At 38.8% G+C, this 72,089-nt stretch overlaps 2 protein-coding genes across 3 annotated transcripts; one reads left to right on the forward strand and one right to left on the reverse strand.

Annotated features, from left to right (window-relative positions):
* Nucleotides 1–9,367: 9,367 nt before the first annotated feature.
* On the reverse strand, nucleotides 9,368–38,022 carry LOC128702280 (uncharacterized). Of its 2 annotated transcripts, XM_053796461.2 has the most exons (5): nucleotides 37,766–38,022; nucleotides 26,003–28,655; nucleotides 22,054–22,188; nucleotides 20,688–20,903; nucleotides 9,368–13,855 (listed from the first exon to the last, which is right to left on the reverse strand). In XM_053796461.2, exons 1-4 carry the CDS (start codon nucleotides 37,990–37,992, stop codon nucleotides 20,700–20,702), a joined length of 3,219 nt encoding a protein of 1,072 aa, XP_053652436.2. In that variant the 5' UTR covers nucleotides 37,993–38,022; the 3' UTR covers nucleotides 9,368–13,855; nucleotides 20,688–20,699. The 2 variants fall into 2 exon arrangements, with proteins under 2 accessions (XP_053652436.2, XP_053652427.2); XM_053796452.2 differs by lacking the exon at nucleotides 9,368–13,855 and having other exon boundaries at nucleotides 20,259–20,903; nucleotides 37,766–38,021.
* A 5,222-nt stretch (nucleotides 38,023–43,244) lies between these two features.
* Nucleotides 43,245–50,068, forward strand: LOC138853664 (uncharacterized). The gene is made up of 4 exons (XM_070091713.1): nucleotides 43,245–43,378; nucleotides 48,293–48,539; nucleotides 49,335–49,947; nucleotides 50,064–50,068. Exons 1-4 carry the CDS (start codon nucleotides 43,245–43,247, stop codon nucleotides 50,066–50,068), a joined length of 999 nt encoding a protein of 332 aa, XP_069947814.1.
* The last annotated feature ends 22,021 nt before the right edge of the window (nucleotides 50,069–72,089 follow it).

Here is a 72,089-nt window from a genome sequence, read left to right on the forward strand (position 1 = left end):
CTGAAATGTGATGCAGTCAGCTGAATGGCTTACAATGAATAAATCATATTTTTAACATGGTCAAAGGGGACAATTAGTCTGCAAGATACATTTTAGTTTTTCCACTTCTTACAATATGTGCCCACTACACAATATCTGTAGTTTCTCACAGTTTTATTAAAAGACTAACTCAACCGAAGCTTGTCTTTCTTAATCTTACCTTCAATGTAATACAAACCTCTGATTACATAATTATCTATACATAGCAGCTTCATGATTCAAACTGTACAAGAGTGAACAACTCATGCAACACATTAACTGGTACTACTGAACCTCTCAATCATCATCCATAATGACAAACTTGCACCAAAGTATAAAAACATATACTTGATACAAGCTGTGTACACCTCTTCTCATTTTTTTTTTTTTTTTTTTTTTTCAACAAGTCGGCCGTCTCCCACCGAGGCAGGGTGACCCAAAAAAGAAAGAAAATCCCCAAAAAGAAAATACTTTCATCATCATTCAACACTTTCACCACACTCGCACATTATCACTGTTTTTGCAGAGGTGCTCAGAATACAACAGTCTAGAAGCATAAACATATAAAGATACACAACATATCCCTCCAAACTGCCAATATCCCAAACCCCTCCTTTAAAGTGCAGGCATTGTACTTCCCATTTCCAGGACTCAAGTCCGACTATATGAAAATAACCGGTTTCCCTGAATCCCTTCACTAAATATTACCCTGCTCACACTCCAACAGATCGTCAGGTCCCAAGTACCATTCGTCTCCATTCACTCCTATCTAACACGCTCACGCACGCTTGCTGGAAGTCCAAGCCCCTTACCCACAAAACCTCCTTTACCCCCTCTCTCCAACCCTTTCGAGGACGACCCCTACCCCGCCTTCCTTCCCCTATAGATTTATATGCTTTCCATGTCATTCTACTGTGATCCATTCTCTCTAAATGACCAAACCACCTCAACAACCCCTCTTCTGCCCTCTGACTAATACTTTTATTAACTCCACACCTTCTCCTAATTTCCACACTCCGAATTTTCTGCATAATATTTACACCACACATTGCCCTTAAACAGGACATCTCCGCTGCCTCCAACCGTCTCCTCGCTGCTGCATTTACCACCCAAGCTTCACACCCATATAAGAGTGTTGGTACTACTATACTTTCATACATTCCCTTCTTTGCCTCCATAGATAACGTTTTTTGACTCCACATATACCTCAACGCACCACTCACCTTTTTTCCCTCATCAATTCTATGATTAACCTCATCCTTCATAAATCCATCCGCCGACACGTCAACTCCCAAGTATCTGAAAACATTCACTTCTTCCATACTCCTCCTCCCCAATTTGATATCCAATTTTTCTTTATCTAAATCATTTGACACCCTCATCACCTTACTCTTTTCTATGTTCACTTTCAACTTTCTACCTTTACACACATTCCCAAACTCATCCACTAACCTTTGCAATTTTTCTTTAGAATCTCCCATAAGCACAGTATCATCAGCAAAAAGTAACTGTGTCAATTCCCATTTTGAATTTGATTCCCCATAATTTAATCCCACCCCTCTCCCAAACACCCTAGCATTTACTTCCTTTACAACCCCATCTATAAATATATTAAACAACCATGGTGACATTACACATCCCTGTCTAAGACCTACTTTTACCGGGAAGTAGTCTCCCTCTCTTCTACACACCCTAACCTGAGCCTCACTATCCTCATAAAAACTCTTTACAGCATTTAATAACTTACCACCTATTCCATATACTTGCAACATCTGCCACATTGCTCCTCTATCCACTCTATCATATGCCTTTTCTAAATCCATAAATGCAATAAAAACTTCCCTATCTTTATCTAAATACTGTTCACATATATGCTTCAATGTAAACACCTGATCTACACATCCCCTACCCACTCTAAAACCTCCTTGCTCATCCGCAATCCTACATTCTGTCTTACCTCTAATTCTTTCAATTATAACCCTACCGTACACTTTTCCTGGTATACTCAGTAAGCTTATTCCTCTATAATTTTTACAGTCTCTTTTGTCCCCTTTCCCTTTATATAAAGGGACTATACATGCTCTCTGCCAATCCCTAGGTACCTTCCCCTCTTTCATACATTTATTAAACAAAAGTACCAACCACTCCAACACTATATCCCCCCCTGCTTTTAACATTTCTGTCATGATCCCATCAGTTCCAGCTGCTTTACCCCCTTTCATTTTACGTAATGCCTCACGTACCTCCCCCACACTTACATTCTGCTCTTCTTCACTCCTAAAAGATGGTATACCTCCCTGACCAGTGCATGAAATTACTGCCTCCCTTTCTTCCTTAACATTTAAAAGTTCCTCAAAATATTCTCGCCATCTACCCAATACCTCCATCTCCCCATCTACTAACTCCCCTACTCTGTTTTTAACTGACAAATCCATATTTTCCCTAGGCTTTCTTAACTTGTTTAACTCACTCCAAAATTTTTTCTTATTTTCATTAAAATTTCTTGACAGTGCCTCTCCCACTCTATCATCTGCTCTCCTTTTGCACTCTCTCACCACTCTCTTTACCTTTCTTTTACTCTCCATATACTCTGCTCTTCTTATAACACTTCTGCTTTGTAAAAACCTCTCATAAGCTACCTTTTTCTCTTTTATCACACCCTTTACTTCATCATTCCACCAATCACTCCTCTTTCCTCCTGCCCCCACCCTCCTATAACCACAAACTTCTGCCCCACATTCTAATACTGCATTTTTAAAACTATTCCAACCCTCTTCAACCCCCCCACTACTCATCTTTGCACTAGCCCACCTTTCTGCCAATAGTCGCTTATATCTCACCCGAACTTCCTCCTCCCTTAGTTTATACACTTTCACTTCCCTCTTACTTGTTGTTGCCACCTTCCTCTTTTCCCATCTACCTCTTACTCTAACTGTAGCTACAACTAAATAATGATCCGATATATCAGTTGCCCCTCTATAAACATGTACATCCTGGAGCCTACCCATCAACCTTTTATCCACCAATACATAATCTAATAAACTACTTTCATTACGTGCTACATCATACCTTGTATATTTATTTATCCTCTTTTTCATAAAATATGTATTACTTATTACCAAATTTCTTTCTACACATAGCTCAATTAAAGGCTCCCCATTTACATTTACCCCTGGCACCCCAAATTTACCTACTACTCCCTCCATAACATTTTTACCCACTTTAGCATTAAAATCCCCAACCACCATTACTCTCACACTTGATTCAAAACTCCCCACGCATTCACTCAACATTTCCCAAAATCTCTCTCTCTCCTCTACACTTCTCTCTTCTCCAGGTGCATACACGCTTATTATAACCCACTTTTCACATCCAATCTTTATTTTACTCCACATAATCCTTGAATTAATACATTTATAGTCCCTCTTTTCCTGCCATAGCTTATCCTTCAACATTATTGCTACTCCTTCTTTAGCTCTAACTCTATTTGAAACCCCTGACCTAATCCCATTTATTCCTCTCCACTGAAACTCTCCCACCCCCTTCAGCTTTGTTTCACTTAAAGCCAGGACATCCAGCTTCTTCTCATTCATAACATCCACAATCATCTCTTTCTTATCATCTGCACAACATCCACGCACATTCAGACTTCCCACTTTGACAATTTTCTTCTTCTTATTCTTTTTAGTAATCTTTACAGGAAAAGGGGTTACTAGCCCATTGTTCCCGGCATTTTAGTTGACTTTTACAACACGCATGGCTTACGGAGGAAAGATTCTTATTCCACTTCCCCATGGATATAAAAGGAAAATTAATAAGACCAAGAACTATTAAGATAAAATCAAAGAAAACTCAGATGAGTGTGTATAAATAAATGTGTACATGTATGTGTAGTGTGACCTAAGTGTAAGTAGAAGTAGCAAGACATGCCTGTAATCTTGCATATTTATGAGACAGACAAAAGACATCAGCAATCCTACCATCATGTAAAACAATCACAGGCTTCGTTTTACACTCACTTGGCAGGACGGTAGTACCTCCCTGGGTGGTTGCTGTCTACCAACCTACCTTCCTAATTACTAGGCAGTGAATGTATGGCACTTCCATTAAGAGAAGGGGGAATTGATATGGTTAGCAATGCTGCTAATAAGTTATCCAGATGCTGTAATATACAATCACACTTCACTTTGGCAGTGATATCAACTATATTAATTGACTGAGAAAGCAATTTGCTGATGAGGAAATTCTTGGCACAGGTTGTACAGATGCCCAATATCTAAAATAATAAACATGAAAAAATATGTACTTATGACTTCTTATGCTCATTAGAAATGGCATCTCCCTCTCTGTTCTGACAATTTAACAAACCAAGATTAAATACAAGAGGTACTAAGCTCCGGATACTCTGTGGCAAGGACAAGATGGTCACAGCAAATGGGAAAATTTAACACATTTTTTACATCACTTGGAATCTGATTACAGTACAGGAGGCCCTCCATATTTGTGAGGGTTGGGGGATCAAGAACCTTGTGAATTTTGAAAATTCGCGAATGTTTGGTGTGCAAATATGATGTAGGGAAATATAATAATACTACTGTACTGCAGCGTTCGCAAATGTTTTGATGCGCAAATATTTTTTTTTTTTTTTCAACAAGTCGGCCGTCTCCCACCGAGGCAGGGTGACCCAAAAAAGAAAGAAAATCCCCAAAAAGAAAAAACTTTCATCATCATTCAACACTTTCACCTCACTCACACATAATCACTGTTTTTGCAGAGATGCTCAGAACACAACAGTTTAGAAGCATATACTGTACGTATAAAGATACACAACATATCCCTCCAAACTGCTAATATCCCGAAGCCCTTCCTTTAGAGTGCAGGCATTGTACTTCCCAATTCCAGGACTCAAGTCCAGCTATATAAAAATAACCAATTTCCCTGAATCCCTTCACTAAATATTACCCTGCTCACACTCCAACAGATCGTCAGGTCCCAAATACCATTCGTCTCCATTCACTCCTATCGAACACGCTCATGCACGCAAATATATTGTGGGGAAATATAATAATAGCAATTACTTAGCCTAACAATACTGCTTCCTTAACCTATTGAACCATGAACAACCATAAAACGCATGAAAACATCATAAAATATTTTTTCCCGCATTTGTTTGGTAAATATGATTGAGCGGCTGGGCATTCGCGAATGTGCAAGGCTCGCAAAAGTAGAGGGCTAGCTGTATATGCAACTATGGCATAAATTACCACAAAGAGCCTGTCCAACATATATCAAAACTGGCAGATAGCATTTAGTTAAAAACCTTGTACAAAATTTTCCCATGAGACTAATCCAGAAACTGCAAAACATTGAAGGAATAAAAGACAAACTATCATGGAGGATAAGTGATTTTTATCTGAGAAGAAAATGCAGATAAAGAAATGGAAAAATGTCCTCATAGGAAAATGTCACCAGAGAGATCCTACAAGGACCAGTACTTGCCCTGTTGTTTCTAATTTACCAGTATATAAATGGTATGCATGAAACTAAAAAAATCTATTAATATGCTTGTGGGCGACAAAAATACAATGCAAAATATGTAATAAAATTTACTAAAAAAAAAAAAACTTGGATAAATTGAGCAAATGGATTGACAGATGAATGATGGGATTTAATTTACAATATAAAAGTGCCATGTAATGAAAATGGAAATGGGGAAAAGCAATAACAGCCCACATGAAAAATTTACATAATGATAAAATATTAAAGGTGTCAGGTATGGATTTAGGAATAATAATACACAAAAGATCATTGCAAACGGATAACATAAATGAAATAATGTTGTGAAAAGTTAATATGCTACACTGGCAACCTGTAAAATAGTCTTCAGATATATGGATATGAAAATGCTAAAAATGAAAAAAAAAAATAAAAATAATTACAAAGTTGTTCAAAGTGTATTATGGTATCCACATCTATTTTTTTTTTTTTTTGATATACTGTATAAAGTCCCAAAACCTATTGCAAATTGACTCCCAAAAAATTATAAGTTAAGAAGAAATAACAAAAAACTAGGTGCCTTCACTGCCTAAAAAGAAATAATGAGACAAAAATACACATTCTCCATGGAGAAGTGGAGAGGAATTCTTCCTCTGTAAGCCAGGCATGTTGTAAGAGGCAGATAAAATGCCAGGAGCAAGGGGCTAGTAACCCCTTCTCCTGTATAAAAACTTTCATTTTTCATTTTAGGTCACCCTGCCTCTGGGATCTGGCTGGTGTGTTAAAAAAAAAAAAAAATACATGTACAGACTTTTTAATGTCTTAACACCTAGAAGTAAATACCCAGTAAGCACTGTACCTGGGAATTGCCAGACTTGTGGATGGCATCTTGGGGGATAGATTGGGTGGTGTCTTGGGGATAGGGCTTGGCTTTTAACCCTTTCAGGGTCCAGAGGCCAAATTTCAAAGTGTGCACCAGTGTCCAAGAATTTTCAAAAAATAATTTTGTTATTTTTTCTTATGAAATGGTAGAGAATCTTTTTTCTGAAGGTAATAAAACAAAAAGTACAAAATTTGATGGAAAATTGACAAAATTATGCTTTCACAAATTTTGATGTGTCAGCGATATTTACGCATCGGCGATTTTGCCGACTCGGACTCCCATTTCAGGCCAATTACTGTACATTATTCCAGTCAACCAAATTCTTAGCTATTTCACTAGTATTACTTCTATTCTATCGACTGAGCACAAGAAATCGCCAAGTCAACTGTTTCAACTACAAAATAAAGTGATCAGAAATTGGCAATTTGGCCAATTTAATGCAAAGTTCAAAATATTCCAATTTCAAAATAGGGTCCAGAATAAACAATGCAGGCATTCCTGGCACTAAACTAACATTTCCTCTGTTCATTAGTTACGTTTTTAGGTTTTACAAATTAATTCCATTTTGATTTTTATTCACAATGAATTTTTATTCAAACAAAAAATAGAAGATTTACTGTTATGCAATATTGTAATAATTGTAGAAATAATATCACCACATTTGTGAACATATATTAGACCCACCAGCTGGTGTGTATTAGATGTGTGAGGTCATTTGTTTACCCTTGAACATCGGCAAAAATTTAACATTTCTGCTACTTTGAGCTCAGTTTCAAGCCATTTTCAGTAAGAAAATCAATCAAAATCATCTCATTTTCTGTAGTGTATCTTCCATTCTATCAAATGAGACCAAGAAGTCGCAAATACAACTATAAAAAACATATAAAAAACACTGAAAAGTCGCTGTTTTAATCGAAAATTACGGTCTCAGTTTTTTTTCTCTCATTATGCACTGTGTGCTGCAGGATTTGTTTTATGTGGTACACACATACCACATAGATGTATTCTCTCATATCTAGGCCCAAATTTACCGCTCACAGCTTATCAGAGTGAGCTGAGCTCATGGCATAGATCTACGGATTGGACCCTCAACGTAAAGCCGTAGATCTACAGCACGGACCCTGAAAGGGTTAAATGAGCAGAGTTAGGATAACACCTCTTTACCTGTAAATTCAGTGTATTTAAAATAAAAGTAGAAAAACCCCAAAGACATAAAACAAACTGCATTCAGGAACTAAGAAATACAAATTGCAGAGGAAGAATGAAGGCACTAGAAATGCCCTTATTAGAAAGCAAGAAAAAAATTATAACTGTATGCTCAAAATAAAAACAATAAGTACAAGAAAACAGATATTGGCATGAGAGTGGCAAAAAGCTGAAGTTGACCCCAAAAGAATACAGTATGAACCATAAATACTGGAAACTTTAAATGTAAATATTTTTTTTTTATTATCACACCGGCCGATTCCCACCAAGGCAGGGTGGCCCGAAAAAGAAAAACTTTCACCATCATTCACTCCATCACTGTCTTGCCAGAAGGGTGCTTTACACTACAGTTTTTAAACTGCAACATTAACACCCCTCCTTCAGAGTGCAGGCACTGTACTTCCCATCTCCAGGACTCAAGTCCGGCCTGCCGGTTTCCCTGAATCCCTTCATAAATGTTACTTTGCTCACACTCCAACAGCACGTCAAGTATTAAAAACCATTTGTCTCCATTCACTCCTATCAAACACGCTCACGCATGCCTGCTGGAAGTCCAAGCCCCTCGCACACAAAACCTCCTTTACCCCCTCCCTCCAACCCTTCCTAGGCCGACCCCTACCCCGCCTTCCTTCCACTACAGACTGATACACTCTTGAAGTTATTCTGTTTCGCTCCATTCTCTCTACATGTCCGAACCACCTCAACAACCCTTCCTCAGCCCTCTGGACAACAGTTTTGGTAATCCCGCACCTCCTCCTAACTTCCAAACTACGAATTCTCTGCATTATATTCACACCACACATTGCCCTCAGACATGACATCTCCACTGCCTCCAGCCTTCTCCTCGCTGCAACATTCATCACCCACGCTTCACACCCATATAAGAGCGTTGGTAAAACTATACTCTCATACATTCCCCTCTTTGCCTCCAAGGACAAAGTTCTTTGTCTCCACAGACTCCTAAGTGCACCACTCACTCTTTTTCCCTCATCAATTCTATGATTCACCTCATCTTTCATAGACCCATCCGCTGACACGTCCACTCCCAAATATCTGAATACGTTCACCTCCTCCATACTCTCTCCCTCCAATCTGATATTCAATCTTTCATCACCTAATCTTTTTGTTATCCTCATAACCTTACTCTTTCCTGTATTCACCTTTAATTTTCTTCTTTTGCACACCCTACCAAATTCATCCACCAATCTCTGCAACTTCTCTTCAGAATCTCCCAAGAGCACAGTGTCATCAGCAAAGAGCAGCTGTGACAACTCCCACTTTGTGTGTGATTCTTTATCTTTTAACTCCACGCCTCTTGCCAAGACCCTCGCATTTACTTCTCTTACAACCCCATCTATAAATATATTAAACAACCACGGTGACATCACACATCCTTGTCTAAGGCCTACTTTTACTGGGAAAAAATTTCCCTCTTTCCTACATACTCTAACTTGAGCCTCACTATCCTCGTAAAAACTCTTCACTGCTTTCAGTAACCTACCTCCTACACCATACACTTGCAACATCTGCCACATTGCCCCCCTATCCACCCTGTCATACGCCTTTTCCAAATCCATAAATGCCACAAAGACCTCTTTAGCCTTATCTAAATACTGTTCACTTATATGTTTCACTGTAAACACCTGGTCCACACACCCCCTACCTTTCCTAAAGCCTCCTTGTTCATCTGCTATCCTATTCTCCGTCTTACTCTTAATTCTTTCAATTATAACTCTACCATACACTTTACCAGGTACACTCAACAGACTTATCCCCCTATAATTTTTGCACTCTCTTTTATCCCCTTTGCCTTTATACAAAGGAACTATGCATGCTCTCTGCCAATCCCTAGGTACCTTACCCTCTTCCATACATTTATTAAATAATTGTAAATAATATAATTGTAAATAATGTAAATAATATACATTAATTTAAGATAGGACACCAAAAGTACTATGTATTTTATTCCTGTCACTAAATAGGTAATTAAAGGAAACAAAATAAATTTACAGACATGCAAGAAAAGATTCCAAAATATAAACACGGCCAATAGAAACTAATAATTTTGGACATGCAATCTTTATGCAATAGAAGAGACAGAAGCAAAGAAGGAATACAAGGACAACTTAAGGGAACATTGATAAGGAGAACCATGAATATAAATTATGGAAACATGCAGTAAACAAAACAGTAAGTACTTCCTTTTCATAGACTAGAAGACTGGAATGAGCAGGAAACTAAATGAATATAAAAGACCATTTAATTAATGATGGGACACCACAAACAAAATTACTCCTGTAGCATAGGTTAAAAAAAATTCTCCTGAAGTCCTTACCCTCATGTAAAATGCAGCAACAGAAATTATACAAAAAGGATATTCCAAAACTTTGTTGATCTGCTCAAATCTGCAATGAACACAAGACTTGTTCCAACAGGCTGCATCCTGTATTTTGAACCTAAATTGTTTATGTTAAATAATTAAGTACTTTTCATGATATCAAAAAGAAGACAAACATTTTTTTTTTTAGGAAATTCATTTGTTCATACACAAAATTTACAAAAGCAGGCGACAAGAAAATATCAAGAAAAAGTGCATCTTTAAAGTGTATGTCACAGACAATAAGTGGTCCAGATCATATAGCAAATTCATTCATTCATTCATACTCGTCCTCCCCCTCTCAAACACACACACACACACAAACACACTCGCTTGTGTGCACACACACACATATTCACACACACACTCACACACACACTCACACAAACACACACTTGTGTGCACACACACACACACACACACACACACACACACACACACAACCAGTGAAGAGGCAGGGCCAGGAGCTGGGACTCGACCTCTGCAGCCTCAACTGAGTACAACTAGGTGAGTACACACACACACACCTACCTCACACTCACACACACACACACACACACACACACACACACACACACACACACACACACACACACACACACAAACACACACACACACACACACACACACACATACTCTCACTCACTCACATATCTCACACACACACACACACACACACACACACACACACACACACATATACAACAGGCCTAGTGTCTAATCGACATGTGCCTACTACAAAATGGTAACTAACACACACACACACACACACACACACAATAGACATGAATAGCACAAATGAACTGACAATCAATTATACTTTATGAATGTTTATTGATGAGGTGACTTCACAATGAGGTTGAGTAATGTATAATACCCTGCTTGGTGGATCACTGTATACATGTCAACACATGATCATCTCTTGAAAATGAACACTTACAGATATCTAACAAAAACTTAGAAGTCAAAGTAATAAATATGCATCGTATATAACAGTAATAACAGCAATGATTCAAATATTTACAAGGCATTATATAAAAAATAATAAAGAAATCTATATTCATCTATACTGTTTGAGTAAATTTGTGTGGAAGTAAAAGAAAAATGTTTAATGATGCATTACGACTGTTTACAGAAAATAATTTAGCAATTAAAGATATATATTCTCTTATTTTTAACACTCTGATCACTGCAATGTACCAGTGTCCAAAACTCTTACTCAGGTAAAAACTTTCTTAAAATTGTGTCGATATTCACATCCTCTGTACTTACGAATGATTACCAAAATTAAAAATATGAAATTGTCACTGGTAATCAAGAGTTTAGATTTATTGTAAAAAATGTGAGGTATTGTATAGCTGAAGCTACTTTATTACTGTACTGGGTTGAATAAAGAGTAACTTAAAATTGATAGCAGCCATGATACCAAAAAAATTTAAAAATCCCAGTCTTGTATTACAATAGCTGATGCTTTACAACAACTTATACTAAATCAAAATTTTACAAGTTCTCATTATATTCAGTATACAATGTGTGCATTGAATGTGGGTGTGGGTGTACTAGACTTCTTTCTAATTTTTTTTGTTTAAACTCAAAAGTCTTGCCCCTAACATTAATAGCATGGTCATTTCAACAAATCTGAAGCAATACGAGCAGTGCTGATATCCAACCAATTACAGTATTGCCCAAAGTAAATAAGAACTTTCAGTGGCTATTCAGAGTGTGTGTTAATGTTGCCTGCAGTTTGATTCCATTGCTACACGATATTCGAAAGCTGGAATGATACATAATACTATGGTGGTGTGTTTATTTGAATATGTGTATTGATGAGGAAGAGGGAGGGCAAAAGAGGCATGTAACAGAGTAGTTGTGACATATTTGATCTTAGAGAGCAAGTGAATTGACTGTACATATTTGTTTTTCACTGATTACAATGGATCTTCTAATAATAGCAAGCTCTGTAAAGTAAAAGGACACAAGTGCAACTAATGTGACATTTTTATTGTGGCAACGTTTTGCTCTCCAGGAACTCTGTCAAGCTGTTACAAACAGTACATGAACACAGAGGGTATACAGTGGACCCCCAGTTCCCGATGTTACCGGTATCCGATAAATTCGGTTGCCGATGCATTTGATCGAAAAATTTTTGCCTCGCTTCCCGATACAAAACCCGGTATGCGATACGATTCGTACGAGACGTGTCCACTTGTGGCCTGAACTCCCCCGTGTGTACCAGTGTTTACAAGCCAGCCAGTGTGCGCGCATCTAAGGATACATTTGGTACATTCCATATTATCCATATTATCACTGTTTTTGGTGCTTGTTTCTGCAAAATAAGTCACCATGGGCCCCAAGAAAGCTCCTAGTGCCAACCCTTCGAGACCAAGGGTGCTAATGACTGTTGAAATGAAGAAAGAAATAATTGCAAAGTACGAAAGTGGAGTGTGTGTGTTGGAACTGGTCAGGTTGTATAGTAAACCCCAATCAACCATCTCTACTATAGTGAGCAGGAAAACGGCAATCAAGGAAGCTGTTCTTGCAAAAGGTGCAACTGTGATTACGAAACAGCAACCGCAAGTGTTAGAAAATGTTGAGAGACTGTTATTGGTGTGGATAAATGAAAAACAGATAGCAGGAGATAGCATCTCTCAAGCGATCATTGTGAAAAGGGTGATGAAAATCACCCTCACACAGCTATTGCAAGCCATGCTGGTGACTATTACACTGACAATGTTGTGAAACACTTTAGGGAAGTCATAAAGGAACGAGAGGTACAGGCCTCTATGGACAGATATGTTGTGCGAGAGAAGTCCAGTGACTCTCAAGCTGGTCCTAGTGGCATTAAAAGAAGAAGGGAAGTAACCCCAGAAAAGGACTTGCTACCTCAAGTCCTAATGGAACGGGATTCCCCTTCTAAACACTAAGACCATCCACACTCTCCCCTCCTCCCATCCCATCAATCATCACCAGATCTTCAATAAAGGTAAGTGTCATGTAACTGTGCATGTCTTCTTCAGTTTGTGTGTATTAAAATTAATATTTCATGTGGTAAAAAAAATTTTTTTTTCATACTTTTGGGTGTCTTGCACGGATTAATTTGATTTCCATTATTTCTTATGGGGAAAATTGATTCGCTTTCCGATAATTTTGGTTTACAATGAGCTCTCAGGAACGGATTAATATTGTGAACCGGGGGCCCACTGTATATAGGCTCAGAGTGAGGTGCAATACTAGTGGTGGTAGTAGTAGTAGTAATACAATATGGTAGAACAATTAACTTGAACATGAGTAAAAGGATATAAAAGCTATTACTTGGGTAACATAAAATTAGGTTAGACAAATATTTTTATAGGAGGCTGGATAGAGAAGGCCTGTTTCAGTGTTCATTCTCTGTAATGTGCTTGTGTAGTAGGAGAGACTATGTGATGGCAGGGTTTACTGTTTTCAGGAGGATTCTTGCTAAGACTTCAAAGATGGTGAAGCTGCCTTTGTTTTGTTAAATCATATTAGAAACAGCAATTAGTGATGATTCAAGGCACTTGCATCTGCAGAAATTAGTTTCTTTGATCACTAATTGGGCATCCTTGAATTTCATGAGATGATTGGTGGAATTTCAGTGTTGTACGCAGGAGTTGTTCAAGCTGTCGTTCCTACATGCATAAATGTGTTCATTGAGGCAGGTGTCGAGGTTTCTTGCCGTTTCACCTACATAAATCTTGATGCAGCCTCCACAGGGTATAGTGTAAACCCCTGCATTGAGTGGTTCATGGTGTTTTGATTTTGTCTTGGTTAGATCCTTTATTGAAGTGCTGGAAGCGATGGCGACTTTGGTGTTAGCTTGTGAAAGTACTTTAGAAACGCTCAGTGCAACCTGGCTGTTGGGAAGAATTATAACTTTGTTAGAAGTGGTGTTGGTGCGTGGAGAATTAATGATGTGAAGAGATTTTTCTTGCAATCTTTGATGAAAAAAGAAAGAAAATGTAAATCAGTGAAGGTTTGGTGAATGTATGTGCGTTCCTCGTCAAGAAACTCAGGACTACAAATTCAGTATGCTCTTAGGAAAAACCCGATAATGATGCCTCTTTTGGTCTTGGTATCTTGACCGGAATAGAAGTGTGTGAGATCATCCCCTCAAGCGTCACTTGGTTACATTACGTGGACGACGTCCTCGTAATAACTCCCAAACGTTCTGATGTACAGAATCTTCAGGCAAGGCTCAATGCAGTTGAACCAGCAATCCAGTTTACACTAGAAGAAGAGTCCAATGACAAGCTACCTTTCCTAGACGTCCTCATTCACAAAGCAGATAACAACCTAAGATTTCAAGTTTACTGGAAACCTACATATAAAAATGATCTCACAAACTTTTATTCCAGTCAGGATACTAAGACCAAAAGAGGCATCATCGGATTTTTCCTAAGAGCATACTGAATTTGTAGTCCTGAGTATCTTGACAAGGAATGTACATACATTCACCAAACCTTCACTGATTTACATTTTCCTTCCTTCTTCATCGAAGATTGCAAGAAAAGAACTCTTCAGATCATTAATTCTGCACGCACCAACACCACTCCTAACAAAGTTATAATTCTTCCCAACAGCCAGGTTGCACTGAATGTTTCTAAAGTACTTTCACAAGCTAACATCAGAGTTGCCATCGCTTCCAGCACTTCAATAAAGGATCTAACCAAGACAAAATCAAACCACGAACCAGTCAACGCAGGGGTTTACACTATACCCTGTGGAGGCTGCGACAAGATTTATGTAGGTGAAACAGCAAGAAACCTCGACACCTGCCTCAATGAACACATTTATGCATGTATGAACGAAAACTTGAACAACACCTGCGTACAACACCGAAATTCCACCAATCATCTCATGAAATTCAGAGATGCCCAATTAGTGATCAAAGAAACTAATTTCTGCAGACACAAGTGCCTTGAATCATCACTAATTGCCGTTTCTAATACGATTAAACAAAACAACGGCAGCTTCACCATCTCTGAAGTCTTAGCAAGAATCCTCCTGAAAACAGTAAACCTTGCCATCACATAGTCTCTCCTACTACACAAGTACATTACAGAGAATGAACATTGAAACAGGCCTTCTCTATCCAGCCTCCTATAAAAATATCTGTGTAACCTAATTTTATGTTACCCAAATAATAGCTTTTATATCCTATTACTCATGTGCAAATTAATTGTTCTACCATATTGTATTACTACTACTAGAACTTATATCACTACTACTACCACTAGTATTGCACCTCACTCTGAGCCTATATATACCCTCTGTGTCCATGTACTGTTTGTAATGGCTTGACAAAACTCCTGGAGAGGAAAACACTGCCACAATAAAAATGTCATATTAGTTGCACTTGTGTCCTTTTACTTTACATACTGTCGTAATTCTACCAACATTATTACAATAGCAAGCTCAATAATGACAAGAACACATAAATGTGTCTTATTTTGCCAGCCAACTGAATCTATTGGTGGTATAATGCTATTGTGTGCTAAGTTTCAAAAATAAGAAAACACTGAAGGAGATATACAAAGTTGTCTACTGGGAGATGTTAACTTTTAAAGAAATGACCAGAATACTTGCTGTGGCTAAACACCATGTGCTTTCAAAGACTTAGAAAAAAAATACAAGTTTCAGGACACTACAAAATACCAAAATAAAAGAAACTACTTTTCAAACTGGCTTTGATCTTTTTTGACACAGTACATTCACATGCATTGCACAGAATGTCAATAGATAAAAGTAAGTTGTTCCTAACTGCTCAGTGAATAATGGGAAGGATAGGCCTCATGACCAATGCTGACAAGAAACTGACTAATCAAGAACTGTAAAAATGATAAAGAATGAAAGATCAAAGGTCAAGCCAAAAGAATTTTCCCAGAACAGTCACTCTCAGTAGCAGCAGCAGTGACCAACAGCCAAGTGTGCCTAATACCCCTCAATCATCATTAAAACAAAGACTGTCCAGTTGGCTTAAAAAAAATAAAAATTAGAAGATAAATTGGTGGTATGAAAGACAATTCAGAGAGAGAGAAAGGGTTCTTGAGATGGTTTGGTCATTTAGAAAGGGTGGAGCAGGCTGCCCAAGGACTACAGTGGACCCCAGCTTAACCAAGATAGGGACCAAAAGAATAGTTCATTAAGCAAAAAATACATTAAGCAAATTTCATCATCCCACAGAAGTCCATGTTATAACATGAGACGAGTACTGAGATAACAATATTCCATATAATTATTTTTTTACAAAAGTTAAAAAAAAATATGTACTCACCAGAGATGGGTCTATTATTTAGTAGAAGCATAGGGGTGTTATACCCTTATTCTATTAGTGTATAACTAAAAAGTACAAAAAAATAAACAGGGTCTGATCATGTCTTTGACAACAGATGTCCCATTACATTATCAAAATATCAAGTGCTGTTGTTTAGTTGGTGTATTGTGTTATGTATTGTATTGTTGTTCTGTTGGTCATTGTTGTCATTATTATTATTGTTGAAGGGCCTCCACAGCACAAACCATACTGAGCCCTACCTCCCAGCTCCCAGGGATTAGGAGGTTGTACATCTTGGGAGGACATCTCAAGGGTGTAGCAGTCCCTACAGGAAACAGAAAAAGTATCCAGAGGACTCTGGTCAAAGGTAATGGAGGAAAAGAAGTATCATGTTCTGCTTTTGTTATTGTTGAGTTGAAGGACTATGACAGCTTCTAGGCAGACTATTGTTGGGTTCAAGAGCAGCGACAGCCTGTAGACTGTCACAACCCTTCAACCCAACAATAACAGACAGGATGTGTTATTTCCTTTGATTCACCAAAAAACCCAAACTTAGGAGAGGAACCTTACAACAATGTTTCGGTCTGTCCTGGATCGTTGTCAAATCACAACTGGGGTGGTAAGAGGCGAGAAAGCCTAAAGACGATATTGTGACCTTCTTTTCTTTACTTCTCTCAATATCTTGATATTTTTTCATAGTTTTTTGTTAAGCAATCATAAAATGGGGAAAAATAACACCACTATGCCTCTACTAAACAATGGTCCCATCTCTGGTAAAGGGAAGAAGTATTAGGAGGTATAATATTCAATATGACATGCTCCTCTTAGACATTATTATGTCCTGTCTCTCCCAAGGTGTTAAACAATTCAGATATATTTATAAACATTATCCCCTTTTTCCTCACATTTTAACTAATGATATGCAGAGAGCATATGAAAACTGTCTGTTGACTGCTGAGGTAGGAAACAGCTGATTTAGTCCCATCTGTGGAGACATGCCAGGTGATAATACTGCATTTTTATAAACATTATCTGGTCATACAAGGAAGGAGTCATTACTGAAGACCAGAGAAGAAGGCCTGAAGCCTGGAATTTGGTCATTAAATGAACAGAAGTCTGTCATTAAGTGGGGGAAAGAGTCCTAGTTTTTTGTGGTCATTAGTCAAAATTACATTGTGTGAATGATTGTTAAAGGAAGGAGGTGGAGGATTACTAGAAATCTGGAATGGATTGAAAGTGGCACAGGAGATATCTCATGAAGGGTTGAAGGGAAGGGATGAATTAAGTTTTAAGTGGTAGGAGCTTGAGCATCCCCCAGGCATGTGTGAGTGTTTGACTAGAGTGGAGACAAAGTGGTTTCTGAAATTTGGCATGCTATCAGTGTAAGAAAAGTAACAATTATACAGGAATTCAAAGAAAGCAACTTGCCAGACTCAAGTTCAGGGGGTGGGAAGCACAGTGCACACACACACTGAAGAATGCACGGGGATGATGCAGCTTGGCAAATCACTTGAACTGTGATATCCGTGCACTTCTGGCAAGACAGCTATTGAACAACTGATAGTGAATGCATTTTTGGGTCACCTTGCCTTGAATAATTACACTGTTTTGCACATGCATGCATGTACATGAATGTGTATGTACTCTATTGCATGGGGAATGTACATTCACACACATGCATGCACACACACACATGCATGCACACACACACACTGTCATGGGCAGTTGCTGGGGAGTAGCAAGAATGCAGTTGGTTTTCTTTTCTGGCTCAGGCCTGCATATTAATGTTAGCCTCCGAGTTTCCCTCTTCTCTTGCCCCCCTTCTCACCTGGAACACTTTAGCAGATCCTCTGTACACAATAACTATTTCTGCCTGCTAATCCTCAAAACCTCAGGCCTTTTACATCATTTATAATGACAACTGTTGCCATAACAGCTAAATCACTGAACGACCACTACATTAGCTGGTGTCAATTCATAAACCTTTATAAACTTTATCCATTTTGTCCATATAATTGTTTAATGAAGTTAATTCAATACTGTAGTAATAAAATAGATGTGTGCAAAACAGGGAGTCTGACAACACACACACACACACTACTCTCCTACAATTACCGGTCATCTGGAAAATCACAGTTTGGTAAATCATCATGTAACTAAAAAGGTATGAGAAAATAAATACATATGGCAACTGGGATCCTCAAAATTCAGCAGAGTATCCTATAAATATGAAAGCTGCAAGAGTGCTAATGATGACCTTAGAGAACACACTCAACGTGCAATACAATGCCCTCATTATGTATCCTATGTTTGGTGTTACCTGTTCACCTTTTATGCCTGATAAATGCTCTTCTGCACTTACTATGAATTAATTTTAGAGTCCCTTTCTTTCTTATGACTTATGTTTCCTTATATCACAGTCAAATTAAAACATTGGTAATCATTTACTGAGTAAAATCATGAAACTTTGGTGTGGTGTGTATGCTTGTGTTAGTTGCCTTGATTCGGTGTTCATTAACGTAAGTTACTATATTTTATTGACATAAGAATGAGTACCCAGGTTCAGTGTACTATAACCTCACGCAGGGTTCAGCCTTTCTAGCATATTGGCAACACAGTTACACTGAATGAGTTATGTAATACATGTACAGAAAATCTCTGGTGATTATTTTGTCTTTGGGAAAGTATTATCTGGGTACATGCTTGATGTGGACATGAACTGTCTGTACTAAAATCAATTCATGCAAACCATACACATTTCTGCAAATGTGAAAAACATTTTATACAGAACAAAGTAGAGGAAACATTACTCATGAAATATTTACAAACTGAAAGATTTTTATGAAATAATCCTATATTACAATAAAATAAAATTTCAACAATAACATTATGAAAGATTTTCATTGCAAATAACTCGATATAAAGAGAAAAAAAAAAACTATGTTTAAGACAAATTCCTAAGGAAATAAACCTGCTGACTATACTTTTTCACAATTACTATATATATATATATATATATATATATATATATATATATATATATATATATATATATATATATATATATATATATATATATATATATATATATATACAGTGGACCCCCGCATAACGATTACCTCCGAATGCGACCAATTATGTAAGTGTATTTATGTAAGTGCGTTTGTACGTGTATGTTTGGGGGTCTGAAATGGACTAATCTACTTCACAATATTCCTTATGGGAAAAAATTCGGTCAGTACTGGCACCTGAACATACTACTGGAATGAAAAAAGTTCGTTAACCGGGGGTCCACTGTATATATAAATATATATATATATATAAATATATATATATATATATATATATATATAAATATATATATATATATATATATATATAAATATATATATATATATATATATATATATAAATATATATATATATATATATATATATATATATATATATATATATATATATATATATATATATATATATATATATATATATATATATATATATACGTCGTGCCGAATAGGCAGAACTTGCGATCTTGGCTTAAATAGTAACGCTCATCTTGCCATATAAGACAAGTGAAAATTTGTGTATGCAATAATTTCGCCAAAATCATTCTGAACCGAACGAAAAAATATATTTGATTGTGTTTGTTTAGTACTAAATTATTGTAAATGTATTTAATATATATTTAGTTGGGTTAGGCTAAAATAAATTGCTCTTGTTATAATAAGGTTAGGTAAGTTTTCTAAGATTCTTTTGGTGCAAAATTAAAATTTTTTTCATTAACATTAATGAAAAAAATATATCTTTAAACGTATAAGAGAAAATTTTAGAAAGGACTTAATTTTAAATGAGTTCTTGCTAATTGACCAGTTTTACATATTCGGCACGACATATATATATACTGTATATATGTATGTGTGTGTGTGTGTGTGTGTGTGTGTGTGTGTGTGTGTGTGTGTGTGTGTTTGTGTGTGTGTGTGTGTGTGTGTGTGTGTGTTTGTGTGTTTGTGTGTGTGTGTGTGTGTGTGTGTGTGTGTGTGTGTGTGTGTGTGTGTGTGTGTGTGTGTGTGTGTGTGTGTGTGTGTGTGTGTGTGTGTGTGTGTGTGTGTGTGTGTGTGTAAATTTTTATAAGCATCAAATTTATTTGCAATATTTTAGATTAAACTTCAAGTAAAAATATTTGCAAAGGAGATACTTTCCAGAAATTCAAAATAAGAATGCACAAGGTAATCTCCACATCAACTGTATTTTTCAACAGCACCACAGGGACTATCATTGATACAGGAAATTATTTTGTATAGCATTGTATGAAAATTAATTATTTAAGGACTATTGCAGTAAGTATATGTTTAAAGCTTATTTGCTTCTTCAATAAACAAGATGAAAGTCTAACCCATTCTGAGTCTTACCATATACATGTCTCAGCTGACAACATCCACCTCCCGAGGAGAAGCACCTAGCAGGTTTTCTGGAGTTTGGTGTTGCTGTTGCTGCTGTTGCTGAAGATGGTGATCGTCTTCTCTGTCTTGGAATTCAAAGTCGTTAGACTGAGTTTGTTCAGCTTCACTTGTTGCCTGTTTGATAGCCTCTCTGTATGGCCCCCTCTTCCTCTTGTTATACCTCATCTGAAAAATTGAGCTTCATACATTTTGCATTGGGTATTAGGTGCACATGTAGGCATTTTATGCTTTAACATATACAGCATGTAAATATACATACAAATATTACCTCTCAGTCCACAGCAGGATTCAAACCTGTACATTCTGTATCAAAGTGAACAGTACTTTAGCCACTCAGCCAGATCCCAGATCTGAGTCTGTAGGCGTGCAGGTTTTAATCCTGCTGTGGACTGAGAGATAATGTTTGTAAATAATTTCACCTGTTTGCAAATTGTTAAGCATACAGTACATACAAATTTGACAAATGAATGACTACCATGAAAAAACAATTCTGTAAGAAAGGGATGTTCTATCAAATTAGAGGCAGTGATTGTATGTGATTTAAATATTTTTCTTTATTCAGGCTCGATGAAACACACTATGAATGGTTACCCATCAGAATTCCCAACTAACACAAGAATTGGATGCAAGGCAACAATGTTTAAAGTTGCGAGGAGGAGGAGGTGGAGATGCCATATTTGAGATCATGCATGGTGTGAAGAAATTAGAAGACAGCAAAAAAAAAACAGCAGTACTCCTTCCCCACCCTTGATGGCTTATTCCATTTTCTCCACTTCCAAATTTTGTTCTCCCATTCTCACTTATTCTATATTCTCTTATAAGGGAATGAAGAATAACTGTGCATAGGGTATTAACTGGGTATAAAAACAGATAATGCAAAATTATATTCAGTTCACAAAAATTGCTGGATTTTTATTTAAATAGTAATGTAATGCTATATAGCCAAGGACTCGACTGACATATTACACATTACATTAAGTACTGTATCTAAATTTAAGAAATCAAAAGAAATTTTATGTACAGGTATATATGTAGCACAGTATATATTCTTTCATTCTCTAGCTGATAATGGTTTATTCCACTCTCTTATCATTCTTGTATGTTTAATTAAGCTTAATGCTTGTCTTGCATCTTTCCCTCTACTTTTGTAGAGGGAAAACAGTCATCGTTCTTTAGACACATTCTTCCATTCTGATGCAGGAATACAGCCAATTATTAAAGTTTTCCAGAATATTTTGTTTATTTCTAAGTGACTATAATGTTTTCATTCCAAGTGGAAGCTAGGCATAACAATATATACACATGGTAGTCTCACCTTGAACATTTGAAGAAAGGGCTGCAAAGTATTAGCTGGCATGAGAGAGGATGTGGAGGAGCCATACCAACTAACATGAGCCTGCTGCCACTTAGTGTCACCACTTCCTTCACGTAAGACACGAATTGCCATCACCTTCAGAGCAACAGAATAACCAGGCTGACTATGTGCAATATATTTGTTTTTAATAATGGTAACAACCTTAATAATAATAAATCACATTAAAATCTGTTTACCAAAGAGCAACCTCAAATCTCAAAAAATGCTACAGTAGTTACCCACTCAACTGAATTACTACCTATTCATCTGCATCTGCTGCTACATATCCAGAGGTTATATGCCCTGATCAAACACCCTCTAGACAACACAACATTTAAAACACAGTATGACTGAGCTTGTTTCATTCCTATTACAATATGTTCCCATTAAACTTTTTTTTTTTTGTACTAATAAATTTTTCCCATTCAAAGATGAAGGCTATCTTTTCATTACTATAACCCCACTAGCCTCCTTCCTGTTTGCTCTCCTTACAATTCATTCATATACTGTTTTTTAATGAGCTTAAGTTTTCTTATTGAATCCTTTGCAAAGACGAGTTGTCAACTTTTTGTGTGTGATGACTAACTACTGGATTGATTGTCCACAGCAGAAGCCTATTCATGCAGGTTCTGGAGCTAATACTTTGGAATAATTGTGAGAATAATGTGGTATCACCCATCTTCATTGGTGGTCATATATTGGACTTGCTTCTCTCTGCTGCCAATTCTCAGAACAATAAAGATGCTGAAGTAATACCTCTCGATATTACTCTGTCTGATTATAGTATCATTACTTTGTCTTGATATTTCAGTGCCTCCTCCTTGTTAGCGCATGTCTTTCCGTAAATATACACAGAAACTTGGATTTGGATCAGGTTGCTAAGATGAGGAGAGATATTTGGGCAAGGTATTTGCATCTGCTCTGTATGCTGACCAGTTAGCAAAGATTCATAATGAGGTGTTTTGTTCTTGTGGCTGTGTCTAGCAAGTTCTATCCTTTGATCATTAAAAGAATCTTGATTCATGACTTTGCCCACCTACATAGGCCTCATAGGTGTGCAAAGCACTGATTGTGCAGATTGTGTGTGCATACTCCTGAATCATGGTCTGATTATACAGAAGCCCTTTAGAAGTCATGAACAGGATATCAGCTCAAAAGGTTGAATATTACTAGGGAGAAAAAAACGAATCTTGTCATGGAAATTAGCTCTTGTTCACCCACGTGAATGACCTACTTGGTCGTATATTTGAGTCTTCTTTACCTACCTCTGATTCTGTTTTTCAGCTGACCTCAGCCTTCTCTGATTATCACTGGCTGACAATGGCTTCAGTTTATGTTTAAAAACGTGTTTCCAACTAATTTTGGGATGCCGAATTCAAATCTGAACTTAAGTTTTACTCCAACCTATACAGTTTCTGTGAAATAAAACACCATGGTGAATGATTTCACCAGACATAGTCATCATGGAGAAGAGATATTAAGTAAACCCAGCAATTAGTCTGAGGGCTGACTATTGCTGGACACTGGTGCAGGAAAGCAATAATGAACACAAGTGCAAAAAACTGATAACTGTGATGTAAATATGTACAGTATGTATGTATGACTGTAGGGAAATTTCTGTTATTTATGTTATGCATTTATATAATGAATTTGCATTAAGAAAAATTTGTTTCTGTCATTGCATGCACCACACTGAATATCAACTTTAAATGGCCAAAATAAAGACCATAGGATTTCAAAACCCTTATGTCATTAGTGCATAAGTTAGTTTAACCCTTTTACTGTCCAGATTAAAAAAAAAAAAATTTAATCTAATATGGTAGAGAATCTTTTTCTGAAGGTAATGACACCAAAAGTACAAAAATTTGATGGAAAACTTATGGAATTACACAGGCACAAAATTAGTAGTCTTGGCACAATTTATGCATTGGCAATTTTGTCCGACGAGTTCTATTTTAAGTCAATTCCACCGTTTCCTTTGACCAAATTCTTAGTAGTACGCCTTTCATTCTGTCAACTCAGGTACCCTGGCCTCAATGATGTAGGTCCACATGATGGACAGTGAAAGGGTTAAAACAACTAAGCTGGTTTCTGAACCAGATAAAAAGTTAAATTTTGTTGATTAGTGCTGTTTTCATGATAAAATAGAGAATAGTCATTTAGACTTGGATCCAACTAAGGTGAGTACAGAGTTCTCTAATTATTCTGTCTCTTGATACATTACAGATTAACTTTTCTCAGTTTGCTATAAGTGGCAAAGATGGGTTTCTGGGGTATATCATGAGCTCTAATACTATACTGTGCATTAGATTCTATAAATGTTTCAAAGACCTTGCACACACATGAGAGTGCAGTTCTTTTTATAACCATATTGAGCAATCATAATTTTCAAAGTGGATACTTTCCACGGTCAATCAAGGTGACTTTGATTCACCTGCTCCTCAAAAAGCCTTCCCTTGATTCAGAAAACATGTCAAACTATCATCCTGTTTCTAGTCTCATGTTCCTTTTGAAACTAACTGAACGTGCTATTTATGATCAACTGTTTTTTTGCTGTGTTAGTTTTTATCCTTATACAGATACCAGTTTTTTCTTTTGTGCATTACAAGTAATGTAGTTTACATGCAAGAAAGCATTGGAATGCACAAAAGAAATCTGCTAATATGCAAAGCATTTTGGTTAAACAAATCATCCATAATACAGCATATCAGTAAACTGAATGCCTGAATGATAAATTCCCACTCCAGGCAGCATACTCCACCAATATTCAAAAGTCTAAACTTACTCACCGTAAAGAACATCCATACTTATTACTGTGCCTACTACATACACAGAACACCACTCAAATACAGTATAAACCCTCCACTCAAACTTCTCCTTACCAACCTTAACAGGACACACGACCATAACACAAGACACAGATCACTCTTTGATGTTCCCTGTGTCCATCTCACACTATGTAAAAACTCAGTACATATAAAGGGCCCAAAAAGTTGTAATTCATTACCAGTGAATACCAAAGGAACCCTATCTGTACATCAATTCAAGACTTCTTAAAAACCACCTACCCACCCAAAACTAAATACTCAGTATTTAGCTTTACCTACAAAGCTAACAAATCACTCTCCACTGCCTCAAAATATCACTGGTCACTGTGTTACTCCACTAGCCTCAGAACCCTATAAGTAAATGCTCTAAGTGTACAATAAATTCTCATATTTTAACCTAATGCAAATGTTGAATAACAAATACTCCACTAGCCTCAGAACCCCACAAGTAAATGCTCTAAGTGTACAATAAATTCTCATATTTTAACCTAATGCAAATGTTGAATAACAAATATTTAATAGATGTATAACCTATTGTATAATTAGTGCATCCTTATCAAACTATGTTTTCTATGTCTAGTGTTTAAGTAATCAGTAATGTATTAAGTTTAGACTGCCCGTAATGCCAAGGCATGATAGTGGCTCTCTTTGCACTACAAATCATTGTAAACCTTCACTGTAAACTACCTACATAAATTCTTTCTTTCAACACACTGGCCATATCCCACCGAGTCGGGGTGGCCCAAAAGGAAAAAACGAAAGTTTCTCCTTTTATATTTAGTAATGTATACAGCAGGGGTTACTAGCCCATTGCTCCTGGCATTTTAGTTGCCTCTTATGACACACATGGCTTATGGAGGAAGAATTCTGTTCCACTTCCCCATGGAGAACCTATGTAAATCTTTCTTCTTAAAATATGTCAACCACATTGTAAACTTGCAAGGAAATAGATATTCATCAATATCTACAAAGAAACAGACTTAAGATAGAAATGGGCTTTTCAAATTATTATACTGTACTGAATGTACCATAAAATGTTTTAAAAATAAACAATTTGAACATTTTTAATTATAAAATCTTACCTTTGCTGGCCACCATGGGAATCCATGTATTTTTCCCCATACAACATCTCCTACTGCCATAACTCTTCCTTCTCCAATCTCACACTGCTCTACTTCTTGCCAGCTGAGTTTCATCAAAAGAGCAGCACTTGGTTGGCCATCAAGTCCTTCAATATTTGGAGCACTGCTTGGAAAGTCAGGAACTACTCCATTACATGCATCATCACTCCCAGGAGAGTCACTGCCTGGAAGGGAAGGCTCTGGAGTTTCCATCCCATAAGTTGTTGCTGTTGGCCTATCACTTCTCTCTTCCATTGTATCTATTAACGATGGCAAGTTTTCTGTTCTGGCACTTTCCAATTCATAAGACTGAAGCAATTCTGAAGATGCATCTTTACCATATTCTTCTGATTCAAATGGTACAGCTTGAGATCTATCCTGTCTGATACGGTCCATTTCAAATGCCATTTCTTGGGCTTTTTCGGCAACATCTTCGTGGCAAACAGGATTCGTTGGGGTAACAGTTCTTTCTCCATCTGAATGGCTTGAATCACATGCCACATAACTAGCATTACTTACTCTTTTTATGGATATTGAAAGCTTATGTCGAGAAGGTTGCAAAGGTATACCTGAGTTGGAAGCAGATTGCAAATTTAAATTGGATTGACTAAAATTAAGAGCTGATTGTGAAGACTGGTCAATAGGATATTCATTTCCCTCAGATGCATTCCACTGTAAATCGGGAGTGATATTTTCAATAGGAATGTCTGGATCTATGGACTCTGGTAAATGCATAGAGTTTTCCTTATGATCATTAATTTCAACTTGGGCTTTGCTTTCTTCTGGTGATTTATGCCTGCGCTCATCTTTATGTTTTTTTTTGTGTTTCACCTTATGTTTATGCTTTTTTGGAGGCAAATCACGAGTTGAAAGATCAACGGCAGCAGCTCTGGCAGGGGACATGCCTCCAAAGCGAGCTGGAGATGTACCACCAAATCTTGCTGGTGAGAAACCACCCAACCTTGCTGGGGACATGCCACCAAGTCTGAGAGGTGACATTCCCCCAAACCTTGGAGACATTCCTCCCACAATATATGCAGGCGAGGCCCCGCCAAGCATTGTCTTCTTTTGAGCTTCTTTTTTTGCCTTTTTCAATGCTTTTTTAGCTGCTTTTGCACTCATGTCTTTATATTTTTTAGTCATTTCTTCTTCTGTATCTACTTCAGGAGTACTAATAGTGGCAACAGTACTCTTGGATGGGATTTTGAGGACTGTTCCTTTCCCCTCTGGTCCAAAAGAAATTTTTAGGACTGGTGTAGCTTTTGGTTTGTCTCCTTCTAATACATCTTTGTCTTCACTTATAAGTTTCTGCGAGTCATTGCCTTCTTTCCCTTCTTCTGCCTCTTCTCTTTTGTGCTTTTTTGCAGTTTCATCAAAGACACTTTCATCCCATAGATCTTCCATTGAACCTAAAGAACGCTTTTTTCTTAAACTCATTTTCTCAGTAGGAGTATCTTCTAAGAAACCTTTACCTATTTTATGATGCTTAACATCACTAGAGATCTTCTCCTCTTGACATTCTTTCTTTGGAATCAATGGAAGAATTGTTAATTTTGGTATGGGAGATACCCTATCACCTAAAGACTCCCCAAAGTCTTGAAATCCAGTGGCTGTGATCGTCAACTTATGCACATTACCTGATCTTAATCTTAATTCTTTTGCATCAACTTGTGCCTCACTTGAATCTGACTGTTTTCTATTTTTCCCACTATCTTTATCTTTTTTATCACTGACAGGTTCAGAAACAATTCCTGAAGTGGATAATATCATCTTAGGTATACCCTGGTTTCTTATTTCACTACTATCACTTTCCCAATTTTCCTTGGAGCCTTCACTAGATTGTAAAGCAAGGTTAAAAGTTGATATAGTCATCTTTGGAATGCGACCTTTTCGCTTTGTTTCTGCTGATTCAGCTGCGCAAAGACTGGTAGATAGTTTTAACTTTGGTACTTTGCCATCTGAAGCACTATTATTTCCCGACACAGAATAAGATGTGTTTGAGCCAACACTTACTTCACTATCACACGAGTCCGAATCACTTCGTGTACTGCGAGTCTGTGAACCTTTTCTTAGACAGCTTACTCCCTTATTTGTAGCAGCCTCTATTTCACTTGGTTTCAATTTTACTAATTTAGGAACCAGTCGCACATTCTTCTGTGGAGATCGCTCTCCTCTTCTGTGTTGGGAGGATGTACCACTGTTGTGTTGCTCTTGGGAATTCCTGTCACGTGAACTTCTGGTACTACCACGAGTTTCAGTAACTGGCTTAGCTGCTGTTGGTGGCTCAGTTGCTCTTTGACCTTTTGCTCCACTAACATTTTCTGACTTCTCATTACATATAGACTGACATTTAGAACACAAAACTTGTCTTGGTCTTAGACGCACTGTCATACGAGAGTTTTTGAAACGCTGAGTAAGAGAAATTGACTTTCTAAGCTGCACCCCCTTTTTGGCTTTCGAGTTGGGATCCACAATGGCTGTATCTTGCTGGAAGTAAGTGTGTCGCTGCTTCACAGAGAAGAGTTTATCATCATTCTCTGACACTGGTGTGGCATCTGTTGGTGGTTTTGGTGGAAATTCACCACCTGGGGGATATATTCCACAGGGAAGTCTCCTGAAAGTAAATAAATAATTCCTTAAGAAAATTCTGAAATAAAACCAAGAAACAGCAAAAGTATACTGCGCAAACACTGCAAGTATTAAACAATGAGGACAGATTGCTCAAGGTAGATCTCTTGCCCCTGGAGAAATGCAATACAGAGCAATAGGGGATATAATCATGTCATACAAAATACCCTGAGGTGAAGACAAGACAAACTATACCAGCAGAGAACCAAAATTAGGGTACATGAATGGAAGCTACACACCTACCAGAGTCAATCCATCCTACATCAGGAAACCGTTTACAATGTAAGAACAGAATGTGGAATGAGTTAGATGACCGAGCTTAAAAAATAATTAAATTAAAATTAACTTTTTATTTCTTGTGAGCCATACAAAGAAGTTACAGCAGATATACAAAAATTAATACACAATGATACAAATGTATACCTGTTTTTCTTTTGTGCTGCAAGTATCAGGCCAGAAATTTACATGACTTATTTTCTTAACCCTTTGACTGTCGCGGCCATATATATACGTCTTACGAGGTACCGTGTTTGACGTATACATACTCATAAATTCTAGCGGCTTCAAATCAAGCAGGAGAAAGCTGGTAGGCCCACTTGTGAGAGAAAGGGTCTGTGTGGTCAGTGTACACCATATAAAAAAATCCTGGAGCACGCAGTGCATAATGAGAAAAAAAAACTCCGACCGTTTTTTTTTTTAATTAAAATGCCGACTTTGTGGTCTATTTTCGTATAATATTTATGGTTGTATTCTCGTTTTCTTGGTCTCAATTGATAAAATGGAAAACATATTATAGAAATAGAGGTGATTTTGATTGATTTTACCATAAAAAGAACCTGGAAATCGAGCTCAAAGTAGGGGAAATGTTTGATTTTTGCTGATGTTCAAAAGTAAACAAATGATGTCATTGTCCAATAAATGTCCAACTAGCCATTCTAATATGCAGTCATGAATGGGTTGATGTTATTTAAACAATTATTACAATATTGCAGTAGTCTGCATAATAGTAAGTCTTCTATTTTTTGTCTGAATAAAAATTCAAAATAGAAAACAAGAGTAATATCAGAGGGGCCTTGAGACATGACTGATGAACAAAGAAAATGTTATTTTAGAGCCAGGAATGTCTGCATTGTTCATTCTGGACCTTATTTTGAAACTGTCATATTTTTTAATTTTCGTGAAACTGGCCAAATTGCAAATTTCTGACCATATTATTGGGTAGTTGAAATCGGTAAATGGGCAGTTTCTCGTACTCAATCAATAGAAAAAATGGAGTTCTAAAGAAATCGCTATGAGTTTGGTCAACTGGAACACCGGAATTAGCCGAAAATAGGGCTCAAAGTGGGCGAAATCGCCGCTTTGTAAATATTGCCGAGGTTGCTAACTTCGCGAGAGCATAATTCCGCCAGTTTTCCATCAAATTTCGTTTTTTTGATGTCATTACAATCGGGAAAAGATTCTCTATCATTTCATAACAAAAAATAATTTTTTTTTTTTTAAATTTTGCGACACCAGGAGACACCTCAGGATTAGGGGTTGCAACAGTCAAGGGGTTAAATATCTCTTTAGTGTCACAAATACTAAAATTTCTAAGTCTAGGTCCAGGAAATCCACTGAGATTATTTTCAGAAAAATCCTATGGATTTAATTTTGCATAACAAGTGCCAGGATGAAAATTAACATTCCTACATTTTCTTAATATCACTCAAATGCAGTTAATACTGACATTCCATAAGTAATCTTTATCAAAGTAAGAGGGATTATATATAATGGCATAAAGATTAAGACAATGACCATCACATTCTGTCTGAGGTCATCATGCTGATAAGCCAAATGACCATCACTGGTGAATGTTCTTAGTTTATTTTTATTTTGTGGGGTTGGGGTTCAATATTTCTTGTGTAGGTACATGCTGATAGGGCAAGTGTAGTGCTACCACAAATATTCAGTTTTAAGTTTTAATGTGAAAAGACAGCACTGTAGTTTTTATACAAAGTCATATGAGTTCCAAAGATGAGATGTTGGGTATACCAGAAGGGAGAATGGGGAAAGATGGAAAAAAATTTAGAGTACAGGATATGCATAATGGTCCAGGGAGGTCTTCAGCTCAAGGGAATCATTCATTACTGTTTTGAAGATCTGAGTCCTGCCCTCTATTATGTAAGTTCATCTAATGGCTAACCAGACCATTAATAAGCCCAGAATTAACTCTTTAACTGTTAAGTAAAAGGATACAAGTGCAACTAATGTGACATTTTATTGTGGTAACGTTTCGCTCACCAGGAGCTTTGTCAAGCCATTGCAAACAGTACATGGACACATGTATCACTACTACTACAGTACTACCTCCACTAGTATTACAACTACTACACCTCACTTGAATCCTATATGTACCCTCTGTGTCCATGTACTGTTTGTAACGGCTTGACAAGGCTCCTGAAGAGCGAAACGATGCCATAATAAAATGTCACATTAGTTGCACTTGTGTTCTTTTACTTAACATATTGTCGTTAATTCTACCAACGTTAATACAACTCTTTCACTGTAGCAGTCCCCAAAATTAAAAGTCCCACCAGTGTCATAATTTTTTGAAAACAAATATTTATCTTCTAAAATGGTAATCTTTTTCTAAAGGCAATTACAACAAAATGCAAAATTTGATGGAAAACTTATGGAATTATGTTTGCACAAAATTGATGGTCAGGAGAGCACTATGTAATTGCAATGTCTCCAACTTTCAGGCAATTTTAGAGTAATTCAAACATGGTACGGATGGGGTATCATTACTCAGACTGACCCAATTTCTGGCTATTTCACCAGTAAACCTACCATTCTATAGCTCAAGCACAAGAACTGCCTATTCACTTATCTATCCTATGAAGCACCCACAAGTTGGCCAATTTTAAACAAAGTTTCAATTTAAAAACAGACCAAAATAAACACTGTAGGCATTCCACCCACTAGGTTATCCTTTCCTCTGTTCATCAATCATGTCCCTAGGCCTCTCCTATATAACATTTACCCTCCATATTTTCAAATTCAAAATTCAATTCAAAGTTTATTCTCTATAAGGATTACAATGTTGAATTTACAGAATTTGGTTATTGTGTGGTTTACATGTAGTTAAATAATGATTACAGAGTGTACCACTAGAACGCCTAGCATGGCTAGGCATTTCGGGCAGACCTAGTAAAAACCTTTAAAACAAACCAGGGAAGGATGGTCCCCTACCCTTCCTCAGAAAAAAACTGACAAAAATAAAATACTTCCACCACTTTGATGCCTGTTCCAGGCCACTTCCAGTCTGAAACCAGCCAAAATCATCTCCATTTCACTAGTGCGCCTTCTGGTCTATCAACTGACACCAAAAAATAGCCAATAAAACCATAAAACCATGAACACACCTCAGAGTCACTATTGTAACCTAAGCACAAAATCAGAGGTTAGCTGTTCCCATCACACACTGCATGGAGCAGGATTTTTTTAAAACTGTGCATGCATGCAATGCAAACACGTGCACACACGCACACGCACGCACACACACACACACACACACACACACACACACACACACACACACACACACACACACACACACACACACACACACAGGAGAAAGTGCAAAGGTTTGCAACAAGACTAGTCCCAGAGCTACGGGGATTGTCCTACGAAGAAAGGTTGAGGGAAATCGGCCTGACGACACTGGAGGACAGGAGGGTCAGGGGAGACATGATAACGACATATAAAATACTGCGCGGAATAGACAAGGTGGACAAAGACGGGATGTTCCAGAGAAGGGACACAGAAACAAGGGGTCACAATTGGAAGTTGAAGACTCAGATGAATCAAAGGGATTTTAGGAAGTATTTCTTCAGTCATAGAGTTGTCAGGCAGTGGAATAGCCTAAAAAGTGACGTAGTGGAGGCGGGAACCATACATAGTTTTAAGGCGAGGTATGATAAAGCTCATGGGGCAGGGAGAGAGAGGACCTAGTAGCAATCAGCAAAGAGGCGGGGCCAGGAGCTATGACTCGACCCCTGCAACCACAAATAGGTGAGTACAAATAGGTGAGTACAGGAGCTTGGACTCGACCCCTGCAACCTCAACTAGGTACGTACGTACGCACGCGCACACAATGCACACGCACACAATGCACACGCACACACGCACACGCACACACGCACACACACACACACACACACACACACGGATCTACTTAAGCAACACTGGCCTCAAATAACAAAGATCTATATCAGAGAGTGAAAGGGTTAATACCATCAGGGTGACTGAACACCAGGTAGGAGGCTGCAGGGATCTAGAGTACGTATATGGATAGGAACAGAAGGGTAGACAAAATTCAAAGGGAAGATGAAGGACCAACCACATTAGCTGGAAACAAGGCACTGACTTTTTTTTTATTTATCCCAAGTAATTTACACGTATGTTACTATGTATGATAATTTGTGTAACTGTATTTATGTGTACCTGTATCTAAATAAACTTACCTATACTTTTTCTACAATCTTGGAGGCCAGATCAGGAATACAAGGTTGTGGATTTTACAAAGCAGAAGGGAAAAGGAAAGATGTGACCAGAAAAAAAAACAGCATGTCAATTATTTTGCTTACAAATATATTGCATTCTCACATATACTTGCTTGACGTTCAGGTCCCACCCACTTAAAATCTTTACACCCTCCATCTAACCATTCCTGGAACATATTCTATATCACCTTCCACTCACCCTCCCGGTCTCCATATTATAGAATGGATTACAGTGGGTGGGCAGGTAAGTAAAAATGACATCCAATACAAGAATCTTTCCTACAAAGACTGATTAGAGTATTAAACTTTACTACTTTCAAATGAAAGGTGTAAAATGAAAGGTGATATAATTGGTGTACAAATGAGTGAAAGGCATAAAAAGAGGAATTACATGTGCTAAATTATCAAGTTAAGACAACACACATGACTTAAAAAATGGGAACTTTGTGCATGTTTAAAGTGTGGAGAATGCTTCAGATATGAACCTATAAAAGCATTTATGGCAAGACAACTTTTAAAGTAGAAAGATACAGATGAATTACAAATCATACTGATAGTTATATGCAACACTATTATACAGAAATTTGTCTTGAAAATATATACCTGTAATTTAAGTGGCAGACAGGAAAATATTTAAATACTGTGTCTGATGAAAACTCACACTCACACGAGCTTTTAAATCTCTGCACAAAATTCAATTTAAACCAGCAAATAATAGAGCCTACAAGACTGGAGAATACACTAGACCTCATCTTCACTAACAATGATGATCTGATAAGAAATGTCACCATATCAAAAACAATATACTCAGATCACAACATAATTGAGGTTCAGACATGTATGCATGGAGCCCCAGACCGACAAAATGAGACTAGTCATGAGGGAGCATTCACCAAATTCAACTTCAATAACAAAAACATAAAGTGGGACCAAGTAAACCAAGTCCTAACCGATATAAGCTGGGAAGATATACTAAGCAACACAGACCCAAACTTATGCCTAGAACAGATTAACTCGGTGGCACTTGATGTATGCACAAGGCTTATTCCTCTAAGAAAAAGGAGGAGTAGATGTAAAATAGAAAGAGACAGGCGCTCCCTTTACAGGCGACGGAAAAGAATAACAGAGCGGCTAAAAGAGGTCAATATATCTGAAATGCGCAGGGAGACACTGGTCAGAGAAATAGCAAGCATCGAACTTAAGCTAAAAGAATCCTTTAGGAGTCAGGAATCGCGGGAAGAACTAAAAGCCATAAATGAAATCGAAAGAAACCCAAAGTATTTCTTCTCCTATGCCAAATCAAAATCGAGAACAACGTCCAGTATTGGGCCCCTACTTAAACAAGATGGGTCCTACACAGATGACAGCAAGGAAATGAGTGAGCTACTCAAGTCCCAATATGACTCAGTTTTTAGCAAGCCGCTAACCAGACTGAGAGTCGAAGACCAAAATGAATTTTTTATGAGAGAGCCACAAAATTTGACTAACACAAGCCTATCCGATGTTATCCTGACGCCAAATGACTTCGAACAGGCGATAAATGACATGCCCATGCACTCTGCCCCAGGGCCAGACTCATGGAACTCTGTGTTCATCAAGAACTGCAAGAAGCCCCTATCACGAGCCTTTTCCATCCTATGGAGAGGGAGCATGGACACGGGGGTCGTCCCTCAGTTACTAAAAACAACAGACATAGCCCCACTCCACAAAGGGGGCAGTAAAGCAACAGCAAAGAACTACAGACCAATAGCACTAACATCCCATATCATAAAAATCTTTGAAAGGGTCCTAAGAAGCAAGATCACCACCCATCTAGAAACCCATCAGTTACACAACCCAGGGCAACATGGGTTTAGAACAGGTCGCTCCTGTCTGTCTCAACTACTGGATCACTACGACAAGGTCCTAAATGCACTAGAAGACAAAAAGAATGCAGATGTAATATATACAGACTTTGCAAAAGCCTTCGACAAGTGTGACCATGGCGTAATAGCGCACAAAATGCGCGCTAAAGGAATAACAGGAAAAGTCGGTCGATGGATCTATAATTTCCTCACTAACAGAACACAGAGAGTAGTCGTCAACAGAGTAAAGTCCGAGGCAGCTACGGTGACAAGCTCTGTCCCACAAGGCACAGTACTAGCTCCCATCTTGTTCCTCATCCTCATATCCGACATAGACAAGGATGTCAGCCACAGCACCGTGTCTTCCTTTGCAGATGACACCCGAATCTGCATGACAGTGTCTTCCATTGCAGACACTGCAAGGCTCCAGGCGGACATCAACCAAATCTTTCAGTGGGCTGCAGAAAACAATATGAAGTTCAACGATGAGAAATTTCAATTACTCAGATATGGTAAACATGAGGAAATTAAATCTTCATCAGAGTACAAAACAAATTCTGGCCACAAAATAGAGCGAAACACCAACGTCAAAGACCTAGGAGTGATTATGTCGGAGGATCTCACCTTCAAGGACCATAACATTGTATCAATCGCATCTGCTAGAAAAATGACAGGATGGATAATGAGAACCTTCAAAACTAGGGAGGCCAAGCCCATGATGACACTCTTCAGGTCACTTGTTCTATCTAGGCTGGAATATTGCTGCACTCTAACAGCACCTTTCAAGGCAGGTGAAATTGCCGACCTAGAAAATGTACAGAGAACTTTCACGGCGCGCATAACGGAGATAAAACACCTCAATTACTGGGAGCGCTTGAGGTTTCTAAACCTGTATTCCCTGGAACGCAGGAGGGAGAGATACATGATTATATACACCTGGAAAATCCTAGAGGGACTAGTACCAAACTTGCACACGAAAATCACTCACTACGAAAGCAAAAGACTTGGCAGACGATGCACCATCCCCCCAATGAAAAGCAGGGGTGTCACTAGCACGTTAAGAGACCATACAATAAGTGTCAGGGGCCCGAGACTGTTCAACTGCCTCCCAGCACACATAAGGGGGATTACCAACAGACCCCTGGCAGTCTTCAAGCTGGCACTGGACAAGCACCTAAAGACAGTTCCTGATCAGCCGGGCTGTGGCTCGTACGTTGGTTTGCGTGCAGCCAGCAGCAACAGCCTGGTTGATCAGGCGCTGATCCACCAGGAGGCCTGGTCACAGACCGGGCCGCGGGGGCGTTGACCCCCGAAACTCTCTCCAGGTAAACTCCAGGTAAACAACACAATCATCCCTCCACACTATATGATTACATTAACAAATGATAAAAAAGTACTATAATAATAAAGAATTTTAGAGGTTCATGAAAGGAAAAAATATGTGCTTTACAAATAGGAGAGAATAGGAATGGGTGCAAGAAACAGATAGCATATGACACTGGAAATTTTAAGAAATTATATAAATAAATTGGAAAATATGGGACACCATGTGCATAGCTTTACACATGAAAATATATGACCCACATGGAGTCAGTGCATATGTGAATATAATAATAATATATTCCCAAAATCACACATAGACAATTATACAGCATACATGTTGTGTATCTTTATATGTATATGCTTCTAAACTGTTGTATTCTGAGCACCTCTGCAAAAACAGTGATAATGTGTGAGTGTGGTGAAAGTGTTGAATGATGATGAAAGCATTTTCTTTTTGGGGATTTTCTTTCTTTTTTGGGTCACCCTGCCTCGGTGGGAGACGGCCGACTTGTTGAAAAAAAGAAAAAAAACATTTAACATCATAAATACCTTGATGCTGATAAGGGTTCCTTATCAAAGGAACTGGAGATAACATCCCCCTTTTCCTGGATCAAACCTGATTATTTCCCATTCCCCAGGTACTGTATGACCCCTATGGGTTTAGAACACACCATGATTCTCATAATATGTACCCCATAATTCTAATAATTTATAATGCAATCATTCACACAATGTTTAAATTTTCAGCATTTTACTCAATTTTATATCATTTGTGATCCAAGCATTAACTTAAGTTGAGCATAAAACATGTAGCTGACCAACATTATGTTGGTCACAACTTTTATCTAATAGGATACAGTTAGTCTCATAAGTAAAAAATCTTGCTTTACTAATTTATTTTTAAACAGAGTTCACTATGACATACAGTATATATGCAAGACATACTTGTCACAGGAGTATTTAATTAAATAATTAACACAATACAGTAAAACATCAGGTAGATGATAATTCAACTTTTTCCTTGTATTTTAATTAGTAATATTCATTTTTTGAGAAACTCCAAACCTACACAAGTCACTACTATACTCAAGAGAAGAATGAAGCATTGAAAATAGAAAAAATGAATGAAAATTCATACATCAGACCTATTACAATACCAGTCTTATGTCTATGTGTCAAAATTTAATCCTGTAGATTTAGAGCAAAGCTTTAGTATTCAACCACTGCACAATGTGACATTGAAAAGAAATAGCTATATCAGACAGTCTAAACCTCAACAGATCAAGAGAAATTTGAAGCAACAGACATGCTTATTTCTGGGACTATGACTACCAACTCAGGCTAGCGACATTACCGCTCAAATATGAACGCTTATTTCTCCTTACCTCTTAGTTGAATCGAGCAAAACTCCTTGGAAAACTTGAGTGCCATGTTCATAGGACACGAGGAGGAGGTCAAGTTGGGCATCTTCCACCGTCACTACGAGTTTTTGCCCTCTACATATATCAATACGACAGGGTTGTTGGTCCTCCATTTTCTTCTTCATTTCAGGATCGCCATCTTTACTGGGGCTGAGGAGGACCTCGCTGCCACGACTCACGGAGTCTTCCATAAAATTTCGCTCAGTATAGCCGAACTCCTAACAATAAACAATACACAATAAAGCTAATTTGATATTTCAGGATCGTCATTTAGCTTACTGTATACATCATCAAGAGTTAGAATAAAATTGTTACCGTGTATGGAAAATTTAGAGAGCGCATGAGCTATCGTAATAAAAAATAAAGCTGCACATATATATATCAATTTGAACAGTACATACAGACACTCCAAATTATACAGTGAAAGCTGCACTATACACCAGCTTGATTGAATGAGAATTTGCGCATGCGCAATATCAAAATTCTAGCATTGGCCTTTATTTCTTTAATTATAAAACTTAAATGAGGCTCACAGGGCCAGCATTTTGACCTCATATGGTAGGCTTACTCAGCCAGAGAAGAGACAAGAGTCAGCAGGACGCCAGCCTCCCGCTGTAGTACTAGCACCTACCAGCATCTCCGCACCTCTTCTTTGGCTTATTCTAAAACACTATACACTTCTTAGTACTTATGAGTTACAACCTTTGAAGGCTGTACTTTAGTTGCTTAGTCTCTTAGGCTTAAAGTCTATCGACTGTACGTCAGTGATTAAGGTGGTAATTCACCAATGCACCAACATCAAAAATACCTCAAGCAATGAATTGATTAAAACTAACTTTTAGGTTGTAGTGTATATACATTCTGATATATACATTATCCTTCAGCCATTAGGCACCGTCGAGGCATACAACAGCAGACTGTTAATGCAATTTACTGTGTAGGGTTTGGTTTTATAAGGGGAGATACCGGGTTCAATCCTGGGAGGGAGGGAGCCTCCTAGCACCTGCTACCCTCTCACCTAGCTGTATTCACCTAATTGTTATTGTAGAAGTCGAGTCTCAGCTCCTGGCCAAGCCTCTGCTGACTGCTACCAGTTTCACTCTCCTGGCTGTCTGAGTCCTGTTCTACCTATTCTTAAAGCTATATATATATTCTGCCAATACCGTCTTTCTGTCTAGGTCTTTCCACTTCCTGACCCCACTAAGATTTTAATTTCCATCTATGCCCTTGTGTATCCGAATCCCGCATCTTAGACTCTCCCTGTTCACTTTGTCAGTTCCTCTCGGTATTTTGCAATAATGTCACCTCTGGTCTTTCTGTTCTTTAGTATCGTTAGGTTTAGCTCCTCTAGCCTTTCCTCATACTTAATACCCTGAATCACTCAGTTCTGGTACTAGTTTCGTTTGCAAACATTTGATCTTTTTCTAGTTTCATTGCATGTCATACTAGATGAGTTCCATACTGACGCCGTATACTCCAAGATGGGCCTGACATACATGTTGTATAGTACAAGGTCCCGAATGCTTCCTTGTTGATGTTCCTGAAACCTACCTCTTAGATTTACCGGTCTCGCTTTTGTTGCAGTGGTTATTCAGTTGCTGTGTGCCTCAGGTGATATACTTGGAACTATGCTCACCCCAAGGTCCTTCTCTTTCAGGGAGGTTTGCAGCTTTCCTCCCCCCCCCATCCCCCCGGAGCCTGTACACTGTTTTGGGGCGTCTTTGCTCTTCGATTTTCATAAATTTGTATTTGCTGGGGTTAAATTCCAATAGCCACTTGTCAGACCAATCATACAATTTGTCTAGATCCACTTGTAGTTTGTCCTGGTGTATCCCTGTTTATTCTCCTCATTAATTTCACATCACTGCAGGTCTACTCCAGGTCCGATCTGGTCCTTTTGAAAAATCATGCATTATTTTCTTAATTAAAATACAATCATGCTATCTCTCTACACCGGCATAAATGTTCATTTCTTTGGCAAATTGTTATTTTGGAAGATATAAGAATAAAAAATACATTTATTCTGGGACGTGCAGCACGTCGGGGGCTAATCTACAGTTAGTATTGACGCTCCTGGCCAATCACAGTGAATGAAACAAAGACAAATCTAATGTAAACAAGGGCGCCCCAGTCCTGTATCTACTGCTGGCAGAGTAAGGTTACGTTACTCAAAGTTATTTTATGTTGGGTGAGGTTACTTTTCTTACAACTGCACAGCAAAACAATATCCATATGGCCAGATTTCAATAATTATCTTAATTCCATGGTGTACATATGTTGCATGTATCATAAGAGTAACACTTGTCCTGTTTCCTGACAAAAGTTACCTAACTTAACCTAACCCGAGTTCCGTCAAGTAACTACTACCGAAATATATAAAACTTATTTAAATTATTATTATGGTTCACAAATATCTCATTAAATAATTTTCTCCAATTTGTGTATTATTTATGAATTGTTCTACTTTTCAATAAAGCTTTCACTGCACGTATAAGTACGATGAAGCACCTAAATTACTGGGAACAGTTGAGGTCCCTCGACCTGTACTCACTAGAGCGCAGGCGAGAAAGATACATGATAATATACACTTGGAAAATCTTAGAGGGACTAGTCCCAAATCTGCACACGGAAATCACTCCCTACGTGGCAGGCGGTGTAACAGCCCTCCTGGTGGATCAGCGCCTGATCAACCAGGCTGTTGCTGCTGGCTGCACGCAAACCAACGTACGAGCCACAGCCCGCCTGAAAGTCAGTTCCTGATCAGCCGGGCTGTGGCTCGTACGTTGGTTTGCGTGCAGCCAGCAGCAACAGCCTGGTTGATCAGGCGCTGATCCACCAGGAGGCCTGGTCACAGACCGGGCCGCGGGGGCGTTGACCCCCGAAACTCTCTCCAGGTAAACTCCAGGTAAACAATGAAAAGCAGGGGCGCCACGAGTACGCTGAGTGACAACACGAAACGTTTCCTTAATAAAGATACCCAAGAGTTGCACATGTGTCTAATTTATCAACGTGTCGGTTCTGTGAACCATTCATCCATAAGGGAGATTACCAATATACCCTTGGCTGTCTTCAAGAAAGTGCTGGACAGGCACCTAAAGTCAGCACCTGACCAGCCGGGCTGTGGTTCGTACGTCAGTTTACGTGCTGCCAGCAGTAACAGCCTGGTTGATCAGACCCTGATCCACCACGAGGCCTGGTCTCAGACCGGACCGTGGGGGCATTGACTCCCGAAACCCTCTCCAGGCATGCCCCTGGCTGTCTTCAAGAGAGAGCTGGACAGGTACCTAAAGTCAGTACCTGACCAGCCGGGCTGTGGCTCGTAGGACAATTTGCGTGCGGCTAACAGTAACAGCTTGGTTGATCAGACCCTGATCCACCACGAGGTCAAGTCACGGACCTGGCCGAGTGTGGGTTGACCTCAGGAACACGCTCCAGGTATAGGTTCCTTGACGCCGGTGAATGACTCTTGAATCCAGAGAACTGGAGAGACTACATTTTCATAGATCAAACCTAATTGCCTCCCATTCCCAGTTTCCCACGCGCCGTAAGGTCCCCTACGATTTTAGCGCTTCCCCTTAATAATAATAATAATAATAATAATAATAATAATAATAATAATAATAATAATAATAATAATAATTTATTTCCGCATGATACAATGTTTATACAGAGATGGGTGACATTTAGCTGTACATGCAGAAAGTTCATAGTATGCAAAGCATTTCGGACACATAATAACTGTGAACTGCTCCAGCCACGGTATTGTGACTATTGACATAAACAACTAGACTTGCTTCGGTCGCTAAGTAATCTCATTAACCGAACCCCCTCTACCTCAGTGCACGTAGGACCCGGTATAGTATAAGATTCTAATGCAGTTGAAGATCTGAAGCTTATAGCAAGTTATGACATGTAAAACTAATATCACAATTCCTTTAAGTATAGTGGTAAACTAAATGTATTTCAATCGCTGTACGAGCCGTAGAAAGGTATCCCCGTATTTCACGCCCCCAGCCCCTTGTACCTAAATGCATGCGAAAGGCATAGAAGGGGTACGATAAAGCTCTTGGAGCAGGGAGAGTGGACCTAGTAACGACCACTGAAGAGACGGGGCCAGGAGCTGTGACTTAACCCCTGTAACCACAAATAGCCGAGTACAAATATGTGAGAATGTGGTATAAACGTCGAAGATTTTTAAGTGAAAGGGAAGAGCAGTCACAAGGTATCACATAGAAATTAATATCCCAATTCCTTTAATTAAAATTGACACATTAGGACATACACAGCCCAAAACAAATTCACACTTTCCACTAAAAAAAAAAAAGACCAACTTTAAGACTTTCAAGCCAAACTGAAGTTATCTCGCATAGATCAATATCCCATAATGCAGAAAGTTTGAAGCAGCTCAGATGTTGTATTATCAAACCATACCCCGACCGGGATTGAACCCGAGGTCAAAGAGTCTCAAAACTCCAGACCGTCGCGTTAGCCACTAGACCAGCTAGCCACAATAAGATTCGTCCAACTAGGTATATTTCTACACCATAGGAAGGTTAGCACAGGCACCACTGTGACCACAAATGCAAGTTTTTACAGACGAATCTCCAGCTTGCGTTTGTGGTCACAGTGGTGCCTGTGCTAACCTTCCTATGGTGTAGAAATATACCTAGTTGGACGAATCTTATTGTGGCTAGCTGGTCTAGTGGCTAACGCGACGGTCTGGAGTTTTGAGACTCTCTGACCGCGGGTTCAATCCCGGCCGGGGTATGGTTTGTTTGCAATCGTGTCATTACGATTTCGGGAGTCTTGTATTATCAAGTTATTAAGTCAAAGGTTTGAAGCCAATCAGATGAGGAACTCGCAAATTTTCCTATCAAAACCATATTTAAATTTTTCCAATTTCTTCAATAGAAATGAAAATTGAGGACCAACACAGACCAAAATCAGTCCAAACTTTTCTCTAAGTAAGATGGGGCAGCAATTAAGGTTTAGTTTGGATACATAACATACAAATTTGTTACAATAAGCTTGACAGCATGTAGGTGTCAAGGATGCATAAAAATTAATTATTTATATTTAGTCTAGGATATCCCAATAAAGTCAAACACTGATTTCTGATCAGGAGAGAAATTCTCTGGTTATTTCATGGAATATAATTTAATAAAATTAAAACAAAGCTTCCTTTGAGGAAACCACATGAGCACTGAAAGCTTAAAGCTGCCCAGAACCTGTTTTCTTTAGCTATTACATAAACCCAATAATTTAAAGTATATTAACTAGGTTAGAAAATTAAGAAATTTGCTCCAGCAAAGTCTGAACTCAAAAAGTTCTATCCATTTCATAACAAATCAGCCATAAAAGATTGAAGGCATCCGGATGAAGCACACTCCAAATATTTAATGAAAAAATTCCGCTGTACCATTTCGAAATTAAAACCAGCAAAATGGCATCTACACACTCCACTAACAAAGTCAATATTCTTCCAAGTAGGATACACGAGTGTCTGACGTCTAAAGATCACCAGAAGATACTTTCTAAGGTAATCAAATGGAAACCAAAATCGGGAATGACCCATGTGTAATTAAAAAGAGGGCACGTGTACATGCCAATTAATCCGTGAGCCTTCCCCAGGTATAGTTATAGGTCACCATAGTTGAAAATTTGAAGCTAATCGCAAGTAGATGAGTAAGAAGAAGAAAAAAATGGTTATAACCAAGACTATAATTTTTAAGAGTGGACCGGTAAGCCAGCGGGAGGCCTCGGTCAGATGACCAAAAGCTCCAAAGGCGGGTCATCATCTAAGACCTGGTTTAGGAAACACTTGTCCTGTTTCCTGACAAACCTTATACCTTCCTAAGACGAGTAAGACAAACGTGCAACAGTGTAACATCTTCATTGTCGAGAAATTTCTCCTACACAGTAGGCTTCTTCAGTCGAATGCAGAGGAGACAGCAGTAGTGGAAATGTAGAGATGATGTGATCAGTCTGTCACCCTCTCGCGTAGTATACAGTGTGTGATTGACGTGCTATAAAATATTGTTCAGTATAAAGAAAGCCACTAACATGTCTGAGCATTTCACTTTGCTGCCAGAAAATCTCGAAATGCAGTACAGTATAAATATTTTAGCAAGTGATTCGTGCTAGCGTGTGAATAACAGCAGATAAGTTGTGAAAGCTAATCCTAAGAAATTGTTGAGAAAGCTGTGTATTTTCCTCCTCGCAAGCAATGCCTGGGAAAGATTAGATTTTGCCACCGAAGTGGCTAGTTTATTGTGCACCCCATATCCATCCTGTGGACGGTAGCGCGAGAGCATATGGATACACAAAAGGCCTAGGAACTAGGCCCCAAAGGGTTAACAGGAATACATATGGATTTATATCTACATATCTATAGTTCACTTATCTGTTACAAGCAAATTTAGGAAATTTGCTTAGTATATCTGGTATCTTATTTTCATTAATAAGATATCTTGACATGTCACATAGGTTATTATACTGTCTGTCTCTGTATTCCTCAATAAGTGGACAATTAAGCACATAGTGTTCAAGAGAGTGACCATATGCCTGATCACATAATTTACATTTAGTTTGATCATCATCTGTGTGTCTCCCAAACTGCCAGAAGTACTTGTAACCAAACCTAAGCCTGGCCACTACAACATCAGTCAGTCTGTTCACATTGCAAGTTGCTCCATAAACATACTTATCTACGTTCATGTTATCATAGTGGGTTATAGATCTACTCAGGCTTCTAACTGCATTCCTATAACAATCATCTTCATTATTTACTTCTCTCCTAATATTATTCCTAATGCTAGACACAGTTATACCAAAGTTATATTCTACGTTCTCCTTCTGGATACTCTTCTTGGCTAACATATCAACTTTATCATGAAGGAGTAATCCAATGTGTGATGGGATCCATAGCAATTGTACATTAATTCCTTTGTCCCTAATTTTTGAGTATCTATACCTGGCTTCCCCAATGAGCATGTTGTTGGAGTCATTATATGAGCCAAGAGCCTTCAATGATGACATAGAATCAGTAATGATGATAGAGTCAAGCTCAGTGTCATAGGTTAGCTTTAGCGCCATTAGGATTGCAAACAATTCAGTTTGCAGTGTAGACGCCCAGTTGTTAATTCTTATGCCTAACTCAACAAATTTATTATCGTTCTTAACTAGGGAGGTGGCAACAAGAGCAGATGCAGCCCTGCCAGAAGACTCCTGTTTAGATCCATCAGTGTATATAACTTGTGATAACTTATTACTACCAGCTAGGCGAAAAATTTCTTCTTGAGCAGTTGCTCTAACAAGAGATTTAAGGAAGGGATTACTAGCCATGAGCTTCTTGGGAGGGACTTGTAGGTATGTGATATTAAATGAACACATCTTCCATGGAGGGGTGAAATGCTCTTGTTGCCTACAGTGATACAGTTCATGCAGGTTATAAAACTTAATGCAATTGCACGTTTTCACAATCCATTTAGATCTGTGTGTATTTACCTCTAGACACTTGGTAAGATTCACTGTGACAGTGTCTGGTTCGTTTCTCAACATTCTAATACCGAGTACAGTGTTAATTTCAACAATCCTATCACTGATTCTAGAAATACCAAGCTCCTTCCTCATGTTAAGAACTTTTGTAGATCTGGGACAGCCAAGAATAGTCCTGAGAGCTTCATTTTGCATTAACTCCAAGGGTCGGAGGGAACTTTCTCTAGCTAATATCAACATGGGAGCAGCATAATCAATTAAGGACCTAACATAGGCTATGTACATCATTCTCACGATTCTCACATTAGCACCATAGTTGGGATTGTAGCCAGCAACAGCTTTGAGAGCATTTAGCCTAGCTTTGCATTTCTTGTTTAGTTGTGGTATAGTGGATTTGTTAAAGGGTACATCTACACCAAGATATCTGTAAGTTTTAACGTAGCTAATGATTTCACCCTGCAAATAGATGGGTGGGGGATGTCGTTTGCTTGTTAATATCTTTGTTTTAGAGGAAGATATTATGAGGCCTAGTCGATTACAAATTGCTTGAACTTCATTAAGAATGGTATTCATCTTCTTATGCCCTGTTGTATGGATCATGATATCATCAGCATAGCTTATAGCTATATGTTTAGGTGAGGCAGGTAGAGCATTTAGGAGAGCATTAATCAGAATATTAAATAGCATGGGACTAAGAACTCCTCCCTGCGGTGTACCTAAAGACATTTCTTTAGAATCACTTCTGAAGCCTTGGTAAAGGACAGAGGATACTCTATTTGACAGGTATCCTATTATCCAGCAGAGTAAGCTACCACCAATATTCATTTTGGCTAGTTCATGTAGTATAACTGTTCTGTTTGCAATATCAAATGCAGATTTTAGATCAAGAAAAGTGGTAAAACTAGTAGAGGTGTGTGCAGTGAGAAAGGTGGAAATACAGTTCTGCACACTTTTACCTTTCATGAACCCATAGAGGTAGGGGGAAAGTTGATGTCTGATTCTGTAGTACAGTCTGTTAAGCATCATTCTTTCAAAAGTTTTGCAAAGACAACTAGTTAAGGAGATCGGCCTAAATGTATCAGGCTGTTGGGGCTTAGGGATAGGCACAATGAGACTATTGGTCCAGGAAGTAGGAAGAACGCCCTCAATGTAACTGAGATTATACAGTGCCAACAAAGGGTTATCAGGCACGTGCCTTAGAGTTCTGAGAATATCATAGGTTATACCATCCTCTCCAGGAGCAGTTGATCGACCTTTGGTTAATGCATTATCTAATTCATACTCGGTAAAGAGGCAATCACTCTCATCAATATTTTGGCTCATAAAATTAATCAGTTTCAACATTTCTTCAGAAGTACTCTCTAAATTTTTTCTAATATGAGATGGAAGGCTTTCATGCCTGGATGTTTTGGCCCAGTCATTTATGAGGTCATTTGCTTTTTCAAGAGGAAAGGGATGAGCAACATTGCCAGTCTTTTTCCTGGTTATTTTATTTATACCTTTCCAAGCCAAACTCAAAGGGGTGGACCTATTTAATCCACTAACAAACTGTTCCCATTCCTGTTGCCTAAGTTCTTCCTTTCTATTCCTTGCATTTGTTAGTGCAGCTTGGAACGTTCTGAGCAGGTTCCAAGGACTTACATACGCCATGTCCAACACCCACACTCACATCCTTCTATCTTGTCTACTGTCCGGACTAGTACTGCCAAGATGTGAGAATAATGCAGGATTTATTTCGGTCGTTGAGAAAGTTATCCCCGTATTCTATAAGCTCAGCCGCTTCTATCTCAATGTACGCTGGGTTGTGGCAAAATTCTAATGGAGCAAAATATAAAAATATGTATTCATATACGAATGTATACGTGTATGTGCATATGTATGCATTTACATATGTCCGCTTTTGCATATCTACACATGTGCATGTGTATTTTTGCATATGCATGCTTGTTTAGCTAAATACTATTTTGTATGTATGTGTATATTTGGGGATATATATGAGTGCATGTATACTTGTGTAAATGTATGTATACCCTTGTCCATACACCTCTCATCGAAGTGCAGTCTCGTCGGTATATGCCTTCCTGTTAACCTTTTATTTTTATAATTCCTTGATAATGTGAGAAGTCGCGAAAGCGCTCGGAATTTCACTGTTTTTTCAGTGATTGTTCTGCATATTGTGATATCACCTGTTTAATGTGATATATATATATATATATATATATATATATATATATATATATATATATATATATATATATATATATATATATATATATATATATATATATATATATATATATATATATATATATATATATATATATATATATATATATATATATATATATATATATATATATATATATATATATATATACACACACACACAGAGGCGTCGCTAGGGTTGGTGTCACCTCCATGAAATCCAAGGGCGGGGGGATGGGGGGAGTAAACTCCAATTACGTCACTACTGAATTACTGCATTACCAGTAATTAATGTTCAGCAGTGAGAACTTTTAAAGGCCATAAACCGAACAGGATAATACTTCTCAACTTTATTAATGATAAAATAAATAATCGTAGTAATATTGAGGAAACATAAACTCAAATATCACTTTGAGTACAACCAACACATCCTACATTTATTCATCTTCAACAATGCAAAAAAAAAAACTTGAAAAATAAAGAAAAACATTGCAATATCAGTGAAACACTAGTTCCGATTTGACCTTGAGTACAGGTAACATCTGAGTGAATCTGATCTTACATTTGACCTTGAGTACAGGTAACATCTCAGTGAATCTGATCTTACATTTGACCTTGAGTACAGGTAACATCTCAGTGAATCTGATCTTACATTTCCTTGCCTTCAGTCCTGCAGAATCATGTCACATCATCAAAATCAATGATTTTCCCCATATAGTCCTATTTGTACTCTGTAATCGTATAAGAGGCTATATACAAACGAAGAATTTTTCTCTTATGTTGCTGCAGCACTGGCTCTAAGGTGTCACCCCCTAAATGGTGTCACCCGGGGCGGCCCGCCCTCCCCTTGCGACGCCACTGGCAAAGTGTAAGTGTGGTGGATGGGGGCCTGGTGCAGGATGTGCCAGCAAGGTATACTGTTAGAGGCGTGCAGGCACACAAGAGACCTGTGTTTGGCAACTGTGTTGACCCAGCCATTACTCCTGGTTTCTGCTACCAAGTTCGACATGTAGATTCGACCAAGCTGCTCTTCAAGGTAAGATAAGGTTTTGCTTGGGTTTTTAACACGTAAGGCTAGTCATCCCCAGTAACCTAAGAAAGTTAGTGTGTCACTGAGGACTGTCTTGATTTCCATTGGGGTCCTTTAATCTTGTCCCCAGGATGCAGCCCACAACAGTCGATTAACACTTATTGCTAGGTGAACAGACAGAGCAGGTGTAAAGAAACATGATCAACATTTCCATCTGTGCCAGGGATCCAACCACAGACACTCAGTATGTGAGCTGAGTGCATTGCCAACTAAGCCACACATGTATTTGACAAGTGTGAAACATGTAGATTTCTTTCAATAATTGTGACAAGTAAATGATCTGTTGATTGTAATGTAGTACTTATCTCACCGTTGAAAATATACTTTTGCCATAGAATTAAATGCAACTGTTGGTTGCATTTAGTCTTGCTAATGCTTCTGTGTTGACAGTAATTATTTTTGGCAAGTACAGGATTGTACAGATTAAGAAAACATTGCATTTTGTAACTTACACATAATCCACACATAATTTTTAGTTTAATATGTTTATTATGCACCCCATACCCATCCTGTGGGCGGTAGTCAAAAGATTACAGAGGTACATAATTGGTCCAGGGACTGGACTCCAAAGTTTTGATAGCTGAGCAAGTTACAGAAGTAATGAACTCACAATTTACAAATGTTATGACATTTCGGTCCGACCAAAATGTCGTTATGAAATTTTTCTTTAATGTGCGGATTATTTGTGTATTATGCCTTTGTGTTCTCAATTTGTAACTGATATTACTTTTGTCTTTTCAGGGGCGAAACTTGAGGCTACTATCAGTGGGAATGGGCTATGGCAAGAGGATCACCTTTGCCAGCGATTCCCACAACATAAACAACTACTTCTGGTCAGACACTCACCCTGAAGGATATGGGTTTACCCTGTGCCTCGTCCAGCAGGGTGACAAGTTTACTCTGAGGGATGCTAATAACTTGCAGGGTGACAAGTTTACTCTGAGGGATGCTAATAACTTGCAGGGTGACAAGTTTACTCTGAGGGATGCTAATAACTTGCAAGGTGAAAAGTTTACTCTGAGGGATGCTAATAACTTGCAGGGTGACAAGTTTACTCTGAGGGATGTTAATAACTTGCAGGATGACAAGTTTACTCTGAGGGATGCTAATAACTTGCAGGGTGACAAGTTTACTCTGAGGGATGCTAATAACTTGCAGGGTAACAAGTTTACTCTGAGGGATGCTAATAACTTGCAGGGTGACAAGTTTACTCTGAGGGATGCTAATAACTTGCAGGGTGACAAGTTTACTCTGAGGGATGCTAATAACTTGCAGGGTGACAAGTTTACTCTGAGGGATGCTAATAACTTGCAGGGTGACAAGTTTACTCTGAGGGATGCTAATAACTTGCAAGGTGAAAAGTTTACTCTGAGGGATGCTAATAACTTGCAGGGTGACAAGTTTACTCTGAGGGATGTTAATAACTTGCAGGGTGACAAGTTTACTCTGAGGGATGCTAATAACTTGCAGGGTGACAAGTTTACTCTGAGGGATGCTAATAACTTGCAGGGTGACAAGTTTACTCTGAGGGATGCTAATAACTTGCAGGGTGACAAGTTTAATCTGAGGGATGCTAATAACTTGCAGGGTGACAAGTTTACTCTGAGGGATGCTAATAACTTGCAGGGTGACAAGTTTACTCTGAGGGATGCTAATAACTTGCCAGTAGCTACGGCAGAAGTCCTCAAACTTAGGGTGAGGAAATTTCTATTAGTTACACAAGATATTCGATTTATTATTTAACAGTTATGAATAGTAAATATCTTGGAATTGCAAAATTATAATAAGATTGCAAACAAATCATGGAATGAGTGGAATTTGAACCCATGGCAAGCGAGTCTTAGGACTCGCTTGCCATAGGTTTAAACCCCACCTGTTCTATGATTAGTAACTATCTGTACTGTATGCTGTTAAACAGCATAATTCTTAAGATGTCAATTGCATTAGGATATCAAATCTCTAAAGATTATGTATTATATGTATTAATTTGGATATTAAAGACATGGAAAATCTTAATTTGCTACACTAGGAAAGTAACTGTAACTGCAAGTGTTGTTTAATTCTCAGGGATCCCAAGTGGAGGTTTCTCATCGCATCCTTCAGAATGGTGAAATTGAGAAGCAAACAAAGGTGTCGCTACTACACAAGGTTTCCTTTGGTGAGGATAGCAAGAAACAGGTGTTGGTGGTAAAGGGTGTGGATGTGGCCAGCTGGAGTTTACCTGGAGAGAGTTCCGGGGGGTCAACGCCCCCGCAGCCCTGACTTATTTCCATTAGGTATTTCTTCGTAAATGTTCGTTCGTCAGTCACCATAAGCAGAGGATGAAAATATTTTAAGGTTAGCAATGAAGTACTGTATTTTTTACATCGTTTTTTAGTCCTAGCACAACTTTGTACTTAATTAATGAAAGTGTAAACATGTTTTAAGGCTTTTATATGCACTGGTAAGTAAAGAAAAGCCAGGGTAATATTTTGTTAATTATTATTATTATTATTATTATTATTATATTCCCTGGAACGCAGGAGGGAGAGATACATGATTATATACACCTGGAAAATCCTAGAGGGACTAGTACCAAACTTGCACACGAAAATCACTCACTACGAAAGCAAAAGACTTGGCAGACGATGCACCATCCCCCCAATGAAAAGCAGGGGTGTCACTAGCACGTTAAGAGACCATACAATAAGTGTCAGGGGCCCGAGACTGTTCAACTGCCTCCCAGCACACATATTTGGCAGTCTTCAAGCTGGCACTGGACAAGCATAAAGTCAGTTCCTGATCAGCCGGGCTGTGGCTCGTACGTTGGTTTGCGTGCAGCCAGCAGCAACAGCCTGGTTGATCAGGCGCTGATCCACCAGGAGGCCTGGTCACAGACCGGGCCGCGGGGGCGTTGACCCCCGAAACTCTCTCCAGGTAAACTCCAGGTAATAATCACGGGGAAAGAGCTAAACCCGTAGGATTATTCAGCGCCCGTGGGGGGAAATGGAAGATATTCAGATTTAATTCAGGGAACTGGAGCACAGATCCAGTTCCCTAAATCAAGAGCCCCTCACCATTATCAAGGAATATTTTGTGAAGGGATTCAGGGAAACTGGTCCTGGAGGTGGTTTACCTGGAGTTTACCTGGAGAGAGTTCCGGGGGTCAACGCCCCCGCCGCCCGGTCTGTGACCAGACCTCCTGGTGGATCAGAGCCTGCTCAACCAGGCTGTTACTGCTGGCTTCATGCAATCCAACGTACGAGCCACAGCCCGGCTGGTCAGGTACCGACTTTAGGTGCTTGTCCAGTGCCAGCTTGAAGACAACCAGGGGTCTATTGGTAATCCCCCTTATGTATGCTGGGAGGCAGTTGAACAGTCTCGGGCCCCTGACACTTATTGTATTGTCTCTTAACGTGCTAGTGACACCCCTGCTTTTCATTGAGGGGATGTTGCATCGTCTGCCAAGTCTTTTGCTTTCGTTGTGAGTGATTTTCGTGTGCAAGTTCGGTACTAGTCCCTCTAGGATTTTCCAGGTGTATATATCTCTCCCGCCTGCATTCCAGGGAGTACAGGTTCAGGAACTTCAAGGGCTCCCAGTAATTGAAGTGTTTTATCTCTGCTATGCGCGCCGTGAAGGTTCTCTGGTAAGTATAATGCCTGTACTTTAAAGGAGTTCTAATTCCTTAGATCAAGAGTCCCTCACTGGCATCAAGGAAACCTCCCTTGAGGTTAAGTGTTACCATAATAAGTTTATTCAAGTACAGGTACACAGATACACTTAAATTACCATACATAGCAGCATGTGTGTAAATTACCCAGGATAACCCAAGGGGTGGAGGGGTAAGCCAGTGGAAGGCCTCGGTCAGATGACCTAAAGCTCCAACGGCGGGTCATCATATAACTAAGACTCGCGTCAGGAAACACTTGTCCTGTTTGCTGACAAATCTTACCTAAGTTAAAGTGACGTTTCCATTGGGGCCCTTGTATTATCTTATTATTTTAACCTTGAAAGCTGAAACAGCTAAGTAACAGCTGTGTGAGCAGCAGCTACAATACCATACCTCTTCTCTTACAGTGTTTTTATTATTATTATATTTAGCGAAAATAGTAAAAGTATAGAGATCATGCTGCACTTTTGGTAACTGGATGTAATCGTGTTTGATCCAAGGAAGGGAAGGGTAACTTCAGTAAAGTAGGTGCTTGAGTGTTAGTCAACTGGTGTGGGTCGCATCCTGGGGACAAAACTGACCTAATTTGCCAGAAATGCTCAGCATAACAAGGGACTTTCTATGTGGTAGTATGACATTGATGTCAGCTATGGTCTGTATACCTTGTACATGTACTGGTAGAAATTATTATATTATTATTATTATTATTATTATTATTATTATTATTATTATTATTATTATTATTATTATTATTATTATTATTATAGCAGCACAAAGGCCCCGCCCCCTCCCCCCCCGTGCCTTGACGGAAGCTCTGCCTACAACTTATGTACTTAATATATATTTTTAAATATTTTTCCTGTCGCATCCTGGGGGTGGGGCAAGATTAAAGGACCACAGTGGAAGAGTCCTTGATGACGCACTGACTTTCTTGGGTTATCTTGGGTGGCTAACCCTCCCCCGAGTTATCCTGGGTGGCTAACCCTCCCCCGAGTTATCCTGGGTGGCAAACCCTCTCGGGTTAAAAATCCCAACAAACTTATCTTAATGTTTTAAATCCGTAATCTAAAAAAATTCATCCATGTAAATTTTTTATTGGCATTTGTTTTAATCCTTGATTAAATCTGCCTAAAATGCTGTGCATTATTATCCATGGGGAAAGCGTAAAACCCCCAGGGGTCACAGCGCCTGGGAAAAATGGGTATTATATCACTTGTGCGCTTTTGTTTTGGACACTCATGATGTACATACTTGGACTTAGTGATTATCAAATGGTATACAGTACCGACAGGTTGGTAGATGTGGAAAATACTGTATATATTTTGCAGAAATTCAGTATTTATATGTATATAGATGGCCATACTGTATTTCATAACATTTATGTCATAGAAAATAGGAAACTGAGCCTGGGGAGAAGGGACAGTCGCCATTGTTAATTTGAATTGGATACAATGTTAGTGTAATGGGAAGGAACTTTCGTGCTCTAGAGGTTAAAATTGGGCTGACACCTCTCAAATAGGAGGCGAAATTATTGGATTTGCATTCCTGCATAACTTGAGATATCAGGCGACAGGACAGGACAACTCCAGGAACCTCAGATAAGTCTGTTATGTTATAACTCTGGCCATTTGTTATTTTCATGTATAGAGAGTGAGGTTTTCTGAGTATGATACAACTTAATCTCCAGTCAAATTGGTGAGTGATATTAAGATATTTTCCTTCTGTTATGTAAATGTGTGTATATATTATAATCCTTTTTTAATTTTAATATACAGTCCACAAATTTATATATTTACCAGCATTCCTGATGTATATTTCATTTAATTAATAGGTCCAGAGCAACTTGTGGATATGACAGTGGTAGGTATCGAAGGGGGACATTTTTTGCGACCTAGGTGTCCCAAATTCCTACTTGTCTAACTGATAAATAATAATTATCTATGTTCATTTACTGTTATGTATATAATGATACATTCAGATAAATGCAATTTTCCACATTTAATTTGCCCGTTGGTTCTTCTTGAACCGGAGGTAATTAGTGAAGTCATTAATTAGTTAATTACTTAATAATTATATGTGAAATGACAGAAGGAGGTGGATGTTAAATTCACAAATTTACTTAATGTGTAGTGGATTATAATTATTACAATATTAATTTGGATAAGTCAAATGTGGCTAAATATTATATTAATGTGTATAAGTGTATGTGTAATTGATAAGCCAAGTGTAGCTAATTATATTAATGTGTATAATAATTTTGCAAAGCCAAAGTGGCTAGGATTTATATTAATGTATTCTGTAACCGATATAAGCTGGGAAGATATACTAAGCAACACAGACCCCAACTTACGCCTAGAACAGATTAACTTGGTGGCACTCGATGTATGCACAAGACTTATTCCTCTAAGAAAAAGGAGGAGTAGATGTAAAATAGAAAGAGACAGGCGCTCCCTTTACAGGCGACGGAAAAGAATAACAGAGCGGCTAAAAGAGGTCAATATATCTGAAATGCGTAGGAAGACACTGATCAGAGAAATAGCAAGCATCGAACTTAAGCTAAAGGAATCTCATAGGAGTCAGGAATCGCGGGAAGAACTAAAAGCCGTAAATGAAATCGAAAGAAACCCAAAGTATTTCTTCTCCTATGCCAAATCAAAGTCGAGAACAACGTCCAGTATTGGGCCCTTACTTAAACAAGATGGGTCCTACACAGATGACAGCAAGGAAATGAGTGAGCTACTCAAGTCCCAGTATGACTCAGTTTTTAGCAAGCCACTAACCAGACTGAGAGTCGAAGATCAGAATTAATTTTTTATGAGAGAGCCACAGAATTTGGGTAACACAAGCCTATCCGATGTTATCCTGACGCCAAATGACTTCGAACAGGCGATAAATGGCATGCCCATGCACTCTGCCCCAGGGCCAGACTTATGGAACTCCGTGTTCATCAAGAACGAGCCTTTACCATCCTATGGAGAGGGAGCATGGACACGGGGGTCGTCCCACAGTTACTAAAAACAACAGACATAGCCCCACTCCACAAAGGGGGCAGTAAAGCAACAGCAAAGAACTACAGACCGATAGCACTAACATCCCATGTCATAAAAATCTTTGAAAGGGTCCTAAGAAGCAAGATCATCACCCATCTAGAAACCCATCAGTTACACAACCCAGGGCAACATGGGTTTAGAACAGGACGCTCCTGTCTGTCTCAACTTTTGGATCACTACGACAAGGTCCTAGATGCACTAGAAGACAAAACGAATGCAGATGTAATATATACAGACTTTGCAAAAGCCTTCGACAAGGGTGACCATGGCGTAATAGCGCACAAAATGCGTGCTAAAGGAATAACAGGAAAAGTCGGTCGATGGATCTATAATTTCCTCACTAACAGAACACAGAGAGTAGTAGTCAACAGAGTAAAGTCCGAGGCAGCTACGGTGAAAAGCTCTGTTCCACAAGGCACAGTACTCACTCCCATCTTGTTCCTCATCCTCATATCTGACATAGACAAGGATGTCAGCCACAGCACCGTGTCTTTGCAGATGACACCCGAATCTGCATGACAGTGTCTTCCACTGCAGACACTGCAAGGCTCCAGGCGGACATCAACCAAATCTTTCAGTGGGCTGCAGAAAACAATATGAAGTTCAACGATGAGAAATTTCAATTACTCAGATATGGTATACACGAGGAAATTAAATCTTCATCAGAGTACAAAACAAATTCTGGCCACAAAATAGAGCGAAACACCAACGTCAAAGACCTGAGAGTGATCATGTCGGAGGATCTCACCTTCAAGGACCTAACATTGTATCAATCGCATCTGCTAGAAAAATGACAGGATGGATAATGAGAACCTTCAAAACTAGGGAGGCCAAGCCCATGATGACACTCTTCAGGTCACTTGATCTATCTAGGCTGGAATATTGCTGCACACTAACAGCGCCTTTCAAGGCAGGTGAAACTGCTGACCTAGAAAATGTACAGAGAACCTTCACGGCGCACATAACGGAGATAAAACACCTCAATTACTGGGAGAGCTTGAGGTTATTAAACCTGTATTCCCTGGAACGCAGGCAGGAGAGATACATGATTACATACACCTGGAAAATCCTAGAGGGACTAGACCGAACTTGCACACGAAAATCACTCACTACGAAAGCAAAAGACTTGGCAGACGATGCAACATCCCCCCAATGAAAAGCAGGGATGTCACTAGCACGTTAAGAGACCATACAATAAATGTCAGGGGCCCGAGACTGTTCAACTGCCTCCCAGCATACATAAGGGGGATTACCAACAGACCCCTTGCAGTCTTCAAGCTGGCACTGGACAAGCACCTAAAGTCGGTTCCTGACCAGCCGAGCTGTGACTCATACGTTGGTTTGCGTGCAGCCAGCAGTAACAGCCTGGTTGATCAGGCTCTGATCCACCAGGAGGCCTGGTCACAGACCGGGCCGCGGGGGCGTTGACCCCCGGAACTCTCTCCAGGTAAACTCCAGGTAATTCGTATATTAATTTGATAAGACAATTCTGGCCAAGATTTATATCAGTGTATGTGTAACTGATAAGACAAGTGTGGCTAAAGATTATATTGTGTATAATATTAATTTGCTATGCCAAATTCTGGCAAGGATTTATATTAGTTTGTATAATAATTTTGATAAGCCAAGGCTGGCTAAAAGTTTGTATTAATGTACATTTGAAGTTTATATTATTTTCTTACATGTAATTGTTAAGCTCAAGTAGCTAGGATTTATTTAAAGGTAAGTTGTACTATTTACCTTTATAAAGTGCATAATTTAGTACATAATCAGTGTTATTAAGTTGAATTTAATACATTGCATCATGGCTGAAAATGAGGAAATTAATATAGAAGCCAAACATATGGAATATAGAGTAAAGAAAGCATCACTACAAGCTAGAAAAGTTCATGTAACCAAGGCATATAATAAGTGCTTGGAATTAATGAATCAAGAAACTGTGAATACTGATGATTTAAAAGTGTATTTAGATGCTTTAGGGAATAGATATGATTCATACAAATTACATTACAACAAATATGAAGAAAATTTATTAGTAAACTGTGTAGATGAGACTGAAATAGATCTCATGATTAATCAGTATTATGAATTAGAGGAAAAGATTCTTTCTTGTAAAAGTCAGGCCTTGAATAAATTAAAATGTGTAAACCAGGCAGTTAATCAGTCTGCTCCAACAAATAATATGTCTTTGCCAAAACTCCCAGAACTATGTTTACCTGTATTTAATCCTAGTGAAAATTGGGAGGAATTTTGGTCAATTTTTAAAGCAGCTGTGCATGACAGGAGTGGCCTAGCCTGTGTAACTAAATTATTTTACCTCAAAGGACAGGTAAGAGGAGATGCTCACATACTGATACAAGCCTTTCCCAATGTAGATGACTCTTACAAGGAAGCAGTTGACTTGTTGAAGGTCACTTATGGTAATATAGAACAAAGTAGGTTGGATCTAGTGAATGTCATTGTTAATTTAAAATCTCCAGATCACACTTACAAAGGTTTACAGCAGTTTAGAGTTAAACTGGAGAGCACTCTCAAAACTTTAAGTAATAAATATAATCTGAAGGAATCAGACTGGTTATTGAGTGCCATGGTGCAGAATAAATTAAGCTTTAAAACACTTGAATGACTCTCAAACAAATATCACAAAGGTTATTTTGATCTGGAGGAAATAAGACTAGGTCTACAAGAATTAATTGTGCAGTTGCAGACCAGCCAACTAACTCATTTTAAAGATGCACCACATAATAACTCTGAGGTATCTGCCAAGTTTCACAAAGGGAAAAATTATCCCAATGGTAATAATCAAATTTCATTTCCTAAAAAGAGTTGCATAGGTGCATATCAAGTAGCAGGAATCAGAAATAATGATTCTCAACTAGGTAAGAAGAATAAGTACCCTCCTAAGAGTAGCCCAGTTAATAAGAAACCAGTCAAAGAAAAGAGAGATTGTCTCTTCTGCAAGGGTACTCATTTTTCTAAGAATTGCAATGCATACAATTCATGGAATGATAAAGTTGAAAGATTGGAGGAACTTGACAGATGTATCAGGTGTTTAGGTAATCACAATGTAAAGGACTGTTATGCCAAATTAAACTTCTGTTATCAATGTCACAAAGGAAGACACCATATAGTCATGTGTAAGGGTCTATATGATAATGTTGATAATAATGATAATATTGACAATCCTGACACAACAGTGGCTAATGTAAAAATTGCTGTTAATGTTAATAATGATGGTTTTGCTGAAGTAGCCTTACCTGAGTTACAGGTAAAAATTGATGATAAAAGGCATAAAATCAAAAAATGTAAATGCATTATTGGACCAGGGATCTCAGCGTACTTTCATTAAACGTAAATGTCTTGATGGTATGAAAGTTCAGATGGGAGATCCTACAACTCTTAAATTATCTGGTTTTCTCTTGGATAAAAGAGCTCAATTGTATGACACTCTTTATGTAACTGTCAGGTTGGGCAATGAGAAAAACCGTGTTAATGCAGTAATTGTAGATAGACTTCCAGAGAAAATATCTACAGTAGGGCTTAGTAAAGCTACAGAAAGACTCTCACATAATGTAAATTTAGCAATATTTTGATAGGTAGTGACTATTATAAGTTATCACAAGTTAAATACACTGATGGATCTAAACAGGAGTCTTCTGGCAGGGCTGCATCTGCTCTTGTTGCCACCTCCCTAGTTAAGAACGATAATAAATTTGTTGAGTTAGGCATAAGAATTAACAACTGGGCGTCTGCACTGCAAACTGAATTGTTTGCAATCCTAATGGCGCTAAAGCTAACCTATGACACTGAGCTTGACTCTATCATCATTACTGATTCTATGTCATCATTGAAGGCTCTTGACTCATATAATGACTCCAACAACATGCTCATTGGAGAAGCCAGGTATAGATACTCAAAAATTAAGGACAAAGGAATTAATGTACAATTGCTATGGATCCCATCACACATTGGATTACTTCTTCATGATAAAAGTTGATATGTTAGCCAAGAAGAGTACCCAGAAGGAGAATGTAGAATATAACTTTGGTATAACTGTGTCTAGCATTAGGAATAATATTAGGAGAGAAGTAAATAATGAAAATGATTGTTATAGGAATGCAGTTAGAAGCCTGAGTAGATCTATAACCCACTATGATAACATGAACGTAGATAAGTATGTTCATGGAGCAACTTGCAATGTGAACAGACTGACTGATGTTGTAGTGGCCAGGCTTAGGCTTGGTTACAAGTACTTCTGGCAGTTTGGGAGACACACAGATGATCAAACTAAATGTAAATTATGTGATCAGGCATATGGTCACTCTCTTGAACACTATGTGCTTAATTGTTCACTTACTGAGGAATACAGGCCCGGTGGCCTGGTGGCTAAAGCTCCCGCTTCACACACGGAGGGCCCGGGTTCGATTCCCGGCGGGTGGAAACATTTCGACACGTTTCCTTACACCTGTTGTCCTGTTCACCTAGCAGCAAATAGGTACCTGGGTATTAGTCGACTGGTGTGGGTCGCATCCTGGGGGAGAAGATTAAGGACCCCAATGGAAATAAGTTAGACAGTCCTCGATGACGCACTGACTTTCTTGGTTTATCCTGGGTGGCTAACCCTCCGGGGTTAAAAATCCGAACGAAATCTTATCTCTCTCTTAATAACATATGTGACATGTCAAGATATATTATTAATGAAAATAAGATACCAGATATACTAAGCAAATTTCCTAAATTTGCTTGTAACAGATAAGTGAACTATAGATATGTAGATATAAATCCATATGTATTCCTGTTAACCCTTTGGGGCCTAGTTCCTAGGCCTTTTGTGTATCCATATGCTCTCGCGCTACCGTCCACAGGATGGATATGGGGTGCACAATAAACTAGCCACTTCGGTGGCAAAATCTAATCTATGCCTCCTTTGTAAAGGGTATGGTAAAGAAATGTGGTGTCACCCTTTTGAAGACTACAGGAGGCTATGTAATGTATGGTAGGATTCCTCATAATAATAATTCATGACTAGAGGAAACTACAAATACCAAAATGGTGTGTCTTACTCATGAAATCGTACCCCAGTATAATTCTTCCATAGAGGATGGTGTTGAGCCAGCGCATAAATTGTGGGAATTAGACAGCATTGGAATAAATGTAAATGAAGAAAGTCCAGACGATTCTTTTACTCAGGAGCAATACCTGAGAGATGTAAAATTTGAATCTGGACAATACTGGGTACGACTTCCGTGGAGACTGAACCATGTAGAATTGCCCACTAATTACAGAATGGCATATGGACAATTAAAGGCTCAGCTCCACGAACTGAGTAAGACACCAGAATTGTTAACTGCCTATAATGATATAATTGCTGAACAATTAATTAATAAATTTATAGAAGAGGTACCTCCTGAGCAAGCCAAAATTTGTGGTCACTGTTTGCCACATCACGGAGTGAAGAAGGATTCTAAGACCACTCCTTTGAGGATTGTGTTTAATTGTAGTGCCATGAGTAACAAAAATGTACCTAGTTTAAATGACTGTTTGATGACAGGTCCATCGTTAACGGAAAAATTAGGAGATATCTTATTAAATTTCAGAGTGAAGCATTATGCCTTTACGGCTGATATAAGTCAAGCTTTCCTAAGAGTGGGTTTACAAGAGGCTGACCGGGATTGTACCCGCTTCTTATGGCCTGAGAATCCTAGTGACCCACTTAGCCCTCTGAAAACCTTTCGCTTTAGGAGCGTATTATTTGGTGCTTGTAGTGATACTGGTCCTGTGGGGAGCAGCAGCAGGATAATACTGCACCACCTCTAGGGGCCCTTAACAACAACAACAGTTTGGCGTGTGTCATGGGCACCAACACATGGTGTGTGATTCTCTCCTACTTTATCCATTTATCAGCGATGCAGATTACATGGTGAGTTTAAATATGTGGCCTGTAGTTATAACTTTTCTCTTGACATATGCAAGACATCACCATCCCTGTAGAAGCCATTATTAGATGTACTAGTCATTATATTTTGTTGTTGCAGAAGTACTATGAAGATTCTATGTTCAATAAAGCCTAGAGATAAGGCCTGTGTTTCTATCACAACAATTTATTGAACATAGAATCCTGGGCTACCTGGTGGTGATCCTGCGCTAGACTACATCACAACATGGAGCGTTTACTGAAACCTGAGAGGCTAGACTGTGACCCCAGCTTATCAACGGCTGCTCAGGAATGGAAGCACTGGTTTAAGACTTTCGAAAACTTCTTGGGAGCCCTTCCTAAAGAAGATCTAGATAAACTAAGTCTGCTCATCAATTTTGTGTCACCTAAGATATATGAGGCTATTTCTGAGTGTAATACCTACGAAGATGCTATCAAAACCCTCAAGTCTCAGTATATTAAACCTACAAATGAAATCTTTGCACGCTATCGCCTTGCAACTCGCCGCCAGCAGATTGATGAGTCCTTAGAGGAATACTTTCAAGCACTGAAAATTTTAGGTAAGGACTGTCACTTCCAAGCAGTGACAGCTGCTCAGTATTGTGAAGAGTCCATCAGGGATGCTTTTATCAGTGGCCTGCAATCACCAATAATAAGGCAGCGTTTATTGGAGAATAAAACTCTCGACTTAGCCGCTGCCTTTGACCAGGCAAGAGCTCTAGATTCAGCCCAGAAGAATTCTGAAGTATACAGTACCACTCAGCCTTCTCGAGTGGTAAGTGCTGCAATTCCTGACCAAGACTCTTGCAATGAAGTTACTGGGGAACCTGCCTCAGTGACAGCAGCAGCAGGTACGGTGTGTTTCTTTTGTGGTTTTTCAAGACATCCACGTCCAAAGTGTCCTGCTCGTGAAGCAATGTGCCATAAATGCCACAAGAAAGGTCACTTTGCTAAAGTATGTCGTGCTAATGCATCAACAAGAGCTAGTGCCTCCACACATTCCAGTGATCATGCGACTCTAGCAACAGTGACTTCTGCGGCTACTCCAAATTCACTGTCAAAGGCAGTTGTGAAAGTATTCATCAAAGGAACAGAAGTAGATGGTCTTATTGATAGTGGCAGCTCAGAGAGTTTCATCAACCTTGACTTAGTTAAACGGCTCTCCTTGACTCTACATCACTCATCAGGTACCGTTTCCATGGCATCAACATCTCTCTCTATTCAGACCTTAGGGTTTTGTAAGGTAAATCTCAGAGTTAATGGAAAGGATTATCAAGATGTACATTTAGCTATTCTGCCACAACTGTGCTCTGATGTTATCCTTGGTCAGGACTTTCAGAAGCTGCATGGTAGTGTCACCTTAACATATGGAGGTGAACTGCCTCCTCTTGTTGTCTGTGGACTTAGCACTTTAAGGGTAGACCCACCAAAGCTGTTTGCAAATCTTACCGCGGATTGCCATCCTATATCAGCTAAGTCACGCCGCTATTCTTATGAGGATCGGATGTTCATTGAGAAAGAAACTCAGAGGCTGCTGAAGGAGGGTATTATAGAACCGAGTGATTCCCCTTGGCGTGCACAGGTTGTTGTTGTTAAAGATGGTTATAGGAAACGGAGACTGGCTATCGATTACTCTGAGACAATCAACAAATTTACACTTCTTGATGGGTACCCTCTACCTCGAATTGACGATACAGTGAACAAAATTGCTCAGTACTACGTGTTTAGCACAATTGATCTGCAGAGTGCCTATCATCAAGTCCCTATAAGGAATGAAGATAAACCATACACAGCGTTTCAGGCTAGTGATGGCCTGTATCAGTTTACCAGAGTCCCTTTTGGAGTCACCAATGGGGTAGCCTGCTTCCAACGAATTATGGATTCACTCATTCAGGAAGAGCAACTCATGGGAACCTACGCGTATTTAGATAATGTTACCATTTGTGGCAAGACCCAGGAGGAACATGATGCAAACCTTGATAAGTTTTTGGAAGCCGCCAAGAAGAAAAATATCAGTTACAATGAGGAAAAGTGCACTTTTTCAACTAAAAGGCTTAGCATCCTTGGTTATGTAGTGGAAGGAGGTTCAATATTCCCAGACCCTGAACGACTACGACCTCTACGGGAACTTCCAATGCCTCAAGACAAAAAGTCACTCCGAAGAACTCTTGGTCTCTTTGCTTATTACTCACAATGGATCTACAACTATTCAAGTAAAGTCCGCCCATTGAGTGCTACCACATTTCCTGTGACAAAGGAAGCAGAAGCCACTTTCCATACTCTCAAACAGGATATTGAAAACTCAGTAGTTCAAGCCATTGATGAGTCCCTACCATTCGAAGTGGAAACGGATGCATCTGACATTGCCATTGCTGCAGTCTTATCTCAGGCAGGACGACCAGTAGCCTTCTTTTCGAGAACTTTTCAAGGATCAGAGAAATGTTATGCTGCTGTAGAAAAGGAAGCCCAGGCCATCATAGAAGCAGTTCGCCACTGGAGGCATTATTTAACTGGTAGACATTTCACCATAAGGACTGACCAACGGTCCGTGATGTATATGTTCGACAAGAGGCACAAAAGTAGGATAAAGAATGACAAGATATTACGCTGGAGGATGGAACTATCGTGTTATGACTTTGATATTCTGTACCGACCGGGTCAAGAGAACATCTCACCTGATGCATTCTCTAGGTCCCACTGTGGAGCAGCATGTCATGATTTGCAATCACTCTCAGCTCTCCACAAGGCTTTGTGTCACCCAGGAGTTACACGCCTGTACCATTTTGTCAAATCAAAGAACATGCCCTACTCAGTGGAAGATGTGCGACAAGTGATCAGAGCATGCAGAGTATGTGCAGAGTGCAAGCCAAACTTTCATCAGCCAGAGAAGACTCATCTCATAAAATCCACCCAGCCTTTCGAAAGATTGAATATAGATTTCAAAGGACCTCTACCAAGCACAAATCAGAATAGGTAGATGAATAGTAGATGAATATTCAAGGTTTCCCTTTGTATTCCCCTGTGCAAATATGGCTGCTTCAACTGTTATTAGTTGTCTTTCACAGTTGTTCTCTATTTTTGGTATGCCAGCTTATATCCATTCAGACAGGGGATCCTCGTTCATGAGTAACGAACTTCAGGAGTTTTTGGCTAGCAAAGGTATTGCCTGCAGCAGAGCAACAAGCTACAACCCTCAAGTGGAGCGGTTCAATGGTACTATATGGAAGGCAGTTACAATGACATTAAAGTCGCGCAATCTACCTGTTCAACACTGGCAAACTGTCCTACCTGATGCTCTTCACTCTATTAGATCACTGCTGTGCACAGCTACTAATGCAACCCCTCATGAAAGACTCCTCAACTATTCACGTCGTTCCTCTACGGGAGCCTCCGTGCCCACTTGGTTATGTCATCCTGGACCCGTTCTCCTGAAGAGTCACCGTAGGATGAACTAGACGGATCCTTTAGTGGAAGAGGTAGAGCTCCTGCAAGCTAATCCACATTACGCCCACATTCGCTACCAAAATGGTGAAGAGACTACAGTATCTACAAGACATTTAGCCCCAGTTGAAATCCCTATTAGTGTGGAATCTCAAGATACACCAATAGATGTGAAAGATGCTTCGTTTTCTCCTGGAAAGCCCCTTGAGACTACCCCTATGGAAATAGAGGATTCTGCTCCAGCAGTTAATCAAACCCTGCTGGAAAATATCGAACCTGGTGAAGAGGCTCAAGGGCTACGAAGGTCGGGACGTGTACGTCGCCCACCTAACAGTTTGGGAGATTACTGTCTCTGATATTTTAGAAGGGGGAGATTGTAGTGATACTGGTCCTGTGGGGAGCAGCAGCAGGATAATACTGCACCACCTCTAGGGGCCCTTAACAACAACAACAGTTTGGCGTGTGTCATGGGCACCAACACATGGTGTGTGATTCTCTCCTACTTTATCCATTTATCAGCGATGCAGATTACATGGTGAGTTTAAATATGTGGCCTGTAGTTATAACTTTTCTCTTGACATATGCAAGACATCACCATCCCTGTAGAAGCCATTATTAGATGTACTAGTCATTATATTTTGTTGTTGCAGAAGTACTATGAAGATTCTATGTTCAATAAAGCCTAGAGATAAGGCCTGTGTTTCTATCACAACAGTGCTACATCCAGTCCGTTCCTACTTCAAGCGACGATAAATGCACACCTTAAACATATGGAAAGTCCACTGAGTAAAGTAATGAGCAAACAATTTTATGTGGACAATTTCCTGGGTGTGTCGTCAACTGAAGAGGAACTGTTAATGACTTATGGAGAGGCTAATAAAATAATGCAAAGTGCAAATATGCCTCTGAGGGAATGGAATAGTAATTCGTCCAAATTAAAGGACAAAATAAGTAAAGATTTCCCTGGAGATGAAGTGCAAAAATATAGTAATGTATTGGGTTTAACTTGGGATAGTGAGAGAGATTTGTTAATGTTAAAACCTAATAATTACAGTATGCCCAATAAATTAACTAAGAGAGTTTTGCTTGCTGAAGTTTCCAAATGTTTTGATCCACTAGGTTTAGTGTCACCCCTTACTATAAGAGGGAAATTATTAATTCAGGAAGCATGGAAACTTAAATGTGCTTGTGATGAAATTCTACCTGAGGAATTCATTAACAGGTGGGATGAATTAATTGGTGATTATGAGAAAATTCCAATGTTGGAGTTCCCACGCCAGGTGGCCAATCCAAATGGGAAAAATGTACTCCACATTTTTTGTGATGCTTCAAAATTGGCATATGGAGCAGTTGCTTACCTTCAATGTAATAGTGTTATTTCTCTTGTTATATCTAAGGCTAAAGTGTCTCCAATTAAATCACGTACCTTACCTCAGTTGGAATTAACAGCCATTTATGTAGGTGTCAAATTAGCTAATTATATAAGAAATAAGTTGCAGGAGATAAATATTAGCGACACTGTAATTTGGTCTGATAATGAGGTATCCTTACAATGGATTCGTAATGGAAACAGTAAAATTCTGTACGTACAAAACCGAGTCGCTGAAATTAATCAGATGCAAGAGAAGTATAATAGTTTGGGTCAGCATATGTTAACATTTAATCATATACCTGGTGAGGAGAATCCAGCTGATTTCTTGTCTCGAGGTTTACTTTATGCTAAATTTGTAAATGCTGTATTATGGTTTAAAGGACCGAGCTGGTTGGTAAATAAAGCTAATTGGCCTGTACAAAAGGCGTATATTGCTCCTGTTGAAATTACTGTGACCACCACTCCAATAGTTTGTCCTTCCTTAGCCATTGATATAAGTAGGTATTCTTCTTTACCCAAACTAATCAATGTAACTAAGTTGGTGTTTAAATTTATAAACAAGATGAATATTTCATTTAAGTTTTCACATCCTCTTGAATATTGGATAAAGAAGGTACAGGAGGAAATCTATGGAAATGCGATTAAATTGATGATGGAAAGAAAAATTGTGAAAGGTTCCACAATAGAGAAATTGGGGCTGTATTTAGAGAACAATGTAATTAGGTGCAGAGGTAGGTTACAAAATGCTGAATTGGGTGATTATGCTAAACACCCTATCTTACTGCCCAAAACTCATCATCTAACAAATTTAATTGTTCTAAATGCCCATAAAAATGTAATGCATGGTGGGGTACAAGATACCTTAAATTGTATTAGGGAAACTTTCTGGATTCCACAAGGACGGCAAAGTGTAAAAAGGGTGATTAAATCTTGTGTAATATGTTGCCGTGTGGATGCCAGATCCTATTATTATTATATTATAATCAAATGCCAGATCCTATATGTACCCAGGTCCTCCACCATTGCCAAATGAGCAATTTGAGTCGTTTAGCAACGAACTCCACCCGGCCGCAGTGTGGAAAATACTGTATATATTTTGCAGAAATTCAGTATTTATATGTATATAGATGGTTACTTACGTTTATACATGGCTGCAATCATGAACAAATTTTAGAGTAATGAGCAATTCACACTTCCACACCCGGTCACAACTGTAGTGAGTTATTGGTGCAAATGTTGATTGCTGAGTCTCTCTCTCTCATACACACACACACACACACACACACACACACACATACAACTTCATACACACACACACATAAACACACACACACACACATATACACAAACTCATACACACACACGCACACACACTCATACTCACACACACTCATACACACACACTCATACACACACACACTCAGACTCACACACACACACACACACACACACACACACACACACACACACACACACACACACACACACACACATGCACACATGTGGTAATGCTTTATTTACAGCTAGCAAAGTCAGGGTATTTCTCCAGAATGGTCTGTAATATACCACTGTGGATAAAATACTTAGCCATTTCTTGAACACTTCTGAGTGAGTTGTTTCTAAATTCAGATGGCCATACTGTATTTCATAACATTTATGTCATAGAAAATGGGAAACTGAGCCTGGGGAGAAGGGACAATCGCCATTGTTAATTTGAATTGGATACAACGTTAGTGTAATGGGAAGGAATTTTCGTGCTCTAGAGGTTAAAATTGGGCTTACACCTCTCAAATAGGAGGCGAAATTGTTGGATGTGCATTCCTGCATAACTTGAGATATCAGGCGACAGGACAACTCCAGGAACCTCAGCCTCCGGATGCAACATCCCAGCAATTCCAGGAACAGCTGTTAAAAATTGACCACTGTCTGGAAAATCTTCCAGCTCCTGCACCCAACATCTTGCTCCTGGGGGATTTCAACTTAAGGCACCTAAAATGGAGGAATATAGCAAATAATATTGTTGCAGTAATAACACCAGGAGGCAGCTCTGATGAAAACTCACACTCACACGAGCTTTTAAATCTCTGCACAAAATTCAATTTAAACCAGCAAATAATAGAGCCTACTAGACTGGAGAATACACTAGACCTCATATTCACTAACAATGATGATCTGATAAGAAATGTCACCATATCAAAAACAATATACTCAGATCACAACATAATTGAGGTTCAGACATGTATGCGAGGAGCCCCAGACCGACAAAATGAGACTAGTCACGAGGGAGCATTCACCAAATTCAACTTCAATAACAAAAACATAAAGTGGGACCAAGTAAACCAAGTCCTAACCGATATAAGCTGGGAAGATATACTAAGCAACACAGACCCAAACTTATGCCTAGAACAGATTAACTCGGTGGCACTCGATGTATGCACAAGGCTTATTCCTCTAAGAAAAAGGAGGAGTAGATGTAAAATAGAAAGAGACAGGCGCTCCCTTTACAGGCGACGGAAAAGAATAACAGAGCGGCTAAAAGAGGTCAATATATCTGAAATGCGTAGGGAGACACTGGTCAGAGAAATAGCAAGCATCGAACTTAAGCTAAAAGAATCCTTTAGGAGTCAGGAATCGCGGGAAGAACTAAAAGCTATAAATGAAATCGAAAGAAACCCAAAGTATTTCTTCTCCTATGCCAAATCAAAATCGAGAACAACGCCCAGTATTGGGCCCCTACTTAAACAAGATGGGTCCTACACAGATGACAGCAAGGAAATGAGTGAGCTACTCAAGTCCCAATATGACTCAGTTTTTAGCAAGCCGCTGACCAGACTGAGAGTCGAAGATCAAAATGAATTTTTTATGAGAGAGCCACAAAATTTGATTAACACAAGCCTATCCGATGTTATCCTGACGCCAAATGACTTCGAACAGGCGATAAATGACATGCCCATGCACTCTGCCCCAGGGCCAGACTCATGGAACTCTGTGTTCATCAAGAACTGCAAGAAGCCCCTATCACGAGCTTTTTCCATCCTATGGAGAGGGAGCATGGACACGGGGGTCGTCCCTCAGTTACTAAAAACAACAGACATAGCCCCACTCCACAAAGGGGGCAGTAAAGCAACAGCAAAGAACTACAGACCAATAGCACTAACATCCCATATCATAAAATCTTTGAAAGGGTCCTAAGAAGCAAGATCACCACCCATCTAGAATCCCATCAGTTACACAACCCAGGGCAACATGGGTTTAGAACAGGTCGCTCCTGTCTGTCTCAACTACTGGATCACTACGACAAGGTCCTAAATGCACTAGAAGACAAAAAGAATGCAGATGTAATATATACAGACTTTGCAAAAGCCTTCGACAATTGTGACCATGGCGTAATAGCGCACAAAATGCGCGCTAAAGGAATAACAGGAAAAGTCGGTCGATGGATCTATAATTTCCTCACTAACAGAACACAGAGAGTAGTCGTCAACAGAGTAAAGTCCGAGGCAGCTACGGTGAAAAGCTCTGTTCCACAAGGCACAGTACTAGCTCCCATCTTGTTCCTCATCCTCATATCCGACATAGACAAGGATGTCAGCCACAGCACCGTGTCTTCCTTTGCAGATGACACCCGAATCTGCATGACAGTGTCTTCCATTGCAGACACTGCAAGGCTCCAGGCGGACATCAACCAAATCTTTCAGTGGGCTGCAGAAAACAATATGAAGTTCAACGATGAGAAATTTCAATTACTCAGATATGGTAAACATGAGGAAATTAAATCTTCATCAGAGTACAAAACAAATTCTGGTCACAAAATAGAGCGAAACACCAACGTCAAAGACCTGGGAGTGATTATGTCGGAGGATCTCACCTTCAAGGACCATAACATTGTATCAATCGCATCTGCTAGAAAAATGACAGGATGGATAATGAGAACCTTCAAAACTAGGGAGGCCAAGCCCATGATGACACTCTTCAGGTCACTTGTTCTATCTAGGCTGGAATATTGCTGCACTCTAACAGCACCTTTCAAGGCAGGTGAAATTGCCGACCTAGAAAATGTACAGAGAACTTTCACGGCGCGCATAACGGAGATAAAACACCTCAATTACTGGGAGCGCTTGAGGTTTCTAAACCTGTATTCCCTGGAACGCAGGAGGGAGAGATACATGATTATATACACCTGGAAAATCCTAGAGGGACTAGTACCGAACTTGCACACGAAAATCACTCACTACGAAAGCAAAAGACTTGGCAGACGATGCACCATCCCCCCAATGAAAAGCAGGGGTGTCACTAGCACGTTAAGAGACCATACAATAAGTGTCAGGGGCCCGAGACTGTTCAACTGCCTCCCAGCACACATAAGGGGGATTACCAACAGACCCCTGGCAGTCTTCAAGCTGGCACTAGACAAGCACCTAAAGTCAGTTCCTGATCAGCCGGGCTGTGGCTCGTACGTTGGTTTGCGTGCAGCCAGCAGCAACAGCCTGGTTGATCAAGCGCTGATCCACCAGGAGGCCTGGTCACAGACCGGGCCGCGGGGGCGTTGACCCCCGAAACTCTCTCCAGGTAAACTCCAGGTATGTTATAACTCTGGCCAGTTGTTATTTTCATGTATAGACAGTGAGGTTTTCTGAGTATGATACAACTTAATCTCCAGTCAAATTGGTGAGTGATATTAAGATATTTTCCTTCTGTTATGTAAATGTGTGTATACTATAATTCTTTTTTAATTTTAATATACAGTCCACAAATTTATATAGTTACCAGCATTCCTGGTGATGTATATTTCATTTAATTAATAGGTCCAGAGCAACTTGTGGATATGACAGTGGTAGGTATCGAAGGGGGACATTTTTTGCGACCTAGGTGTCACAAATTTCTACTTGTCTAACTGATAAATAATAATTATCTATGTTCATTTACTGTTATGTATTTAATAATACATTCAGATAAATGCAATTTTCCACATTTAATTTGCCCGTTGGTCCTTCTTGAACCGGAGGTAATTAGTGAAGTCATTAATTAGTTAATTACTTAATAATTATATGTGAAATGACAGAAGGAGGTGGATGTTAAATTCACAAATTTACTTAATGTGTAGTGGATTATAATTATTACAATATTAATTTGGATAAGTCAAGTGTGGCTAAATATTATATTAATGTGTATAAGTGTATGTGTAATTGATAAGCCAAGTGTAGCTAATTATATTAATGTGTATATTAATTTTGCAAAGCCAAAGTGGCTAGGATTTATATTAATGTATTTGTACAATATTAATTTGAAATGACAATTCTGGCCAAGATTTATATCAGTGTATGTGTAATTGATAAGCCAAGTATAGCTAATTATATTGTGTATAATTTTAATTTGCTATGCCAAATTCTGGCAATGATTTATATTAATTTGTATAATAATTTTGATAAGCCAAGGCTGGCTAAAGGTTTGTATTAATGTACATTTAAAATTTATATTATAATTTTTTACATGAAATTGCTAAGCTCAAGTAGCTGGGATTTATTCAAAGGTAAGTTGTATCAGTGTTGTAAGTTGTAATCAGTGTTATTAATAAAGTTGAATTTAATACATTGCATCATGGCTGAAAATGAGGAAATTAATATAGAAGAAAAACATATGGAATATAGAGTAAAGAAAGCATCAATACAGGCTAGAAAAGTTCATGTAACCAAGGCATATAATAAGTGCTTGGAATTAATGAATCAAGAAACTGTGAATACTGATGATTTAAAATTGTATTTAGATGCTTTAGGTAATAGATATGATTCATACAAATTATATTACAACAAATATAGAGATTTATTAGGAAACTGTGTAGATGAGACTGAAATAGATCTCATGATTAATCAGTATTATAAATTAGAGGAAAAGATTCTTGTAAAAGTCAGGCCTTGAATAAATTAAAATGTGTAAACCAGGCAGTTGGTCAGTCTGCTCCAACAAATAATATGTCTTTGCCAAAACTCCCAGAATTGTGTTTGCCTGTGTTTAATCCTGGAGAAAATTGGGAAGAATTTGGGTCAATTT

Source organism: Cherax quadricarinatus, chromosome 37 (genome assembly GCF_038502225.1).
Source record: "Cherax quadricarinatus isolate ZL_2023a chromosome 37, ASM3850222v1, whole genome shotgun sequence".
Taxonomy (NCBI): domain Eukaryota; kingdom Metazoa; phylum Arthropoda; class Malacostraca; order Decapoda; family Parastacidae; genus Cherax; species Cherax quadricarinatus.

Bases quoted from the DNA above. Each gene is read 5' to 3' on its own strand.
- LOC128702280 (XM_053796461.2), bottom strand. From the start codon at position 37,992: ATGGAAGACTCCGTGAGTCGTGGCAGCGAGGTCCTCCTCAGCCCCAGT. The intron at 28,656-37,765 runs GTAAGGAGAAAT...ATTTACTTTCAG, and splicing joins TTGCTCGATTCAACTAAGAG to GAGACTTCCCTGTGGAATAT. The intron at 20,904-22,053 runs GTGAGACTACCA...TCAATTTTTCAG, and splicing joins CCTTTCTTCAAATGTTCAAG to ATGAGGTATAACAAGAGGAA.
- LOC138853664 (XM_070091713.1), top strand. From the start codon at position 43,245: ATGGCATCTACACACTCCACTAACAAAGTCAATATTCTTCCAAGTAGG. The intron at 43,379-48,292 runs GTAATTAAAAAG...ATGTTGCTGCAG, and splicing joins AAATCGGGAATGACCCATGT to CACTGGCTCTAAGGTGTCAC. The intron at 48,540-49,334 runs GTAAGATAAGGT...TTGTCTTTTCAG, and splicing joins CGACCAAGCTGCTCTTCAAG to GGGCGAAACTTGAGGCTACT.